This window comes from Castanea sativa, chromosome 1 (assembly GCF_040712315.1).
Source record: "Castanea sativa cultivar Marrone di Chiusa Pesio chromosome 1, ASM4071231v1".
Lineage (NCBI taxonomy): Eukaryota > Viridiplantae > Streptophyta > Magnoliopsida > Fagales > Fagaceae > Castanea > Castanea sativa.
Window position 1 is genome coordinate 77510363 of NC_134013.1, and position 72089 is coordinate 77582451.

General features: G+C 37.0%; 4 protein-coding genes across 8 annotated transcripts in view; 2 read left to right on the forward strand and 2 right to left on the reverse strand.

Moving 5' to 3' along the window:
* Positions 1–4707: 4707 nt before the first annotated feature.
* On the reverse strand, positions 4708–6736 carry LOC142621918 (equilibrative nucleotide transporter 8). The gene is made up of 2 exons (XM_075795294.1): positions 6184–6736; positions 4708–5586 (listed from the first exon to the last, which is right to left on the reverse strand). The coding sequence occupies exons 1-2, from the start codon at positions 6734–6736 to the stop codon at positions 4892–4894; spliced, it is 1248 nt and encodes a 415-aa protein (XP_075651409.1). The 3' UTR covers positions 4708–4891.
* Positions 6737–25955: 19219 nt separating this feature from the next.
* Positions 25956–30454, forward strand: LOC142626507 (protein WVD2-like 6). 4 transcript variants are annotated; one of them, XM_075800473.1, is made up of 8 exons: positions 25956–26155; positions 27095–27350; positions 27436–27714; positions 27834–27895; positions 28249–28348; positions 28469–28540; positions 28631–28741; positions 29782–30454. In XM_075800473.1, the coding sequence occupies exons 2-8, from the start codon at positions 27099–27101 to the stop codon at positions 30130–30132; spliced, it is 1227 nt and encodes a 408-aa protein (XP_075656588.1). In that variant the 5' UTR covers positions 25956–26155; positions 27095–27098; the 3' UTR covers positions 30133–30454. The 4 variants fall into 4 exon arrangements, with proteins under 4 accessions (XP_075656588.1, XP_075656541.1, XP_075656474.1 ...); XM_075800426.1 differs by having other exon boundaries at positions 26009–26155; positions 27436–27720; XM_075800359.1 differs by lacking the exon at positions 25956–26155 and adding an exon at positions 26754–26853 and having other exon boundaries at positions 27436–27720.
* Positions 30455–34219: 3765 nt separating this feature from the next.
* LOC142621954 (nuclear pore complex protein NUP1) lies at positions 34220–49783 on the forward strand. Of its 2 annotated transcripts, none has more exons than XM_075795342.1 (7): positions 34220–34580; positions 35445–35491; positions 35627–35808; positions 36062–36215; positions 40148–40459; positions 40554–40640; positions 48614–49783. In XM_075795342.1, the coding sequence occupies exons 1-7, from the start codon at positions 34316–34318 to the stop codon at positions 49568–49570; spliced, it is 2004 nt and encodes a 667-aa protein (XP_075651457.1). In that variant the 5' UTR covers positions 34220–34315; the 3' UTR covers positions 49571–49783. The 2 variants fall into 2 exon arrangements, with proteins under 2 accessions (XP_075651457.1, XP_075651458.1); XM_075795343.1 differs by having other exon boundaries at positions 34221–34580; positions 35642–35808.
* A 19310-nt stretch (positions 49784–69093) lies between these two features.
* Positions 69094–72089, reverse strand: part of LOC142607786 (axial regulator YABBY 5) — a 4469-nt gene continuing 1473 nt past the window's right edge. The window contains exons 2-7 of the mRNA XM_075779418.1: positions 71789–71908; positions 70928–71057; positions 70748–70796; positions 70572–70647; positions 70405–70473; positions 69094–69318 (exon numbers count right to left, since the gene is read on the reverse strand). Coding sequence (XP_075635533.1) covers positions 69271–69318; positions 70405–70473; positions 70572–70647; positions 70748–70796; positions 70928–71057; positions 71789–71908 — 492 coding nt within the window. The 3' untranslated portion in view covers positions 69094–69270. The remainder of the gene's footprint in view (positions 69319–70404; positions 70474–70571; positions 70648–70747; positions 70797–70927; positions 71058–71788; positions 71909–72089) is intronic.

Below are 72089 nucleotides of genomic sequence, written 5' to 3' on the forward strand. Positions count from 1 at the left end.
TGACTAAAAGTAACTTAAATAATCCTTAAAATCTTCACATGGTGAATTAGAAGAATTTTCCTCCAAAATACTTTAGAGATAAACTATGTCCTATACAAATGGACACCAGTGGAGGTGCTTGTGAGAAATTTGTGAGAAAATTGAACAAGGATGGATGCATAAATTTGATATCATCGGCATAAGCTAATTTACAGGAAAGCAACAAAAAAGAAGATTAAAAATAATATTTACGTATACCATCCAACCAAAACTTTAACAAAATATATAAGAATAGACTTTATATTGACAAGAAAAAATTCCTCTAAATTAGAGAGTGATTCAATATAAACTGTCAATTATGGAGGAGTGGTTTTTTAATAATAAACATTGAAATAAATTTTCTATAATAAACAATCTTGTTTCAATGAAAACTTCTTGTGAAGATAATTTTTCCTGTATTCATATATTTGGTAGCATTAGAAAAAATAAGTTAAAGAAAAACTATCTTTGGTAAATAAAAAACTCTGAAAATATGACTTATTTTGTAAAGATTGTTTTTTTGGTAAAAATTTTCGGAAAACAACTTATTCTCACGCCATGCTAAATAAAAAAAGTTAAGAGGTAATGTAGAAACTTTTGAAAACAACTCTATCTTATTTTGAGGTCACTACCAAAGAAAATGAGATAATTTTTCAAAAAATATATTTGAAAAATGATTTATTTCTTAGAAAACATTAATATCGAAACAAATGGAGCTTACCATCAAAAAATAATATGTTCTACCAAAATGATAAAAGTGCAAGACAAATATTAAAGCTATTACCTTATTTTATTACAAAAAATTTACGATGTAATTAATGTGAATGGTGCTACATGAACATAATATATAAAATAATTTTTATTTTTATTTTTATTTTTTTCCTACTTAAAAATTGACGGATGAGTTTATATTTAAAATTTCACTCTAAGGGATTATAATAAATTATATATATATATAATTTATTATAATCCCTTGCCCTATAGTTTAACTTTAATCACACAATGTATGCTATTCATATTTTTCATAATAATATTAATTTTTTTCCAACTAAATCATATATGATTTTGTGTTTGAGAGATGCCTGTGATGAATGGGTATGAAGCAACAGAGCAATAAGGAAAATGGAGACGTCCTACCGTGTTCATATTCCAATCTTTGCATTAACTGCTCATACATTAGGTGGGGAAGCTAACATGGCAATTGAGGCTAGAATGGATATGTTCATCTTGGCAAACCACTGAAAGAGGAACATCTTTTGGAGGCCATTAAATATGTTGATACTAAATGAAATATGCATAAGCATACCTTATGACTTTATCAATGCAATAATGGTGACTCTTTATGGTAGTTTTGTTGTCCATATAATATATGTATGTGCAGTTGAAATCGTGTTAAAAATATATAGAAATGCTATAGCATTTTTTTTTTGGAATGCAGAAGTTGATAACATTGATTGAAAATATGAAGTCATTTATACATTCTATATGGTTTTTTGATTTTTGTTTATCAAGGAAGGATATAAAATCATGTTTTTTAGTGGTCTCCAAATGTTAGCATCTAAAATGAAAGGCCCCCAGTTCAATTAACAATAAAAAGTTTATAGCACAAAAGTATGACATGGTAGACAGCAAGATCATTTTTGTCAATTTCAGTTCACTTCAGTCTATTCGGTCCACTCTGGTCTATTTCATTACACTTACTTTAAAAAAAAAAGGGACAGGTTTGGGTTAAGAATACTTATTCTAAATCAGAATGTATTAAGAAATATAGGTGAAAAAATATATATTATTTTTAATTTTTTAATTTAATGATTTGTGGTTTTTTTAAAGTAAGTTACACAATTTTAATGCTTTGATATGATATAATTTGAATTTGGAAATCAAATTTTGAACACTTATTCTAAAACATAATGTATTAAAAAATATAGATGAAAAAAAATAATATGATTATTATTTATAATTTTTCAATTTAATGATTTGTGGTATTATGTTTCTTTTTAAGTAAATTACACAATTTTAGTGTTTTGATATGATATGATTTGAATTTGGAAACCAATTTTTAAGTCATATAGAAATTAATTAGGAGATTTCTATAATTATGGTTCTCTTAGGCTTCGTTTAGGAATTCATAAAGGAATGGAATGGAATGATCATAAGGAAATGGGAAGGAATGGAATAGAATGTATTTAAATAAAGGAAATGAATGGAAAAAAATGGAATGGATTAAAGATAACCTTGATTGGATGTATTTAAGTAAGGAAAAAGAATGAAAAAGAATGGAATGAAATAGATAAAAAGTAACCTTGATTGGATGTTTTAAAATAAAGGAATGTAAGTTATCTTGTTTGGGAATAATATGGAGGGAATAAAATAGAATCATTTTATGACAATATTACTATTATAACCATATTTTAAAATAAAAGATTGAATATATAGGGGTATTTTGGGAGTTTTAGTAAAAAAATCATTAAATCTAATTTTATTCCCTCCCATTCCTCAAAATTTTAAGGGAAATGAAAATTTGATGTTTTAAGGGAATAGAGAAGAATGAGTATTCCCTCCTATCCATTCCATTCCCTCCCACTTAAACTCCCAAATAAGGGAATTGACTTTCCATTCCCTCCATTAAAACTCCCAAATAAGGGAAGGAAAGAATATTTTAAAATTATTCTTTTTATTCTTTTCTATTCCATTCCGTTCCCTCCTCCCAAACAAGGCTTTAAGCTTTTTAATAATTCACTTGAGTACATGAAAGCTTTTTTCTATCGACATATAAAGCTCATCTTGTAATGTATACAGTTTTTTGTTGTTGATACATTTGTAATGTAGAAGTTATTCAACATACTATGATAGAAATTCTTTTATAAATAAATTTACTGTTCTCTCCATTCTCAAACAAGAATAATCATATATATTTTCATACAAGCATTCAAAATAATTAATATGACAAAACAAGGCTGCATGAAGTAAACTCTTTATGTTGATGACTTTGTTGTATTGGAAGAAGCACCAAAATTTTTAATGAAAAAATATTAAACAAATAATATAGAAACAAAAAATGTAATTGTTCCACGCATTGCACGGACCTAGTGTATATAAAAATAGAATAAAACTAAAACCATTTAACTTTTGGTAAACCTTATATTATTATACATACTTTTTGAGACCTCACAATTTTACGTGTCATTATTTTAATATTCTTTTAAAATTAAATTTAAATTATTTTGTGTGTTTAAACAATCCATTAGAATCTTGACAAATAATATTTTCTTTAAATGATATATATAGTTCTATATATAAACAAAATTATAATTGTGGGTTACTTTTTTGCACTCCCAGGGAAACTCATGCGTACTCCCTGGGAAACTTTTTGCAGTCCCACATCGAAGAAAACTCCCTCCACTTGCTGCCTTATAAGCATGAAGCCAAAGGAGTAGTGTACCATTAGTTATTCCTTTTATAGTGGGCTACTTTTTTGTACTCCCAGGGAAACTCATGTATACTCCCTGTGAAACTTTTTGCAGTCTCACATCAAAGAAAACTCCCCCCACTTGCTACTTTATAAGCGTGAAGCTGAAGGAGTAGTGTATCATCAGTTATTAATAAATTTTTGATAATAACTATTAAGGCAGTAAGTGGGGGGAGTTTTCTTTGATATGGGATTGCAAAAAGTTTCCCAGGGAGTACACGAGTTTCCCTGGGAGTACAAAAAAGTAGCTCACAATAATAAATACTTGATCTTAGAATATATAATTCCATATAGAAATCTTATCGTAATAAATTTTTGATAATAACTATTAACTACCAAAATTATCAAATTTTGATCTTTACACAAAAGAGGAAAAAAATCATATTAAATCTATTTTGGACCATTTCTTTTCTTGGGCCGAAACGGATAAGAATATGGGCTCTTGGGCAGAGTTAAAATAACAGGGGTTTCAGGAAAAAAAAAACTGGGCCAATGGTTCAAAAATGTTCCCTAACCCAATAAGGCTGCTCAAAGATATTAGATTCCCCTAAATTTCTAATCGGCGGCTACTCAAATTTAGAGAAGTAGAGCTCTGATTCCAATCTCTCCTTGACAAATAAGTCCATACACTGTCACACTACGACTTCCTTAAAAGAAAATTTCATTTTTAAAAATAGATTTTTACTCAAATTAAAAAAAAAAATTCTTTAACTATGGTTTACTCTAACCCAAATATTAATAATATTATTTTTAAGCGAGACCAGAATCAATCGTAGTTAAGAAAATAATAAATTGAGTGGGATTTTTTTCTTTTAAAAAAAAGGAATATTATGTGAGAAAAGTCATGGTGTGAAAAGATATGAACATATTTATCGCTTTTATATAAACTTCACGGAGAAATGTCATTCTCGAAACTATTTTTGATATAATAAATATATTTATTTATTTATTGTTGAATTTAAGTTACATCTAATATAACTCTAAGCAAATATTACACCATCCAATAACTTATTATTATATTCATATTTTGAAAATCCAACCGCTGAATTATATGTTTTATTTATCATTAACATGCATGCCAATTTTCATGCCAATCATATGTAATTTACTATTCAATCCATAAACTTATCTTTATATATGTTATTTTAAACTACAAAATCTTAAATATCAAATGATCTAATTTCAGGATTTTCTATAAGTACCAAATGGATGTGCTGTCATTTGAAAGAAGAGAATAAATCTAGATTAACTAAACTGCAGGTTCACTACTACTAAACTGAGATTACAGATGAGTTATTGTTTGGATTTGATCTTTTCTATTCATCTTACATGGACTTTCTTTGACAAGGTTCTAGCAAACTATGATACTAACCTCATGGTCAACTAAAGATCAACTAATAAAGCTCAAATAACCCAGAACCAACCGAGAACTGAACCAGCAACCAAACCAAGTCCCAGGAAAACAATCATTACAATTGCAGAAATCTCTGCTTCTGAAACTGGTACAGACTTGGGAGTGAGGATCATGAAGACACTTGTAAGATATCCATTGGTTAATCCAAGCATAAAAGTTAGAGTTACCACTGGTACCTCAGTTTTTAGCCACTTTGGTCCATGCAGACAAGCTGTGAAAAGTGGATAGAACATAAGCCTGGCAATGCAAGCCCATGAAGCAATTTTAATACTGTTTAGAAGGTAGATTGCAGTCAGAGACTTTCCCAACAAATCTGCAATATTATAAATTGTGATCAGCAGAATAGGATACCAATCTCGAAGAAGCTTGGATTCTAGATTTTCAGCTATAAATCCAGGAAAAATGGACAGAGTCACAACATAAATCATAAAAATCCCAAAAGCTGGCCATCGAATTTTTCCTGCCACAGACCAAAATTTGGGCCTTGAACACAAGTGATCAACTTGAAGAAGTTTATAATGCTGCTGCATGACCGGTAACTTGTATAACAAGTTGCAAGAAAGTATGCAGCATATGAGGATAATGGTGCCAACAATAAAATAGAAGTGAGCACTTGTTCGAAGACCCTTTGGAGTCTGTGGAAATGATGCCTTTGTCATAATCCTTAAAATCGAAACTAGAACACCTGCCAACAAGCAAATGACTTAATCAGGGGTTGTTTGCATGGGACTTGCCTATGGTTAAAAGTCTAAAGTTGTGGAAGAAACAGCATGCCCTGATTCCTGCTGGTTACATTATCACCTACAATCCATTTTACAGGTTTTCAAAGAGTTCTGTTTCAGTTCCAGCAAGACAACCAGAAAGTTGGTTATGATATGCAAAATTGCATTTTTTTGAATATCAAAATTGTCTTGCAAGAGGAATTCCTTTACCAATTGAAATTGGTGACCAACAGTGAGCACTGTAATATTTTCTGAGGAATTCATTGGAGGCATTAATATTTGAAATTAAAACACAAATCGCACACCAACCATGAAATGCCACACGACTAGAATGACTGCACATTAACATACAAGCAAAGTGTAACCATAGTGTCTATTATAAAGCCATCTTCCATGAATTTTTTCGCATAGTCCAAACCTTTTCTCTTGCAGATGCTCGTTCGTATTTTGTTACAAGTCTGAAAATGCAAGTTCATATCCACATAATTTTTGTACTCCCAAAGTATATTGTTTGTTGAATTAGAAAACTAAAAGTAGGAAAGTCTATATTTTTATGGTACCTGAAGAAGCGGTTCCTGCAAAAACAGCCTGCATATACTCTTTGGGGAGTTTTCCAGCTGATCCTATCAAGCTTCCTCCCACCAAGCCATCAGCTAACCCGCAGACTATGACTGATGCAACTGTCACAGCATAGGCTCCATTTGGTGGTTCATTTGAGTCAGAGCTGCACCAAGCCCAGTCTATAACTGGAGCCACCATTAGAGAGATCACAAACATTGAATATCCCAAATTCATTCTCAATCTAAAATTCAGCCTTCGACTCCATTCACCCCAACTCAACATAAAAATCAGAACCAGCACTGAAGAACTCATATAAGCTACAGCGAAAACCTTTTCAACGTGCTTGGTTGAATATAGATACGCAAAGTAATCAACAGCGGTGATTAAAGCATTCCAAGGAAGCAAATTGCCAGCACCAAGCAAGAAATGGATTATGTAAGCGATCTTGTATGTGTCTCTGGGTGCATTTTCATCTCCAGGACCCTTCACGCCTTCCATTTTCATGTTCTTGCTGGTTTCTAATTCCAACATTATTGGTTTCCATTTAAGCATTTTATAAGATGTGATTGATAATTGTGAAATGATATTTTGATTAGAGAGGCATATTCAAGCTGAGCTGACCAAAATTCTGCCTAGCTGGGAGTGGGGCTTGCAAAGAACTATGACTTATATTTGTTATATGCAACCTTTCTAGATTTGTATGACAAGTTTCCAATGAAAGACTGGCTTCATTAGCCATGAGAACAAGCCAAAGCCAGTTGGACTCATTTGTGACTCTACTTTGCTGATGGATTTGATTGATGGGTTGGGAGCCGGAATAATGGGCCTCGTGCATGTAGGAAATTTGTGCATTGTAGGGACAGCAATGGATGGGCAGCATTAGAAGTACTTTTTATTCTACTGCTAAACATGTGTAAGTTGGCTGGCATTGTCCATTTTTAGCCCATAATTGGGTAACTAAAAGTTGGGGGATTTCACCAGAATTTCTATTCACATGCAAAGATTTTTACACAAAAGAATATTTCCATTAGTCTCTCAGAAATCAAAGTGCCTATACTCGAAGATTAAGAGAACCATTATAGCCAGACTATAAAAATGATGAGAACTAAGAAAAGCCAAAATAACTCTTGTCAAGAGTGACTTGCCGAAAAGAAAGAAGGGTCCCTTCAGCGTGCTCAGGAGGTCACCACAGTCCATAGCCATCACCATCAGGAATTTGATTCTGTCCTTTCCTCTAATGTCAGGGAATTTTCATTGGAGAGCTTGATTATCCCCACTTCGACATGTGTCACTTCGAGCTATCACTCACCATTGTTTATGGCTTTCGGAGAGAGAGAGACAGGGGGGCGGCATGGCACAACTTTTCTTGCATTATGCTTAGAGCCTAAGATAATAATTCAGCAATCAACCACCCCACCATTGCTTCTGTGGCCTGGAGCCGGAGATAAAAATTTGAAAAGATAAAAGCTTTTGTGATAGATTTGTACCAAACAACATGCATGGTGATCAAATGAACAACGTACTCCATATTCCCATTGACTTTTTGGTTACTCCTATAATTAGATGAATGATTCATGTATTCATTACTTCAAGTTTTGATTCTGGTTGCAAGGAATCTAGACTTGATGGCTACAAAATTTATTCCTAAAAAAGCACAACACAAGCTGAAGATAGCTAGCCACACCATTACAGCAACAATGCCTGCATTCGAAGGCATGCACCCGCCAGTTTTAAACCCTATGGGACATGCACTTAGGCTTTTTCGCTTTGAATCAATTACCAGTTTTAAGGTCTACACCAAACTGCAATCATAATTAGGTGAAACAGTTTCAAAAAGCGACATAGCACTAGAAGCTATTATTGCGTTATGATACTTTTTAGTTTTTGTTTGTCTGTCATGAATGATCGGAAGAAGTCTGGTTTTTACTTTTGCATATATTAAGATTCTTTTTACAGTTAGACTCTATAACGCCAAAAGTAGTGATTATCACACGCACTCACTAATCTAAATAGTCCTCACGCACGGTTACTATTCACATTTTATAGTAGATATTTGTATTAAAATTGTGGATATCACACATAATTGTGGACATAATGTCTATGAAGTGTACACTATTGAGTGTGTAACGAGAATTTTTCCATTCTACCAAAAAAAAAAATTTAAAGATTTTTCCTAATGTTAAAGCTGTAATTGTCAAGAAAAAGATATATTACAATGATTGAGTACTGTGTGTGGCATATCTGAGTCTGACCTCACTCGGCCAAGAACACCACACCGGCACCTAAAACAAATTGGTAGTGGTACTTGGTACAGTGTATGGTTCTAAGGTGATATACTTAATACATATTCTTTTTTGAGATAACTTAATACATATTCTTTTGCTAGTGTATATATCCGAATTTCCGGTTGGGCATGAATTAATAACATCATAGTCGTTTTAGTCTTGTGTTGTGTTGGCAGCAAAATGTGTATGGGCACCCATAATATGCAGTTGCCAATAAAAAGGTAAGGCTACTTTAAGTGACAATTTGGATTCGGATTATAATTGCTGTGTTTTGAGTTTTTGTATTTTCTTTTTTTCTTTTTTTTTCAACGTGCATAAATAGTAACTGATACTGTTCATACACGTTATTTCACTGTACCGGTTACTATTCAGCACTGTGCGGAAAACAAAGTTATTGTTCACGCACTGTTCATGGGACCCACAAACACTTTATTCATAAAAAAATATTAAAAATGGGTCCCACGGTACTATTTACACATTTAAAAATTATTTTGTTACAATATTTTCAGTTTTCAATTTTTAGTAATAAATTTTATCCAAATAGACCCTAGCTCTTAGGTTGGAAAACATTTTCCCTTATTGCCGTACAGGTCCAAAATGGCTTATGGTTGTCAATTTATTTATTAATATTTTTTTTTGCGAGTTTATGAGAAAAAGGACTCAACAGTAATAAGTATTTTATAGTTTAATTATCATGTTCTCACATATGATGAAATGCATGCATACATGAAATAGAATAATTAAGAGAAACTCAGAAAGGGGAATAAAAAACAAAAAGAAAAGAAAGAAAGGGTCCAGAGTCTTTTTTAAAATGGGGGCCTAGGATGTGTTGGATAGGGATTCTTTTTGGAGTGTTAGCTTTTGCATCTTGTCTCATTTAGCTTTACAACTTCTCATATTTAAGGATTGAAAGAGACCATAGAAGTACAAATTTGGTTTATGAGGGCAAACTTTGAAAGCTATATAAATTTCAGTTGTATAGATACCTTGTATTGTTCCATTTTGTTGTTAGTAATACATATTTATGCTGGTATATGCACATAATAAAATAAGTCGTATATGTAGTTCATAAAAATTTAAAAAAAAAAAAAAAAGTCATTATATGTTATGTAGTCCAGGACATTGACTATACTTTAATAAGTCAAACATGTGTAGTACATGTATAGTTGCATGATATCATTTAATGCATATCCCTTTCATTAAAGGAGAAAAAAAGGATAGCCACTTTACAAGTATAAGTATTTGTGGGGCGTGAGAGGAAGAGCCGAGGTTCAAATATCTAGGAGTGAATTTCACACACATATACATTTAGATTAAGCTATAGTTGAATTTCTATCTTATATAAAAAAAAATGGAATTATTCAATTTGTACTTTGTGATACACATCATAACTTCTATATTTTTTTGTTGAAACATCATAACTTCTATCGCATCCTAGGTCTAATCAATGGTTAATTTATCTATATATTCCCCCAATATAATCATTGTAATATAATAATAGGTCCTGATAATTGGTGTCCTTAGGACATTTATTAATGGAAAATTTTAAGAAAGTTTTAAAATCACTTTTACGAGAAATTAAAAAAAAAAACATGGTTTTAAAAACCGAACCAATCAAAGAATTGAAAAAGATGCTGGTTTTTGGTTTAACTCAGTTCTTGACTGGTTTTTTCCCTGTTTTGACCAATTTTTGTTGGTTTTCTCGGTTTTGACCAGACCAATTTTTGGATCAACCGGTTGAATCAGCTGGTCTAGTCTAGTTTTTAAAACAGTTAAATATATTACTTACCTTTTTTCTCTCATAAAATTTTTTTTAAAATACTTTCTAAACTAATGCCCTTAGAGCTTTCGTTGACTTAACCCTATAATAATTAGGTTTTACTAACATTTGCTCTTAAGGCATACATTAGGAAACCATTTAAAAAAAAAATTTATAGGAAAATGAAAAAGTGATTAAATTTTTTGATAGCATTTTCAAATTTATATAAATAGTTTCCAAAGATGGATGCTTAATGTATGCCCTTAGAGTATACATTAACCGAACCCATAATAATTTCATGTTCAAAGTTCTCCTCCAAACCGGGTTGGAGGAGTCTTCTCTAAACCATTACTTGGTAGTTTATCATCCATATGTATTAAATCATATGAGTCACTAAATCATTTAAATAAGTCACATGACTATTAAGTAGGTCGTGTGACTAAAAGCATACATGGATGGTTTTATGAATTGTCACATAGTGGGTTTGAGAAAACTTCCTTATACTAGTTTAGAAACATTTTATCATAATTTCATTTAGGGTGAGTTTGATTTAGCTTTAGAAATTGTGCTTTTTCAACAAGTGGTGGGACAAAAAGTAAGATTTAATATTGCAGCTCAAGGGATCCATTACATAAATGCAAAAAAATCACATTTACTGGGCCAAAAACACGATTTGAAATTTTACTAATCATCGTCACTAATCATCATCCATATCCTGTGTTCTATTACACATTTGTATTCCAAACTCAAGATGTCTTTTAAGCTTTTGTGTTGAGTATAATTAAGGCTATTAGAGGATTAGTGTGGGGAGTAAAAGGGCCCAAGCGGGCATATGGGCCTTTGGGCTGTAACATGGAGGGCCGACCTGCTCCAGGATCAAACTCTATGAGTTGGCCCATACGCCGAGGGTCCGAGGATACAGCCGAGGACGAGCTTCTCCTCGGAAAAGCCCTAGAGAATTCAAAGTTTCATTATGAAGGTCAAAGCACAACTCTGGAAAGACCAGTGGTTAAAAGGGGACATCCTGAATCTTCTAGATGCACCAGTATTAAAGAAAATATCAAGAATAAAGGCTGTCACCTCCGCATTAAAGGCTCTGCACCTACCTCCCTGGCCGCATTAATGGGGAGGTGACCCCTGAATAGTGAGGTGGAAACTTCTAGTCACTGTTCAAAAAGTATCAGGAAAGGAAGTATAAAAGGGGGGTAAAGGCCAAAGAAAAGGGGGATCGGAAAACTAAGAAAGAAATTAAGAACTTGTAATTTTAAAGGAAGAAAGAGAAATAATAAAGAAGTAGTCCTCGGCTCGAGTCTGAGAAGATCCATTTGTCATTATCGTTCGTTATTTACTTGTGTTTGCTTATAAAAGCCTGTTATCAAGCTCCCAGCACTTCTAACCTAGGTTTCAAGCCCACACTCTACAAATCTTATTGTTTAAGGCTCATTGGGCCTGAGCCCGTGATTGTCTTTGGGTCCAGGTGCAATTGTACACTTACAATTGGCGCCGTCTGTGGGAAACCTGGTCTAGAAAAGGTTGGGATACCATGGCAGGCCTAGGTTCTCACCATGCAGAGTCACAGGGATCACAACCGGAGGATCGTTTCGAGCGCCTTGAGCGTCAAAGGGATCGTGAGGGAAGTGTCCATACAGAATACCCCGGCGCTAGCCATACTCATGATGGGGGTAGCACCACCCACGAGGAGGGTTCTAAATCCATGCAGAAGGAAATCAATCGTCTGAAGAGAAAGTTACGTCGTGCTAAACGTAGGTTTTCACCATCCTCATCTAATCCTTCCTTAGAGGAGGATAGGGGAGGTGGCTACAGCTCAAGGTCGTGCTCTCCCACCAGTGCAACATCCTCCGGTGAGGAGGACGACCAGCCAACTCGCAGACGTAAGAAGCTTCATTCTAGGGGCTTAGGCAACGATGCTATGAGTAGGGCATTGCACCAACTCTCCAAATCTCCATTTACACGGAGGATTGAGAAAGGAAGGCTTCCCAGAAGGTTTATCCAGCCCACTTTCACCATCTATAATGGCCGGACTGATCCGGTGGAGCATGTGAGTCACTTTAACCAGAGGATGGCGGTGCACTTTCACAACGAGACCCTGATGTGTAAAGTTTTTCCCTCTAGCCTGGGACCTGTTGCTATGAGGTGGTTCAACGGCCTTAAGTCGGGGTCTATAGGTTCGTTTGGGGAGCTTACTAGAGCATTCGCTTCGCGGTTCATTATGTGTAGCAGAGTCCCTCGGCCCTTGGACTCGCTGTTATCCATGACTATGAGGGAGGGGGAGACGTTGAAAGCATACTCCGACCGTTATTGGGAGATGTTTAATGAAATAGATGGCGACTTTGATGAGATGACGCTTAATACCTTTAAGGTAGGCCTCCCTACTGATCACGACCTGAGAAAGTCTTTGACTAAAAAACCCGTCCGCAACGTACGCCGCCTCATGGACCGTATTGACGAGTATAAGAGAGTGGAGGAAGACCAACAGCAAGGAAAGGGTAAGGAAAAGGTTATCCCACAGGAGAGAAGGGATTTCAGGTCGGACAGATACCACAATAACAGGCCGAGGAGAGATTATGTGGGATAGTCTGTCTCGGCAGCACCTCAGGCCGTGAACACTGTATTCTGAGAACCAGTACATCAGCTGCTAGAGAAAGTTCGTAAGGAACCCTTCTTCAAATGGCCTGATAAGATGGCAGGAGACCCTGCGAAGAGGAATCAGAACCTCTTTTGCCAGTACCACCAGGATGTGGGCCATACTACTGAGAACTGTCGGACCCTTTGGAACCACTTGGAACAGCTTGTCAGTGAAGGAAAACTGAAGCAGCACCTGTGCCAACCTAGCGGGCAAGGCAGTCAATCTGGTTCAAACAATCAGAGGAATAATTCATCTCGGCCGGCTTTAGGAACAATTAATGTTATTTTTGCTGCACCTGGCAGGATCGGTTCGGCTCCCACTAGGGTGATGGCAGTTTCTCATTCTCAGGCCGAGGATACGGGCTGCAAGCCGAAGAGGTTGAAGCTCAATTTGCCCGTCTTGGGATTTTCTGAGGAGGATAAAGTAGGGACTATCCAACCCCATGACGACGCTCTTGTAGTTACGCTCAGGATAGGGAACTATGATGTGAGGAGGGTGATGATTGATCAGGGCAGCGGTGCAGATATCATGTACCCTGATCTATTTAAGGGGTTAAGATTGAAGCTGGAAGATCTTACTCCTTACGATTCGCCGCTTATAAGCTTCGAAGGGAGGTCCGTTGTGCCGAAGGGACAGATTCGTTTGCCCGTTCAATCCGGCTCAGAAACGGTTGAAGTGGACTTCATCGTGGTTGATGCGTACTCTCCATACACGGCCATCCTCGCCAGGCCTTGGCTGCACGCTCTGGGAGCTGTCTCCTCTACTTTGCATGTTAAAGTTAAATTCCCCTCGGGGGAATATGTTGAGGAAGTTCTCGGCAGCCAATCGGTGGCCAGGCAATGCATATCGGCTGTAGTATTGCATCAGACAGAAGCCGAGCCTTCGGCTTTAATCACCAAAGACTTATAGCAGTTAACAGCTCCTGGTTCATCTGGGATGGTGACAGGAGAGGAGACACAGTGTGAGGAGTTAGAGAAGTTTCTAGTAGCCGATAACCCAGAGAGGTTCTTCCAAGTCGGCATACTTTTGCCACACCAAGAGAAGATCGAATTGTTAGAATTTCTGAAGGACAATGTTGATGTTTTTGCGTGGGATCCTTACGAAGCTCCAAGCGTCGATCCGAGCTTCATTTGTCATCATTTAAATGTCAACCCAACTATTGTTCCGAGAAGGCAGCCACCTCGGCGCTCTTCCAGAGAACACTCCGAGGCTGTGAAGGAAGAGGTGCTTAAACTCAAGAGGGCTGGGGCTATCAAAGAAGTTTTCTACCCCGAGTGGTTGGCCCATACAGTTGTTGTTAAAAAGAAGAATGGAACGTGGAGGGTATGTGTGGACTTTACTGATCTGAACAAGGCCTGTCCCAAAGATTCGTTCCCAATGCCGCGTATTGACCAACTGGTGGATGCCACTGTCGGACATCCTCGGATGAGTTTTTTGGACACTTTCCAAGGTTACCACCAGATTCCCTTGGCAATGGAGGACCAAGAAAAGACTGCCTTCATTACTCCGACGGGGAATTATCATTATAAGGTCATGCCATTTGGTTTGAAAAATGCTGGGGCTACTTACCAAAGAATGATGACCAGGATGTTCGAACAGCAGTTGGGGAAGACGATTGAGATGTATGTAGACGATATGGTGGTAAAGAGCAAAACGATACCTTCACACGTGAGAGACCTGGCTGACACCTTTCAAGTGTTAAGAAAGTACAAGCTGCGCCTTAATGCCTCAAAATGTTCTTTCGGCGTTGGGTCTGGAAAGTTTTTGGGGTACATGATCACTCATAGAGGCATAGAGGTAAACCCAGCACAGGTGAGGGCTATTCAGGACTTGCAGCCTCCTCGCAACCCAAAGGAAATCCAGAAATTGACTGGGATGATTGCCGCATTGAATAGGTTTATCTCTCGGTCAGCTGATCGATGTCGTCCCTTCTTCCAATTGTTGAATAAGTGGAAAGGGTTTCAATGGACCGAGGACTGCGTGTTAGCTTTCCAACAGCTTAAACAATATCTTCCTCGGCCACCCATTTTGTCTCGCCCCGAGACAGACGAGGTCTTGTTTGCTTATCTGGCAGTGGCCGTACACGCGGTCAGCCTGGTCCTTATCAGGAATGAAAGTGGGATGCAAAGACCGGTCTACTACGTTAGTAAGTCTTTGGGTGAAGCTGAGGTGCGTTACTTGCTCTTGGAGAAAGCGTTTTTGGCTATAGTTCATACCATGCAGAAACTTCCTCATTATTTCCAGTCTCATACTGTGGTTGTTCTAACCCAATTGCCTCTTAAGGCGGTGTTACGCAGTACTGATTACTCTGGCAATGTGGCAAAATGGGGAACCATTTTGGGAGCTTTTGATGTTAAGTATAAACCTCGCACCTCGGTGAAGGGCCAGGTCCTCGTTGACTTGGTGGCAGAGTTTACCGAACCATTGCTAGAAGAAACTCTAAAAGAATAACACATGGATGAAAAATCAGTTGGTGTGATTACAGCTGCCATGCCTCCGATTTGGAAAGTGCATATGGATGGGGCGGCTAATCAGAGAGGGTCTGGGGTTGGACTTGTTATTACGTTCCTTGAGGGAATTGTCTTCGAAAAATCTTTGAGATTGGCGTTCTCGGCTACTAACAATGAGATTGAATATGAAGCAGTCGTGGTAGGCATGCAGATGGTACGTAAGATGGGTGGAAAGGAAGTCCATGTGTTCTCAGACTCTCAGTTAGTGGTCGGCCAGGTCATGGGGACCATGGAGGCCAAGGACACAAGAATGCAAGAATATCTGGCCCAGGTCAAGCGTCAGCAAGCAGAATTCGACTCCTTTGTCTTAGCTCACATCTCTAGGAGTGGGAACACTCATGCCGATTCCTTGGCTACGTTAGCAACGTCCTCGGCTCAAGACTTGCCCAGGATTATCCTTGTGGAGGATCTGCTGGAGCCAACTCTTATCCCCGCCAGGGCGGCTCGCGTCCATCTAATAAGATTTGGACCTAGTTGGATGGACCCAATCGTATCTTTTCTTAAGAACGACATCCTCCCTGAGGACAAATCTGAAGCAAAGAAGGTGCATCGAAAGGCGCCACGTTTTTGGCTATCCGAGGATCAGAAGCTGTATAAACGATCCTTTTCAGGACCGTACTTGTTGTGTGTGCACCCTGAATCAACAGAAGCGTTACTAGAGGAACTGCATGAGGGAATTTGTGGGAGCCACACTAGGGGAAGGACCTTAGCCCATAGAGCTCTAACTCAGGTTAATTGGTGGCCCAACATGCAGAGAGAGGCTCAGGACTATGCCAGAAAATGTGATCAATGCCAGAGGTTTGCCCCTAATATTCATCATCCTGGTGGGGTTCTTAACCCTCTCTCCAGTTCTTAGCCTTTTGCGTAGTGGGGATTGGACATAGTGGGGCCATTTCTGAGAGCATCAGGAAATAAAAGATGGCTTCTTGTGGGAACAAACTATTTCACCAAATGGGTTGAAGCCGAGCCCTTAGCAAATATCAGAGATATTGATTCCAAGAAGTTTGTCTGGAAAAATATTGTCACTAGATTCGGTATACCACACACACTTATCTCCGACAATGGTGTTCAATTTGACAGCAAGGCCTTTAGGCAATATTGTGGTGACATGGGTATCACAAACAGATACTCCACCCTAGCTTATCCTCAGGGAAATGGGCAAGCCGAGGCCATTAACAAGGTCATAGTTAGTGGGCTTAAGAAAAGGTTGGACGATGCGAAAGGCAGATGGGTAGAAGAGCTCCCTCATGTTCTATGGACGTATCGAACCACACCGTGCAGGTCCACGGGAGAAACGCCATTCTCTATGACTTATGGAGCCGAGACGGTGATACCTCTGGAATCTGGATTTCCCACCATAAAGACAAGTTCTTTTAGCCCGGAGAATAACAATGGACTCCTGGAGAAAGGTCTTGATTTACTCGAGGAACGACGCGAGGCAGCCATGGTCTAAATGGCTTATTATCAACAGAAGCTAAAACGGGGGTATGATGCCCATGTGAAGCTAAGGCCACTTGCACCTGGTGATCTTGTACTAAGGAAAGTTGTAGGCACTTCTAAGAACCCAGCTTGGGGTAAGCTAGGACCCAACTGGGAAGGCCCCTATCGTATTGTTTCAGTAGCAGGCATAGGGTCATATCGGTTAGCTGACCTAGATGAAAGAATTGTACCACGCCCGTGGAATGTAAATAATCTTAGAAGGTATTATTATTAATAAAATGGGTTTTTTTCAGTTGATATTTCAAAGTTATGAGTACCTCTGACACCTGTAACTACTATTCTTAAGAATCAAACAGAAACTTGGTTAAGTGCAGTCCTCGGACCACAAACCTTGTGGAAATTGATGTCTTGTCATTTGTTAAACAGAACCTTAGTTATGCCGGGTCCTCGGACCTCCTACTTTGGGGAAATTAACATTTGAGGCTACCGTTCTTAAGAATCAAACAGAAACTTGGTTAAGTGCAGTCCTCGGACCACAAACCTTGTGGAAATTGATGTCTTGTCATTTGTTAAACAGAAGCTTAGTTATGCCGGGTCCTCGGACCTCCTACTTTGGGGAAATTAACATTTGAGGCTACCGTTCTTAAGAATCAAATAGAAACTTGGTTAAGTGCAGTCATCGGACCACAAACCTTGTGAAAATTGATGTCTTGTCATTTGTTAAACAGAACCTTAGTTATGCCGGGTCCTCGGACCTTCTACTTTGGGGAAATTAACATTTGAGGCTACCGTTCTTAAGAATCAAACAGAAACTTGGTTAAGTGCAGTCCTCGGACCACAAACCTTGTGGAAATTGATGTCTTGTCATTTGTTAAACAGAACCTTAGTTATGCCGGGTCCTCGAACCTCCTACTTTGGGGAAATTAACATTTGAGGCTACTGTTCTTAAGAATCAAACAGAAACTTGGTTAAGTGCAGTCCTCGGACCACAAACCCTGTGGAAATTGATGTCTTGTCATTTGTTAAATAGAACCTTAGTTTTGCCGAGTCTTCGAACTTCCTACTTTGGGGAAATTAACATTTGAAACTACTGTTCTTAAAAATCAAATAGGGACTTGGTTAAGTATAGTCCTCGGACCAAACCTTGTCACTATTCTTTATATTTTGTCACTGTTCTTATTTTTATCACCCCTTTTGATGGAAATCATTATCTCATCATTTATTAATTTGGATCTTAAGTTCTTCATTCTTAAGTGTTAAGCAAAATTTTTGCAAGGAATGGTCTTCGGACCTTACATCCTGCTGAAAGCAATATATCAGATTACAAAGGTTTAACTATCATATGAGTTGTCTGACTTTGATGTTATTTGATATCTAAATTAAGTTATGCGGCAGTTTTGAAGTCATAGTTAATTGCACGGTGGAGTTATACTTATTTATTCTGCTTACCTTTTACATGTTTGTCATTAAAAGCTCTCATGGCAAGCACAAAAAGAATAAAGTGAAACAAAGACAATGTGAACAAAAATTGAATAAAAATCTTCTTCATTAATTATGTACAAAGAGGGGGAGTACAAAAAATTCTTATACTAGGCCCTAAACTAGGGAAGGGGGGTCTTGGTGGGAGCTGCTGCCAGCCTCAGTACTCTTCAATTCCAGCTCAAAGGTGGACAAGACTTGTTTCCCTTTGTCTGTTGAAGGAATGAAGGGCTCCATGTTCTGGATCTGCTCCTTCTTGGCACCACTGCACTCGTCCTTCTCTTTATGGGAACCTTCAGGTTCTGTAGGAGCAGGAACGAGCTCTTCCACTGCAGGAGGAAGGGCATGAGAGACAGCCACAATAGGGTTTTCAATTTCCTGTATGTCTAGGGGAAGCCAGATGTTCTCGGGCTTCCTCAGCTCGGAAGCTTGAGGAACCTCTGCTGCATTCATGGCCTCTCCCCAGACCTGTTAACAGTACTCTCGGCACAAGACCGTGAAAGCTTCTATCAGCTCTTCTTGCGTTGTGGTCACCCCCTACTGATAGCTGGCCTTCCTCGCATCCTCCAGTGCGTGCAGATGGGCGCGAGCCTCCTCCTTAACCCGCGTAAGCTCCTTTTCTAAGTCAGAGCGTGCCTGTTGGACTTGGGCGAGCTCGTCATCCCTTTGACGAAGGAGCTTACACTGCCCCTCCACTTGGGTTGTCATTGTCTTTAAGCTAGCCTTATCACCATCTCTTTCTTTTTTCAAGTCGGCCAACTGTGACATGATTTTCCCATTCTCTGTTAGGGCTTGATTTAGAGATCTTTCTGCCTCTTGCCTTAGCTCCTGCTCCATCCCAGCGCGCTTCCGAGAGTCGTCCACGAACTTCTCGGCAGTGAAAACCTCTTGGATGGACTGCAAATATGCTAGGAGGTTAAAAAACAGTGAAGTTGCTTACAAATAAATATAAAACATAAATGTAAGGTGGAACTTACCAGAGCTAAGCCCCTTTTTAAAGAGAGGAACAGCTGCGGCTGGCCCATCTTCTCCAAGGACTCCATGTCCCTAGGCAGCAGAAGAGGGCGCTCCAGCACCTCGGCTAGATGGTGAGCATGGCCTTGCTGGACTGCCTTGATACTGGAATGGCAGGGAACGGGAGCGTCGTCTAGTATCAAGTCAGGAGACCAGGTAGCTGGTGCTCGGCGCACCTCGGCTTCGTCTCTGATCTCCCCGCTTTCAACTGAGCGGGCGCGTCCTTTACCCTTGTCCAACTTTTGCTGCTGGGTCGGCGCAGGCTGTTTCATCTTCTTTTGTTTTTCTCCTCCAGCCCCCTCAACCTCTGCTTTCCTTTTCTTTTTAGGGTCTTCGACTGGAGGCTTAGGGTCGGCTGGAGGAGGAGGAGGTGGTGGCAAGGCAGGGGGAGCTTGGGACTTTCTTGCTCCCTTCTTTGCCACACGGGCACCTCTATCAGTCATGAGATCCTTAAGCGTGTCCATTTCTTCTTCGATTGAACTGTCGTCTGGACGCGCTATCACTAGACCCGCGATTCCAGAGGCCTCGGCTTCTTCTTCTTCCTCGTCGGAAAGGATGACAAACGGGTTTCCGCGAGGTCGTGGGGAGTCCTCGAGCCGAAACTGGTCTATCTCCTTGTCCAAAGTGTTTGAAGAAGATACTTGCTCTTCTGGGACAACTGTTGCCTGGGAGTGTGTAGCTAAAGGGACGGCAACAATCAGTTATAAATACAGTATGGTGTTAGGGCTATCAAGGAGGTCGCGATCGTCCAGGAAGTGAGGTCTGGCTACGTTGATCTTCCTACGCCGCCGGTCACCTGCAATAATGGCGTTCTCTATTGCCTGGAAGTCCGAGTTTATGGGGTCATACCCTAAAATCAGGTGAGCAGCCCTGAGTTGTAGGTCCTCGCTGACAAACACCTCGAAGCGCAGTACCCGGTTTAGATCTGCAACATTGCAGTGGCTCGAGCGTGGGTGCACGTGTTGCTTATCTGCAAAGAAAGACATCAAAGCAAACAAACATGGTTAGATTCACACAACATATAATAAACTTAAATAAGCATCAATACATATGAATACGCATTTTTGTGAGTGTTAGAGGAAGTTGTGCGGTGGGGGGTTTAATCCTAGGGTGCCGCACCTGGATCTCCCCACTCAACTGGGTAGTGGAGGCCGTTGTGCCAGTTCCCAGAGACGATCAGGTAGTCGTCCTTCATGCCTTTGTTGGATCTGGGCAGACAGGAGATTAGCCTAACGACACTAGAGCGGGATTTAATGTAGTAACCTACATTGGTAAGTTTATGGCACTCGTACAGAAAGGCGACATCGTGCCAGGTGAGGTTTAGACCCATTTGCTCGTTTAGAGCATCGACGCTACCCAAGACTCTAAAGACGTTTGAGGTGCACTGATCGGGACACAACCGGTGGTTGCGGAGGTACTCCCTAGTTACAGGTTTCATTGGGAGGGTCATCCCACCCTCTACAAAGGCTACCATTGGGATGATAACATCTCCCTCCTTTCTAGAGCCGGCCACGGCTTCCGCCGGGTAATATTTTAAACCTACATCGCCGGGAATGTGATACTTGACTCTGAAGCCTTCCATTCCAGCGGCGGTATCAACTAGACACTTGAACTTTCCCATCAAATGTGAACGAAAGGTTAAATTCTAAAATGGGGAATGATTATAAGGATAGCCGAGGACAGGGTCCGAGGAGAAAGGGTTAAGAGAAAAAAGGAATAAGAACTTACAGACTTGAAGTTGTGCGAGTTTCCACGGAGTTGTGTTGACAAAAGGTGATTGCTGATGTTTTGATGGGATTAGTCTCTAGAGAAATAAATGAAGGCGCAGGTTCCTGAAACGTCACGACGTGCGAGAAGTGGCCTCGAAATCATATTTGTCCCGCCCAAATTTTCATGGAATGATAAGGACCGTTGGATGTTCGTCTCACCGTTGAACGTGGGGGACAAGGTATAACTTACGGTAATAAATGCGCGCGTTTTTGAAAAATAAAACCTCCAAGTGTCACCCTCCGGAACGCGAAACGGTTTTCACACGTGTGGTTATTTGCAGAAAGTGTGGAGGAGGTGTTCATTGGATCAAAACCCTATTTTTCTCCTCGGATGATGAAAAATAGAGTTTTGAGGGGCTATTGTGGGGAGTAAAAGGGCCCAAGCGGGCATATGGGCCTTTGGGCTGTAACATGGAGGGCCGACCTGCTCCAGGATCAAACTCTATGAGTCGGCCCATACGCCGAGGGTCCGAGGATACAGTCGAGGACGAGCTTTTCCTCGGAAAAGCCCTAGAGAATTCAAAGTTTCATTATGAAGGTCAAAGCACAACTTTGGAAAGATCAGTGGTTAAAAGGGGACATCCTGAATCTTCTAGATGCACCAGTATTAAAGAAAATATCAAGAATAAAGGCTGCCACCTCCGCATTAAAGGCTGCCACCTCCGCATTAAAGGCTCTGCACCTACCTCCCTGGCCGCATTAATGGGGAGGTGACCCCTGAATAGTGAGGTGGAAACTTCTAGTCACTGTTCAAAAAGTATCAGGAAAGGAAGTATAAAAGGGGGGTAAAGGCCAAAGAAAAGGGGGATCGGAAAACTAAGAAAGAAATTAAGAACTTGTAATTTTAAAGGAAGAAAGAGAAATAATAAAGAAGTAGTCCTCGGCTCGAGTCTGAGAAGATCCATTTGTCATTATCGTTCGTTATTTACTTGTGTTTGCTTATAAAAGCCTGTTATCAAGCTCCCAGCACTTCTAACTTAGGTTTCAAGCCCACACTCTAAAAATCTTATTGTTTAAGGCTCATTGGGCCTGAGCCCGTGATTGTCTTTGGGTCCAGGTGCAATTGTGCACTTACAAGCATCGGGTGTGCTAAACGCTAAAATTTTAGCATTTAGCACACCAAACACCAAAAAGAGACCTACATCAAGTATACCAAATGTCAAAAAACTTGGCATTGATGTACAATAACGTTCTATTATTGGCATGGTAAGGCAAAAATGCCAAAATTTGTTTCTCTTATTTTATTATATTTTTCTCTCACCTCCAACAAAAATCCATATCTCTCTCTCTCCCTGTCTGCTCTCTCTCACTCTCACCCTTTCACACTCTCTTCCTCTCTCACTTCACCCCTAACCACGTCGCCGCTGTTGCCGGCCTCACTACCCCTTCAACCATGCCTCGCCTCCAACCTCCCACTTAGCTTTTGAATCTCTTTCTCACCTTTGGATCTCTCTCCTCTCTCCCAAGGTCGGTCCTCTAGCAAAACAGCGCCATTCACCATTGCCGACTATGTTGTAGAAGCCTGAAGAAAGTACACACAATGCTCTCTTTAATGGACAAAAACTGAACTGTTAGATTCTAGGTAGTAAATCTCGAATCCATGAGGGGTTTCTTGAATTCACAATGTGATAAACTAGAATCTACTAGAAAAAGAATTCGACAAAAGTCTGTATTTTATTAATAATAATCTGAAAATTGAATTACCTTTGGAGGCTACAATGCATTTAAATAGTAAAAACAAAACCTATGGCAACTAGAAACCTTAAGGTGGCTACAAAAGAATATAAAACTCTAATTTGACTAAACAACATTAAAAGCACCTAAAAAGAATGAAATAAATGCTCTAAGCCTAAAATCACGAAAATTACATAAAAATACCTAATATAAAAAATTACAGAACTTAATTTAAATACTCTGTCCTACATCAGACCCATCCACTTGAAACAAACTCATCCTCGAGTTGATAGTTGAAATTTGAAATCTTCCGTGCCAAGAGAACAAATACTTTGAATACTTCATATTCCTTGTCCTTTTGCCAAACTTGAAAGTCATCAATTGAGCAACTTGAACTTCTTGTCCCTTGATCTTCATGTAACTAACAATATTCACCAAATAAGAGTCAATAATCAAATCAAATCTTTCCACTCCAATAAAATTAATAAACTTTGTTTCAATGTCTCCCACTAAAATAATAGGAGCTTGAACGTTGAAATCATCTAATTTGACTTCATTGAGAACATTGAAAACTTTCTCTATAATTTCTTCTTTAATGGTCTCTACTATCTCGACTTTAAGATCTTTATGTATACTAGGAGCTTCAATAATCTCCTCTACATTAATTTTGATTTCAAGATTTTCTTCTATAATAAGGTCTTCATTAATTTCCTTAGAAATCTCTATATTTTGTTCTTTGACTTCTACGTAATTTTCATCAAGAACCATATTTTCTCTAACATACAATTCTTCCTTTGATGGTGGAATATGTGGCTTTTCAAAATAATTCAAGTATGAACTTCTTAGCCAATTATAATAATAATCTTGTTTTGTATATGATAAAAGTTCATCACAATTTAAATGATAAAATTTGACAACAAACATATTTTTCATCATTGACCATAAACGAATTTTTTGTTGACCGTGTCGGGTTCTATCAGATTGTACTCATTCCCACCAACGTAAGGCAAACTATTCTCAAAATTAAATAAATCCTCTAGATCAAGTAACCAATCAAGAAAATCTTTTTTTTTAAATAATCATTAAAACTTGCAATTCTCTTATAAGGCCTATTTGAGATTTGCTTACCAATAGGTTGCCCGTGAGTTACATCTTTGCTGCAATTATCCCTATTGTTCCAATTCTTCAGCAACACCAGTTAGCAATCAAACTAAGGTAAGTCAAGGCTCTAATAACAACTAATGTCATGGAAGCCCGAAGAAAGCACACACAATGCTCTTTTTGATGGATAGAAACTAAATTGTTAGTTTCTGAATAGTAAATCACAAATCCACGAGGGGGTTCCTTGAATCTACAAGGTGATAAACTGGAATTTAACAAAGAAAGAATTCGACAAAAGTCTGTATTTTATTAATAATAATATGAAAATTGAATTGCCTTTGGAGGCTACAATGCGTTTAAATAGTAAAAACAAAATCTAGGACAACTAGAAACCTAAGGTAGCTACGAAAGTATATAAAACTCTAATTTGAATAAACAACATTAAAAGCACCTAAAAAGAAGGAAATAAATGACCTAAAACTAAAATAATGAAAATTACATAAAAATACCAAATATAAAATGTTACAGAAATTAATTTGAATATTCCATCCTACATCAACCACTTACCATCGCCACTTACAGTGGTGATTTCTCTCTGTTTCTCACTTTCTCACTATGGTTGTTTTAGCCACTCACAATGGTGGGACTTGGGTAATTTTTCAAATTGGGTTCACGGGTTTTGGGTTGTGATTGTTTTTGTATGGTGGTGGTTGTTGGAATTTTTGTAGTGGTGGTTGGTGCTTTTGTATGGCGGTGGTTGTCAGTCGGATGGTGGTTGTGGGTTTTGTAATGGGTTTATTGTGGGTATTTGGCTGGATTTGGTTGGTTTTGTTTTGTGAATTGTGTTTTGGGTTGTGGACAATGCAGTGGCGATGACTGTTGGTTGGTGGCTGCAACGGTTGCTGTTGGGTGGCCACTGTGTTTTGTCTTAGGATCAGTTTTAAGTAAATATTATTTTGATGTGTTGTATATATTAATTTAATGTATTGAATTAAAGAATAGAAGATGTGATGTAAAGTGTATTGTAAAATGATATGTTAAAATAATAACGTAGCTATTTAATGAGTTAAAATGACTTTTTTTTTTTTACAACATCTAATGTTAGTACTCTTACAAATATCAATATAGATTATTATACCTATACAACTTACATGGCCTCTTATGTCTTTCTTTTGGAGTTTATACAGGAAGAACAGTGTTATATATATCCCAATTGGCTAAGTAGTAATGATGTACTTTATTAAGACTGCATACAATTTTAATATAGCATAGGTTCTTTGGTAATAGAGCTTCGCACCCTCTTATAAAACATAATTTATATGGTTTTTCATTTTTTTAATTGATAAGTTTTGCATATATTTAGTGAGTTATAAATCACGACTTCACTAATTTATTATGAAATTAAAAAAAAAAGAGTCAATTAAGTTATAGCTTATTCACAGATTTATATGTTCTCTTTTATTATAAGTTTATTTAATTAAAAAGAACAATGGTTTATTGAGTTTGAAGGATCAAAACCTCAAAGTGAATATTCTGAAGTGAGATCCGTTTCAATAACACTTGTTACATGTAATATAATATCAAATAAAATATGATTAAATGGTATTGTTTATACAAGTTGATATTGGTCCATATGGATAGGCAAGGTGAATGCCAAATATTAGACCGTATCTAAATGTTAATACAGATCGATAGAGTGAAAAATGTGTACTTAAAGTCCGTTTGGATATCGTTTAACTGAAAATTGAAAATAATAAAAAAAATTATTAAAAAAGTTACTGTTCACACTTTAGTACTGTTTATAAACCTAAAATTACTGTCCATAGACAATAAATAATAGCAGACGCGCGTCCAAAAAAAAGAGAAAAACGCATAAACAAAAAACGCAAAACCCAAATGCTAACTTTTTTTTTAATGGGACCCAAACGCTCACTTATTATGCCTTCCGCAAATATATACAATTAGGTAGGGCCCAGCATATTTATAATTTATTTTTTTAATAATACTAGTTACTAATAAGTGTGAGAAAAAAAAAGTGTGGCTCATATTACTTGCTCAAATAAATAAATAATTAAAAAAAAAAACAGGTGGGGAATTAACTGCCCACTCTTGCTCGTATTAGAGACTAGTACCAGTACTAGTAACTGGAACCGAAGTCCCACGATGTTACTTAACCGTCAACTATAGTTCCAACTTCCAAGTCCAACCAGTGTTCTGTTCTGTTCTGTTCTGTACGGCAATGGCTTTCTAAATCTGAATTCGCCATTTCTTCCTTAGTTACAGCTCTACGTGTGTAAGTCATCTTTCTCTTTGTTGGGTTTTTTCTTTTTTTTGCTTAATTTTGTTGGGTTTTAAATACTCTTAGATTTTCTGGGGTTTTTTTTTTTTTTTTTTGGGTTATTGTAATCTAAACAAAAATTGGCTCATCTGTCCCTGTGGGAACCATCACTACACTTGCGTATGCCACACACATTCCGTACTCGATACACAATCTTTTTGTTTTGGGGCTTTGAGAGTTAGGAAATGTGGTTCTTTCTTTGTGGATGTGTAGGATTTGAATTTAATGTTTGGTAGATTTTGCGCTATTTATTATGCATTGATGCTTGACACCTTCCTAGTTCTTAAATTTTATTTGAATTCTTGGGCACTTCGTTACTAAAACTTTAGTGGTCCCTTTTGCCCATTTGGGTTACACTTTCTCTCTCTCTCAATTCTTGAAAGTGCAAGATGGACTGATTGGTCGGTTATTAAATGAAAAAGGTTCATGCTTGTAAATTTTGCCTGTACTGTGTTTGGTTAAGACTTAAGAATTAAAATTGTGTATCCATTTGTGTGGAAGTATAATTTAGTTTCTATTTGATTGCTAATGCTAACAAGGTTTGAGGAAATAAGATAAACCTTTTTATTTATATTGATATATTTTTAAACTCTAAGTTTTTACAAAATGTTGGGATCTAAGGAAGCATTTGAATATCATCTGGTTTACTTGAGGTGAGTTTTCCTTTTCCTTGGGGCTAAAGTAACTTAAAGAATGATGTTTATGGTTTAGAACTTTAATTTGTTTGCCTCATTTTAAATGGAACACATGTGTTCTAAGAAAAGTTTAGCTTTTGGTTGCAGTTCTAAGTGAAATGCTTTCTCATTATCTGCTTCTCTTTATTATGTTTTTTGGCTCTTTCCCTTTCAATATAATTTTCAAATTGTTCATGACATTGGTTGTCATTCTGTTTAGTGCAATGAATGCTAGTGACCCTATAGCTGGAATGGAGGCGAGCCACCAAAATGAGGTATCCAATTCTGGCACAGATGATGTTATCATGGAGGAAGGAAGCAGTGTTCTTAATAATGCTGTGGAATACGAAGGGCTAGATAAGAGTTCTGTAGCTGATTCCCTGCTGGGAGAGAGTGGAGCTTTCAAGCCCTTGGCTGAGAAAGATGTAGAAAGATCAAGTTTCCCTCAGGAATTCACTGGTTTGACCATAACAAAGGTGTAGTACTACTGAATGGCTGATTAGTGTACCTTTACTTTTAGTTGATTAGGGCACATCTCAGTCAGTTTGTTTAAATTAATAGGAAACAAAGGAGGGAGACAACACAAATAGTGTGGACAATTCCAAGAAAGTTCAAGGCAGGGGAACGACCATAAAGCATTCAAATCCCAACACTATAGTGACTTCAGTGAAGAAGAACAAAGATGGGAAATTTGGTTCGGTCACCTTAAAGAAGCCTTTTGCCCTTGCAACTAACCGGAGGTCACCTAATGACAGGCAGATTGCCGAAAGCATCACAAGCATTCCCTCAGTCAGGGCTAAGAAATTGGCATCTGCAGCTAGTCCAGCTTGCCATTTCCCGGTAAATGCCAGTAACATGATAATCTAAGAATATATTGGATTCAAGGTTAAGAATCTTTTTTTTTTCATATACTTTATGCTACTATTTCTTACGGTGTTACTCTGTTTTCTTTTGGGCAGCAATCAGGACAATCTTGCACAGCACTACCGGAGTTAAGCACATCAGAGCCAGAATATCTCAGGTATATTTTTCTTGCAATTATGGCATATTTCCTTGCTCCTACTGATTGATTAGTAGGTGTTGAGATGGAGAAAGATCATGGTTGATGTCTATCAATTCCAAAATATTTCACTTATTAAAATGTATATGACCAATTGACCATATGTATAGTAAGTGTGCAATTTGTAATTTAAATGTAACTGTTTGCCACAGGGAATACATCAAACATAAGCCAATGGCTAAAGTTGAGGAAAACTCTCATTTTTTTTTCTTTGTGTGTTGTCTAGCAGTGGTTGTTGTTGTGCTTTCCTGACATTAATGCCATTCCATTTTTCCATGTTCACTGAAGGCTTGTTTTTCTTTAATTCTTCATAGAAGCCCTGCAGTAGAGAGTACTAAACCTGAAAGAGTTGGTCGTCTTCCTTCCTATGGCTTCAGGTTCAAGTGTGATGAGAGAGCTCAGAAACGAAAAGAGGTTGGTCAGATTCTTATTTGCACAAAACGTCACTCATATTTTCTCAATGGTTTTGATTATACATTGCTGCTTCTTCAGTTGCTGATTTATTGCTTGTTTATATCCCTTTTGGTTGGGCAGTTCCTTTCAAAGATTGAGGAAAAGATTCATGCAAAAGAAGCGGAGAGAACTACTTTGCAGGAGAAATCCAAGGTAGTGCTATTCAATTCTGTCTCAGTTTTTTTTTTTTTTGTCACAGAAGTATGCCCTTAGTGCTGATAGTATGCTGAATTGTTTTTCTAGGAAAGTCAAAATGCCGAAATAAAGATGCTCCGTAAGAGCTTAACATTTAAAGCAAGCCCCATGCCAAGCTTCTATCATGAACCTGCCCCACCCAAGGTGGAGCTCAAGAGGGTAAGTTATATGCCGTATCTTGGTCATCTTCAATCCGACCCTGGATAAACTATACGTGTTTGAAACATCTCCTTGCCCTCCTGCTGGACTTAATCTATGTTTTAATTGTGTGATCAATGCTAAAGTATGTCATAAGCTTCATCATTTTGCTGTGACATGCCAACTGGAATTCCCCTTTCAGCTACAGATTGAGGTGCGTGTATTAAATGTTACACTCATATATCAAACACAAGATCTAATGGGAAACATTCTTCCATTGTTGAGAGATTATATTACCACACTACTTTATGGATCCTACCTATTCTATGTTTTATGCTCATCTGATACCTATTCTATGTTTTGTGGTCATGATAACTTTAGGTTGTTTGGGAGTTTGATATGGTAACAATGGCAAGAAATTTATGGTCTTCACAGTATAATAAATTTTTTATTCATAGAAATGTATCCAATGGAAATTCTTTTGTGGACAATGAAATTATATGTCAATGTGTGGGGTTTAGATGAGAATATTGAGAAGAGTACAAGATATGGGTATATAATTTTTCTGCTCTCGGCATGCACTGATGTGCTTGTATGGAGAAGCCTGGAGTCTATCTCTTCAAGGTCCAATATCCTAGAAATTGCACCAGAGTAGATTGTCCAAAATGAAAATGTTCAATGGATCATTAGAACTTCAACAGTTTGTTGATTTATACTTATTAAAAAAAAAAGGGAACAGTTTGTTAGATTTAATTGATCTTCTAGGTATATGTCCTGATTTAGACTTTTTATCCTTTCTTTTACTTTTGGCAGTCATCAAATCCATCTAATTAATTACTTGTGTTGTGCGAATAAGCATGCAATTCTGCCTAGATATCATGAATGATTTCTTTCAATCACTACATTGTACGTGAAAATGCAGTAACTAATGGAATGAACCTGTTTATCTTGCAAGCCTAAATTTAATCAAATTACTGTTCGCTCTTTTGTTTCTTATTACAGAGATTTTGTTATGTATATATCAATGTTTTCCCCATTTTCATTACAATTATACAATGCAGATACCACCAACAAGAGCCAGATCTCCCAAACTAGGCCGTGGCAAGGGATCAGCAGCAGCATCCTCTGAAGGAAGCGGCAGCCACAGCACTCAATCAGGCCGTCTAAGCCTAGATGAGAAAGTTACTCAAAATTATGCTTCCAAAGAATCATCTGGTAAGAAGCCACTTCGAAAGTCCCTACCAAAACTTCCTTCTGAGAAGAATAAACTGTCCAATTCAAGAGAAAATGTGACGTCTTCCACCCAACATCTAGAACAACATAAGATTGACCAGGAAGCAGGGAAAATATCTGAGCCAAGCCAATGTATAACTGAAATTGATGCAAATCCTGTACCCAAGGAACAAGACTAGCCCTCTCAAAGCAGACGAAAGAGGGGTTTGCCACTGCTTTTGGACATTCAACAGAGCAAACATTAGATTTGAATATGTGTGCTTCTGAAGAACATAGTTTCACTTGAGTTAAAAATATAAAACTAGAATTATCTATTGATTATGTGGAGCATATTGCAGTGTGGGGTTGCTAAAGTTTATTTGTTCATGGTTTTTGTAGCCAGAAGTGTTATTATTTCTCTGCTTGCTCATGTGATTTGTGATATGCAGGAGCAGATTTATTTGCTTGATTTCTTTATGTAAATTTGTATTGGCAATATTATACATCTCACTGTTGTTGGCATTTCTACCTTTGCAACCTCTGCCTGATGTTTAACCACTAAGTTGCATATTTCTTGTTTAGTTATCTAAATGCTAGCCTATTGATCAGGATTTTATCGCATGGCCCTCCAACAAATTACATCCCGATTTCGTTTTTCCCCAATAAATGATGTCAGTGATATGCATGTTCAATTCTTGTAGCATTAGTTGATAGAATTCACACCCTCATGCGGGCAATACTAATATTTATTGCTGTGATAGGGATTGAATAGTTTTTACTTGCAAAGTGTGAAGTTGTATCATGACCTTCTAAAAAAAAAGTTGTTTCATAAGATATTTATTGTTGGTGTTGGTGTAATGATTGAGAAAGTTTTTGTGGAGAACCGAGTTATATTATAGGATTTAACGTGGAACCTTGAGCTGGTCAAATATCAACTTTGTATTGTAAGAGTATTCACATTAGTCTCACTAATTAAATATTTTAGCAAAAATTTATCTAAACTTAACTGAAACAAGCGTACATTAGCCTTACTAAATTAACTAAAGTTTTTAAAGAGGATAGGCTCATCTCTACATATACTGAGCCTCTATCTTCTCTACATTAAATTTTAATATTAACAAAGTATTGAGGCCGATGTATGTGTATGAAAATAATAGATAGCTATTGTGAGAGGTAAAAATTTTCGAATAAACATTTGGGCTTTGGGCTTTATTGATGGGTACCAGTTTGTTTTTGATTAAGGCCTCCAGGCTCACAAATTAGTCTGCGCTGTAAAGGTCCAAGGAGTTGTCCGAGGAGGAATGTCTCCTCGGACAGGCCCGGCAATGACCTTGGGACTTGCCAAGAAGGTTAAAGGCAGAACTTTAGAAAAACTGATAGGTAAGAAGGTGATCCAAACACCCTCTAGACGTAAGGATGTGATAGAAATATCTAGAGAAAATGCTGCTACCTCCACATTAAAGACCCTGCATCTACCTCCCTGACCGCATTAATGGGAAAATGACCTCTGAACAATAGAGTTGAACATTTCTGCTATTATTTAAAGGACTTCAAGAAGGTGGTGGAGAAGGGAGTATCTAAAGGAAAAATTTGTACGACACGTGAATAAACAGTGAAGAGGAAGAAGTATATAAGGAGACGAGAGAGGAAAGAGAAAGGGATCGGCACTTTCTGCTAAGAATAAAATAGGAACTAAGGACTGTAAACTTTGGCCTAAAGAGAGAATATTTATACAAATCATCCTCGACTTACGTCCGAGGAGATCTATTTGTCATATTTGTTCATCATTTGCACAAATTGTAATACTCTAGCCTGTTAATCGAACTTTCAACATCCCGAGCCTAGGTTTCAAACCCATACTCTACTAATTTTATTGTATAAGGTTCATTGGGCCTAAGCCCAGCATTCGTTTTTTGGTCCAGGTGCAATCGTGCACTTACAGATATACTAGCAAAAATAGAACTTTTTGGATTAGTTTAGCTAAATATTTGAGGAAATTGATGTAAATGCTCTAGTATGGACAAAATTTTACTCCAAATTGCAATCGGATTGAAGGAATCTCCTCCAACGCATAGGTGACAATTCATAAGAACATTTATATGTATTAAATCATTTAATCAAGCCATATAACTATTAAATAAGTCATATGATACATGTTTGAGCTATCACCTAGTGGATTTGGGGAAATTTTCTATAAACTAATTTAGAAAAAAAAATTGTCCATAGAAGAATGAGACAAACGGATTATAAAATGAATAAAGAAAAATGCGTCAAGAAAATCATGTGTGGTAAGCTAGGGAAGAAAGTTTGGGAAGAATGGAATAAATAATTTGATTTTATAATTTATACTTGCTTGAATTGATAACATTTTTTTGGGGTTGAAATAAGGATTTATAGTTTCAAAAAAAGAAAAAAGATGGATTTATTACATGGTTTGGTTTAAATGAAGAATTTACTTATTTGCATCCTTAATTATTTGCTAAGAGTGAGAAAAAAAAATTTAGAAGTTAGCTTATTTAAAAAAAAGACCTTCTAGGCCTATGGGCTAAGTGAAAATGGGCCGATTTGACTTGGCCTGGCCCATTGCCTTAAGGCCTTTTGTGATTTTTTCTACCCTAAAAATGTTTATTAGGATGATTCCCGTACACCTCATAATACCATTCCATCAATGAATGTAATCTAAATAAAACTAGCTAATAAATTTAAATAGGGTAAATTTCACCAACTACTCCTAAGGTAATGCCAACCAGGTCCAAAACAATTCAAAACTAACCATTTCAGTCCTTAAGTCCAAACGGACTATAACGTTGTTAACTCATATCTCATCCCTTTCTCTAACTCTCTCTCTCCTTTTGTTTCTCTAACTTGGAATAAGAACTTTCTCAATAAACAAACAAGGAAAAAAAAAGCTTGAATGAAACCAACAATCAAAACTCATTTTCATTGAGTATTTTTTAAAATGAGTAAGCGATTGTTGGATTCATTCAAGCATTTTTTTTTCTTGTTTGTTTATTGAGAAAGTTCTTGTTCCAAGTCAAATTCCTCCCCACTCACATTTCACAACATGCTCCTAGAACATTTCTAGTTCTAGAAAGAGAGAGAGAAATACAGACAAACAAACACTTTAAGAGAGAGAGAGATGTCGTGGGCCATGTCAACATTTGGGTGGTTAGACACATAGTACTTGTCCCTTGGCTACTCATTGATCTTGAGGTGGTTAGGCTCGTTCTCCTTGTACCTCACTCCAAGAAGGTGGGACCCACGTGGCGGCATCGACATCAGAAACTTGCTATTGTGGAACATCGTGGACGACATAGTTTGGAGCCTTATCACGACCTTCAAGTCCGTTGCTTTGGTCTCCTTGCTCACCTTCTTCTTTCTCTTCTATGGATGCACTTTATAGCAAGCTTTTCAATGTTTCATTTAAGAACTCTCTCTAGTAAAAGATCTACTCGAAGATCTGACGTGGCAATGCGTGATTGGATTGCCAAAGTTGAGTTGACAATGTTGTCGATATTGATTGGAGCTAACTATGGCTTTGGCTATGGCTATGTTGTTGAGTTTTGAAGATGGGAAAGTGAGTTAGATAGGCACGTGGTCACCATGGAATGCTGTGGTGTGGGTAAGTTGTGATTCAAGCATTTTTGATTGTTGGTTTCATTCAAGTTTTTTTTTTTTCCTTGTTTGTTTACTGAGAAAGTTCTTGTTCCAAGTAAGAGAAACAGAAGAAGAGAGAGAGAGAGAGAGAGAGAGAGAGAGAGAGAGAGGGATGAGAGGTGAATTAATAGCGTTATAGTTTGTTTGGACTTAAAAAGACTAAAATGGTTAGTTTTGAATTGTTTTGGAACTGGTTGACATTAGCCCAAATCTTAGGAGTAGTTAGTGAAATTTACCCATTTAAATAACATAAAATCCCCCATTAATGTAAGAGTCCGGTTAATGTGTGCCCTAAGGGCACATATTAAGTCATTCATGTTTGGAAATATTTTTTCGAAAATTGAAAAAACTGTCAATACTTTTTTAATTCTCAAGAAAACATTTTTAAAAATAATTTATTATTGTGTATCCTTAGTGCACACATTAGCAAAATCATTTGACTTTTATTTTTTTCTCCTAAAATCTTTCCTAGTACCCAGTAAGTAGGTAACACTAATGTTTGTTTTTTGGATATCTGGTAACACTAATGTGAAACCAAAAAAGGGATGAGACAGCCACGTGGCCTTACCCCATTGAGAATCCTCTCGGTGACTGTGACTCTCACTCCTTGCAAAGTTGCAACTTATAGACTGAACTCGTGCGATCCTTCTTTTAAGTTTTAACGCTCCTTGTCGAACTGCCCTCAGACTGCGCCACTAGAAAACGACGTCGTTGGGGAAGAGAGAGATGGAAGCACTAGGGGAAGAGAGAGGCGCCGGAGGAAAGCTCAGGAAGCCACCGTCGCGCAAGCCGCCGTCCACACCTTACTCTCGGCCGCCACCACCGCCGCCGAGCCAAGCCGGAGCAGAAGCAGGTGGTCGGCGATGGATTTCGAAGCTGGTCGATCCGGCTTACCGGCTAATTTCCAGTGGCGCCACTCGAATTTTTCCTTCGTTGTTTTCCAAACCAGATTCCATTGATGCCCTTCCTGCACCTACTCCTCAAAGTCACCGTAAGTTTCTCTCTCTCTCTCTCTCTTAATTTGTCTGTATCTTCATCTTATTGTGAGAGATTAGGGTTTTGGAATGGTCTTGGTTTTGGGACTATTCCAATTTCCTTTTATATTTGGTGATTTTTTTTTGGAGAGGATTATAATATATTTGTCATAAAAAAAAATGCTAATTATTTAAGCAAATTATGAAGCTTTTGATCGTATATTATAATTATAATTGTAGTTATTTTTTGAACCCTGTAAATCAGAGCGTAAGAGTACTTAGCAAATAATATTTTGAGGGTAAAAAGCTAGGAAGCACGGACACTTCATTTGAGGCGTCGTACTTGCTGGCATTATACTTATACCTTTGTAATGTCGTACTTGCCTTGTCATGTTATAATTTTTTAAAAATTTACTCGTTCCCGTACCATGTCCGCACTTCTTACTTAAAAGGTGTCAATTTTATTCTAAAGTGTTATACTTGTACATTATATATTGTAGAGTGTGATGCATATTTTAGAGCATAATATTTGTGGGCTTGCTTGTATGGCAATGCTGAGGATGATGGTGAGAATTTCTTTTTAATTATTATAGCAAACCATATTTCATTAGAATATTTCAGATAATTTTATTTATCTGTTTCCCAATTGTTCTATTTTTTTCTCTAAGTTGTGAAAATTGTTTTGGTTCTTTCCATGCTTTCAACATGTATATGTTACGCTAATATGTTTTAAGATCATTTCATTTCATTTAATTTAATTTTTTTTTGCTGATATCCTTCATTCCTTCTTCATTTTATGTCCCATGTAAGAAACGTATAGATTTGTGCTTAACTTTGGGTAATATAATTTCATCTCTCTAAATAATGATTTCTTATTGCAGAAGTGGAACAAGATGGTGGTTGTGACGATGGCAAATGCGCTATAAATGTAAGGGTTTTGAATATTTATATATAACTTGGTAGCCTCTCCTGTGTCCTTGACCCTCATATTTTTATTTACCATGTTGGAGGGGCTTTAGTGAGGTGAACCTTTCTGTTCCCATTAACATTATTCTTGATTTAGCCATATCTATTGCAGCTTGGATCATCCAGATCAACTGGAGTGGCAAGTCCTAGTGGGGCAGCTGATAGATTGAAGGGTGGTTCTAAATTTGATGGGTACAAACAAGAGAAGAATGCTGGCCTTTCTGATGATGATAGGCTTTCTGAAATTGAGAAGCTTTTGAAAGGGAAAAAATTTTCTAGGTAGATCTTATTTGTAGTCTTGTCTGATTATTTGGATCACTATATATATATATATTCCCCCCTGATCCCAGATTAATGTTTTGTTAGGTTTTTAATTTTTTTAATTAAATTTTTAAGTCTCATTTCTATGATAAGGAGAATTTCAGTTCATTGCCTGTGAATGCTGAAAGTTTAAGCATTTTTTGGACCAATGAGTTAGTAAAGTAATTACCATTAATGTAGCACTTTCTAAATTCTACTCATTACTCTGCAGGGATGAACTTAATCATTTGATGGAGATATTACATTCTAGGGCTGTTGATCATAAGCCAAACATGATTTCGGGAGGAGACCCTGCTGGGCTTGTAGTAGCACAGGAAACTCCAAGAATTTCAAGTGAAGAAAAAGATTCAAAGAAAGCTTTAAAGGTAAGTTCAACCCCTCCCCCCCAGTCAGCTGTATGCAGAGCAAGTTATCGCTGTCAACTTGGCTTTTGAATAACTGACATATGCCTGTAGAATAAACTTTCTTAGGCTTACTAACTTATGCAAAATTTTCCATTTTGCTCTAGTTGTGGATAGATTATATATTTCTTTCTTCCAAAAAAAAATTCACGGTGTACAGTTTTAAAATTTAGTTTCAAATATGGAAAAATTGAGGCCAAAATATAAAATTTTAAATGATAGAATACACAACAATTTATCAGTTACTTTTAGGAACCTGGTATTAATTTTTTTTTTTTAAAAGAGAAGAAATAAAATACTTCCAGCATGTTAAAAATAATTTTTTTGGCTTTGATGCATTCAATTCTACAAAATGTGTCATTTTTAGAATATCTTGGAATTACTTGAAGAAAAACTTTTCTAACGCTTCATCATAGCTATGAACAGTAATGCATGCATAGGTATACATTGATGGTATGGATAAGGGTTGTTTGCTATGCATCCCCTAAACCATCAATACATGAGAGGTGGACACACTATTTTAATAGTTGCATGTCATTGGAAAATGTATTTTTGCTATATATTTGTTCTTTTTTACATGATATATTTTATGTTTTTTACTTTGCATAAAAATATGGTTTTCAAGTCAAGTATGTCATTTCATACATCTGTATTTGGGAGGAACTGGTTGCACATGAATTTGGATAAGGTGAACAAAGACATAACAGAACTAATGGTGCTTGAAAAGGTGGTTATTCTTGGTTGTACTATACATTAATGGTAAATAAAATATTAGTAGATCAATTCATCTAATGTCTCTTAGAAGTAGATGGCAGATTCGGGCCTGTGAGGAGATATTAAAGGATCAAATGTGTTGAAGTAAAGTTGGAAATTAAATGAGGAAGAAAAGGCTTGTCAGAGGGAACAAAATTAAGAATCAGTTGTCTTATGGGAGTTGCCGGAGAGAAGTAAAAGGAATTGTCTAACAACAAGTACTCTCTCTCTCTCTCTCTCGTTCGTGCTCACACCTGCACAAAAAATAGTCTTATGTTGCAGTTTTTGAGTTTAGCAGTCTATATGCGGGAAAGTAGGGGTTGATTATTAGGACCCCACCTCATTTGATGTTTCAAGCTAGTTAGTTAGCTAAATTGTTAAGTTAGAAAAGGGAGAAATTTGAAGCCTTGTTCTCAGTCAGAAAAGACTGTAAGTCAGTCAGAAATAGGGCTGAAGGAGCCATTCCATGACTTAACATTGGTGGAACACTACCTCCGATTCCCCTGAAAATATGGAAAAATAGAAAACCAAAGCCTTCTTGCATCTCAGAAATATCATCTGGGTTGGTGTAAAAATAGTGGGTTTACCGAGATATATTTCACTGGAAAGGGAATTTGAGTCTAGAAAAACTTTAATTTTGGGACCCTCATAAAGTGGTTGGGGGTGAAGGCAAAACCAGTTTATCTTTAGCGGCTGGAACTTGCTGTATATCTCCTTGAGTAACAACTGAAATTGACCTGGTGTCTGTATGCACTTGGGCTCAATAGTTGATACATTGACGGGCTTGCATCGTGCTTATTCTGAATTAGAGCTCCTTGCAGAATTATTGGACTCAGATTTTTCTTTTTTGGTTGTGGTAATGCTCATTCCGATCAGCACCTTGGCTAGATAGTCAGGTTGGTTTATCAGTCTGAGCCATAAAGTAAATCCAAGTGAAGCAATAGGGTGGATCTAAATGGGTTTTAAATTTAATGTCTAACATGACCATGTTGATTCCTTGGAAATTATTTGGAGATTGAAGGTAGTCCCATTTCTACTATTTTTCAAATGTTATGCTATAAAAAAATGATTGAGGTTGAGTCTGTAACAACTATAAGATGGTGTAATATATAAATTTTAGATGAACACTTGATTAGATTGATATTCCTTCTAGTATAATGCTTGCTCAGGTTGGTAATTGAGATGGATTGTGGCTTAGAGAGGGTTATGACTTTCCATATTTATCTCATCTCCATTGGGCCTCTAGCTATGGCACCTCATCCCCTTGTAAGTGTAATGTGGAGGTTGAGTCTGTGGGTTCAGGAACCACTAGGTGCATGTGTCACGGGGTCAATTTTTCTTTTAAATTTTATGCCTGTGATGGCACTAAGCTCCTCATTTAGTCTCAGCCAATACACCATACACACACTCTGCAGGAACACTTAGAACAGAATTATCAAGGGAATTCACACACACACAACACACAGTATTTACAGGGCACTAACCCCAACCTTTATTACTCAATATCAAGTACAAAGGAAGCCTGAAGAATACACACGAAATTCTCTAAGTCAGAATACACACTCTTGCTGTTGACAGCCCCAACAGCCTAGGATAAATGCACAGAATTAACTGTCACGGCAGTTACTGCCAAGTAACTGCCCCTTTGTCCAGGACTTGCTGCTACATGTGGTCTAACTTAGGACACCTTCAACTGATTTTGTCTTGGTCTGCTCTCCACGTTTCTAGCCCCTACACAGTAGGTCTGAACATTCAGCAAGTTAGGAACTGCTTGGTAACTGCTGCTGCACACTTTGCACATGCCAGCCCATGTCTCAGCACATCATCATGGGGCTTCTGCCCATGCTCCAGCAGCCCACACACAGTTGTTCCTTCACGTTTTAGAAGGCTTGGCCCCTGCCCAAGCCCTTCTCATCAGCATCACTGCCCACAGAGCATGCCCATATGTAGCACATCAAGTAACTGTCATCAGCCCACTCACACAAGTCCATGCATTCTGCTAGCACCAACTAGCTCAATGCCTTGCACAACATATGATCATCACAGCAGCCCAACACTGCCTTGCACTCAAGCCACCAAGCCCACACACAAAGCAACCATCTAACAAGCCACCAATGCCATGCACCATCACATAGGGTCAGCACCACTTGCTGCTGCCCATCATCATCAAACCCATCTGTGCCCACCATGACCCTCCTTTGCCATGGCCTTGGGGCATCATGTGGAGCACCTTGCTCCACATGATGCCCCTCATCATGCTCATCATTCTGAATCCAGCAGGGAGACCGGGCTTGTCCCCCTCAAAGAGCAGTTAGGAGCTTCACTAGGTAGGCATGAGGAGCCATTGGTGTCTTGAGAAAACATTGAGCCAAGTGACTGGCCTGATGTTGTTTAAGCACTTCAATTCCTCATGCCGTCATTAGCAACTCATAAAGCTCCTAACAATGTATTACCTACCAATAAAAAAAGGTATGTTGAGAGTGGATTACAAGTCAATGTGAAGTAGATGCAGGAGGAGTTTTATTTCCAGAGAAATTTAAAGTGCTCATCTTTTCCCCTTAAGTGAGGTTTTTTTCCTTGGGAGAAATTTGTCTCTATGTTCCCCTTTTCTTCTTTCTCTTGCTCTTAAAAGAATCCTTGTCTTATGTCCATCATCACTTATGATAAGAACAACAAGAACATCACAAAAAATTTGAGGTCTTGCTGTAATGTAAATTTGAAGTCCTTAAAATTTTTTCTTTAAAATAACTTATCCCAAAAAAAAAAAAAAAATTTATTTAAATATGAACTCTTTGTGTTGTTTGAATTTGCTATCTTCATGAGTTCTTGGACTGCTTTAGATGCTGAAGATGGAAACAGTGGGCTTTATAAAAAATTTCCATGTTAGAAATATAGAATGAATCTATAAAATTTGAAACCTTTAGAATATAATGGAAGTCTCTAAATGCTATTAATTTTCCTTAGTGCCTTTAAGATAACATTAGGTTTCTATCTGAAGGGAAGTTTAGAATTTTCTTTTTAACTTTGTGCACATATTCTATTTACCATATTATGTTTTAGTGCCTTGGAATTTAATATATGTCGTTCATTATCATATTCTCAGAAGTTGAGAGGTGATATAACAAATGTATGAAATTTTCCAGTTGCGAGATCAAGTTGGTGCTTCGCCAGTTGAAATTGCAAGAGCATACATGGGGAGCAGAGCATCAGAAATAGGCGTTGGTTCTAAAAATATAACATCAGAAGATGAAAGAGCATTACTACATGGTAATGAATCTGCTGCAAAACCATTTATACAATCACCTTCACCTAAGCCGTCTGCATGTTGGCCTGGTTCCATGGCACAGGATCAACATGGTTACTTGACCCCACAAAGTCAAAGAAGCAAATTTGGACTTCATAACTTTCCCCGAACTCCTTATTCTAGAACTATTTTTTCGAAGTCCAAGACCAGGGTATGTATAATTGAATTACTTAATTATGCATTGATTCATTAGATGCTCTTTCCTGCATTTGGTATGACCGTTTATGCTACTGGTATGTCATCAGATCACTCCATTACAAGGTGATAGCAATTGGGGCATGAACATTTCATCAACTCCCTTTCAGCAATCTCAAACTCATTTAATTGGACAGGTAAATTTTCATATTAGACAATTTTCATTTATTTGATGTTGTAATCCTCCTGTGAGAATAGTTCTCTATTATTTATTTATTTATTTATTTATTTATTTTTATAGATTTACTGTTTTTGTTATTATTATTATTTTGGATACCCATTGGGTCTTGAACTTATTACCTCACCATTCACTTCCTTTTATGGGAGGAGGAAGTGCAATTTGAGCTAGGTTTTATAGCTGCATGGTTCTTCAAAGATTTTTATAAATTTAATTTGGATTTTGTAGATATTTTCTTGTTGATTTTCTCTGTTAGAGTGATGAATCTGTTGATTCATTTTTGTGTATGAAATAGTGACCCTATGAAATCCTAATTTTTTTTTTGACAAGTGAAATCCTAAAATTAATTGGGCACTTAAACTTCTTGTAATTGTCTTCTAAACAACCTGGTTTGTTTACTGGTCATGTGCTCCATCAGTATACTTTGTTCTAAACATAGATGTGCTTTAGAACAGATTGTGCATATGTTTTTCTTGGGGTTCCTTTGCTGGGTAGGCATCAATACTTTGTATTATTGTCATACTTATTGTTGCTAAATAGTGGTGCATGTGATGGGTGAGTTGGCAACCAGATCAACTCTACCTCCACATTCTCTCTAGTCCCTATTGATGTTAATTCAATTGAGTAATAACAAATACTAAGAGTGAGGAGGCCCGGCTACCTCGGATTAGCCAGATACTCTGTTCTCTTCATCTTCTCCAATCAGATATGGGGGGTTTTCGCAGTTTTTTCATTGAATCCAAGTTTTTTCAATTAGTTGTAGAGGAAGGGGGACATTATTTCTTGCTACGGATCTTTGAGCGGGGCAAATATTTTATGAGATCAGTTTTTATGGGCAAGAATGCAGCACAATGGTTGATGGATAATATTGAACACATTGTTGTTGGGGCAAGCTCCAAACAGTTTTTTACACTCAGGGACGGTAATATTGCTTATACTCTCCAACAGAGCACCAATTCTTTTGGTCAGTTCTTACTATTGACTGAACTCAAAGTTGGAGGGTTTAGGAGGTCGATTATTATCCCTGAAGGTAGAGAGAAAAATGGTTGGAGGACTTTTGGACTTGAACTAAGAAAGATGTTGTGTCCCTCCCAATATGCGGTAGGTGGCCTTGGTCATCCAAAATTTATTCCTCACGTGCATAGGCATAACTCGAAGGTTCAAAACTCTAGAACTTTTGCTGAAGCTGTGCAAGGCCATCATGTAAAGGTAGAGGATAGAATGCAGCTAAAGCAATTATGTGTCACAGACAAGGGGAAGATGGCACAGTTAGGAGAGGAGAAGATGGTGGTGCCGGATTTAGAACATGCAAAGATGGTGCTGAGTAGTAAACCGGAGGCCAGTTCTTGCCTGTTGGCTGCTGGTGGAGGAGCTGTGAAACCCCGGAGCATTAATGTGGGTATTAACTTGGGAGAGAATATCTCGGTAGGTAATAAATTGAGGCTTCTGTTAAGGTTTAATTCAAATTCAAAAGATTCTGATTATGGAATGTTGAGTGATTTAAGGAATACTTGCTGGACAGGGAAAGGTTTGATTGTAGAGGTGGGTGAGAAAGGAAAACGAAGGGTTTCGTGGGATTATAACAAAGGTGGACCAAAATATTTTAAGTGGGTTCCAAGGGAATTAAGCAAACCCACTGTGGGCCAAAGCCTAAGTCCCACGTTGGCCCAAGCTGATTTGGGCTCTATTCAGTCAGAGGTAATGTGCTTCTCGGGCCCAAGTACTAATGAAATGGGTGAGCCTTCTTCTACGCCTAGCCCGACACCCCTGGCCCACTTGGTGACACCAACGATAATTCATTCAGACCAGCACGAATCTTTGATGCCCACTATCGCGGTGTTAGAGCAACAAGTAGAGCCTCCGATACTTGTTAGTTGTAGCTGTTCTGATGGGTTCAGTTCCGACAGTTTAACGGTGACTAGGATGGAGGATGGGATCAATTCCGATGGTCTTGCGGCGAAGCCGATGGAGGTAGCTGTCTTGACGGGAAAAGCCTCGATAATCCCATGGTGGATGGGTTGGAGGTTGGGACCAGTTCCGTTGGTCTTGCGGTGGCTTCGAGGGAGTTTTAAGTGCAATTTCTCTGCTGGGATTAATTCCGACGATCCCGCGGTGGCTCAGATGGATTTAAATGGTAGCTCCTCCAATGGGTTCAGCTCCGATGCCTTCGTGGTGGTTCCGGGCAAGTCAGACATGGCAAATTCGCAACTCTCGATGGGTATGTTCTTGGTAGATATCTTTAAGAGACTATTAGGTGTGGGATTTGTGGATTTTGGGGTCAACAGTGTGGATAAAGTTGGAAGTGTGAGTAGTGAGCTTTTGATTCAAGGGGTGGATAATAAGGGAACCAGGCAGATAGATGTTGGTAAGATGGGTCAGCCCAATTTAGCATTGATGGAACCGAAGTCTGATTGTGGCCTACTGGGTTTGGGTGTCTTGACGGTGGAGGAAGTGGTTTGCTCAGAAGTGGTTTTGGGTGAGGAGGATAGTTTGGCAGATTGTAACCCCTTGTCTACTATTATCCCTCCGGGGCTGGCCTTGACGATGGAAGTGCACAATGATTCTGAGTTGTTGAACATTGGAAATACGCTGGATGTCTCTAGTTGGGTGAAGAATAGAATCCCTGGCTTTAGTAAAGTGATTGGGCTTTCTGTGAATCGTCATGAAAAGTTGTGTATTGCTTATCTTCAAAGGCTAGAAAGGGAGATGGCGGTTATTAACCAGCAGCGGAAAAAAGCAGCTGCTTATCAGAAAGTAGCATCCTCAACGGGTAAAGGGAAAAGAGAGTTGAGGAATCTAATTTCAACGGTAAACTATGATGGGAGATAGTGTGTCGGTAGGGAGGTAGAAATAGTTGTGGGGCCTTAAAAGTCTTTATGAAGCTAAAAATGATTTCATGGAATGTTAGAGGTTTGAATGACCCCCAGAAACGTCTGGTAGTGAGAAATTTGCTAGGTGAATGGAAGTGTGATATTGTATGCCTTCAAGAAACAAAGCTTGCTGGCATAGATAGACAGCTGGTTTGCAGTATATGGGGCTGTCTGTATGTGGATTGGGTGGCTCTAGATGCTGATCAGACGGCTGGTGGGGTCTCGATTATGTGGGATACGAGGGTTTTAGAAAAGTTGGAGGTTCTGGTGGGCTCATTTTCAGTGTCAGTTCAGTGGAAAGGTGTGGAGGATGGTTTTCTTTGGGCATGTTCAGGGGTGTATGGCCCAAATGACATTTTGAGGGGTGATTTGTGGGATGAGTTGGTTGGTATTCAGCAGTATTGGAATGTTCCTTGGTGTTGTTTTGGGGATTTTAATGTTCGTTTTCCTAGTGAACGGAAGGGTGGGTCTCGACTTACTCCGGCTATGAAAAAGTTTTCTGAATTTATTGAAGATTTAAACTTGATAGACTTGCCGCTGGAGGGAGGGAGTTATACATGGTCTAGTGGTACTGCCCAACCATCCATGTCTAGGATTGACAGGGCTCTAGTGTCACATGATTGGGAGCAACACTTTCCGGATGTGATCCAACGGATTCTACCACGAACTGTTTCAGATCATTTCCCAATTCTTTTGGAGGCAGGGGGTATGGCGAGAGGGAAAAGTCCTTTCAGGTTTGAGAATATGTGGTTGAAGACGGATGAGTTTGTTGATAGAGTTGATTCATGGTGGAATCGTCATTCCTTTTCGGGTACACCTAGTTATGTGTTCGCTAAAAAATTGAAAGCTTTGAAAGAAGACATTATTCAGTGGAATCACCAAGAGTTTGGCAATGTTGGGCGTAGGAAGAAAGAATTATTGGGGGCTTTAGAGTTATTAGATGCTAAGGAAGGGATTCTTGGACTCACTGAGGCAGAGAGAGATGAGAGAAATGAAGTGAGATCGTAAGTAGAGCATCTTCTTTCTTTAGAGGAGATATCGTGGAGACAAAAATCGAGGATGTTGTGTATTAAGGAGGGAGATAATAATACTAAGTTCTTCCACAAGATGGCTAATTCTCATAGAAGGTATAACCACCTAAGTTTCTTAGAAGTGGATGGAGTGATTTATGAGAATGGAGCAGAAGTTGCTCATCAGGTAGTTCAATTTTATAAAACTCTATATCAAGAGTCTGAGGAGTGGAGACCTTTTGTGGAAGGACTGGAGTTTGACCAAATAGGGGAGTTGGAGAGGGGCTGGTTGGAGAGGAGGTTTGAGAAGGATGAGATTCTATCAGTGGTTAGAAATATGGAAGGGGATAAAGCTCCAGGTCCAGATGGCTTTTCTATGGCCTTTTTCCATCATTGCTGGAGAGTTGTAGAAAGATGTTTTGGCAGTCTTTGAAGAGTTCCATCAGCATTGTAAGTTTGAGAAATCTCTTAATGCTACCTTTATAGCTTTGATTCCTAAGAAGAATGATGCCTCTAACATTCGTGATTTCAGACCTATTAGTCTGGTGGGGAGTATATATAAAATCTTAGCCAAGGTTTTGGCAAATAGATTGAAAATGGTGTTAGATCAACTGATATCTGAATCTCAGAATAGTTTTGTGGGAGGTAGACAGATCCTTGATTCAGTTCTCATTGCCAATGAGTATGTTGATAGCAGAATGATGAGTAAGATTCCAGGGGTGATTTGTAAGTTAGATATTGAGAAAGCTTATGACAATGTGAACTGGGAGGCATTTCTGAAGTTGTTGAAGAAAATGGGCTTTAGGGAGAAATGGTGTAGCTGGATTTGAACTTGTATCTCTAGAGTGCAGTTCTCTGTGTTGGTCAATGGGTCTCTAGTTGACTTCTTTGGTAGTTCTAAAGGCTTGAGACAAGGGGATCCGTTGTCTCCCTTGTTATTTTTAGTTATGATGGAGGTGTTTAGTAGGATGGTGAAGAGAATGGAGGGGGCAGGTTTACTTAGTGGCTTTAGGACGGATGGTAGGAGGGGTAGAGGGGAATGTGTTTCACATTTGCTGTTTGCGGATGATACAATATTGTTTTGTGATGTAGAGGTGGAGCAAGTCCTTCATGTTCGATTGCTGCTACTTTGTTTTCAGGCTGTGACTGGTTTGAAGGTTAACGTAGCTAAAAGTGAGATGGTTCCTATAGGGGAGGTTAATAATGTGCATGCTTTGGCAGAGATCTTGGGTTGTAGGGTTGGGGCCTTGCCAATGACTTATCTTGGTATGCTGTTGGGGGCGTCCCATAAATCCCCTTCTATTTGGAACCCTATTTTGGAGAAAATTGAACGGAAGTTAGCAGGGTGGAAGAAGTTGTATTTGTCAAAAGGTGGTAGGCTTACACTGCTTAAAAGTACGTTATCTAGCCTTCCCACCTATTTTCTATCTCTGTTCACCATTCCTACACATGTGGGAAACAAAATTGAGAAGCTGCAAAGGGACTTCTTGTGGGGTGACCCAAAGACACATTTATTGGGTTGGGATAAGGTGTGAATGCCTATTGCTAATGGTGGTTTGGGTATTAGGAAATTGACCACTTTCAATAAAGCCTTACTAGGAAAGTGGCTTTGGCGTTTTGGAATCAAGGAGAATAGGCTTTGGAGGAGGGTGGTAGCTTTGAAATTTGGGGAAGAATGATGGGGGTGGACCTCTAAGTTGGGAAGGGGCGCTCATGGGTGTGGTTTGTGGAGAAGTATCCGGATGGGTTGGGAAGTTTTTAACAAAAATGTCCAGTATAAGGTTGGGGTGGGGGATCGAGTGGAATTTTGGACAGACAGATGGTGCAGAGACCTTCCTCTCCATTTGGCTTTTCCAGTCTTGTACAATTTTGCTGCAAACAGAGAGGCATTCGTAGAATCATCTTTGATATGTCAAGGAATAGGGAATAGGAGAACTTGGGATGTTCGTTTCATTTGGGGTCTTAATGATTGGGAGGCAGATGTGGTGGATGATTTCTTTCGATTCTTAGCATCCATTTTACCTTCAGTGAATGATGGTGATCAGTTGAGATGGAAGTTGACAAAAACCGGGGATTTTACTATCCGTTCATATTATCATAAGTTACATGGCTTTTCTTCCGTTGTCTTTCCATGCAAAGGTATTTGGAAGGTTAAGACACCCCGGCGTGTCTCTTTCTTTGTGTGGACAGCTGCATGGGATAGGATCCTCACGGGAGACAACTTGAGGCTTAGGGGCTTTGACTTTTTTTGACTGGTGCATTATGTGTTGGTGCTGTGGTGAAACAGTGGATCATTTGTTGTTACATTGTGGAAAGGCTTATCAACTGTGGTGTTTTGTCTTTAGGAGTTTTGGGATTTCATGGGTTCCCTCATGTACGGTGTTAGATTTTCTATTTAGTTGGTGGAACTGGTTAGGGAAGCATTCATCTTACATTTGGAACCTAGTTTCGTTGTGTTTGATGTGGTGTATTTGGAGGGAACGCAATCGGCGGACGTTTGAGGATTTGGATAGATCTGAGGACCAACTGCTTGCTCTCTTTTCTGGTTCTCTTTTTGATTAGGGTAGGGTTTGGGGACTCACATCTAGTGACTCTCTTCCTCTATTCCTTAGCTCTCTTCTTCTTTGTAATTAATGTTTTTCTATGTTTTCGCTTTTTCATCTTTCTTTGTACTTTTGTTATGCTGGTGCTAATTTGCATCTAGCAGTTTTTTGAATATACTTTTTCTTACCTATCAAAAAAAAAAAAAAAAAAAAAAACCAGATCAACTCAATGAAGTAAGCTAGAATGTCCTGTCAAATATGTTCCTGATTATGTCTGGACTCGGGAATTTGTGGGACGTAAACAGGTCCAATTTGCCAGAAATATCTCGGTAATGATCTGAATCAGGTCCATATGTAGTCCTGCAAGTTGAGCACTCTTCTTGAGCTGACTTATCCTTTTTAGAAGGCCTATCCATCTTGCTGCCTACCAAGGCCCTTCTACTCCAGAGTTTCTTAGTTGTTTCAGGCCCATTTTGGGACTTAATTAACTTAATCCAGCTGTTGAAATTCAGGGACAACATCCCCCATGCACGGCCTTTTTTAGATGCAATATCATGCTTAGTTCTTTGACTATGCTAGTAGGAGATTAGCAAAAGATAAGGCAGGTCACATCTTTTCTCTCATCTTTAAAAGTTTCAAATCAGGGTACATTTTCTCCGGTCACATCTTTTCATTTGAGCCCACTACCTGAGATGGAAACTTTTTTAGCCTTGGATAAGGCTGAACCATTCTATTATTATACTGTTTACTCGTCTTAAGATTTTCATTCTTTGTTACAAAAATAAAAGGATATTATTCCCTCTGAAGGAATTATGGATTGTCTGTTCTTAGCACTGTACTTAACTGCAAGAGATACACGCAGGTTAGCTGAATTTTGGCTGTTTTACCGTTGGCATATGGGACTTTTCTCTGTTCTTGACCTTATTTTTTCAGCTCCTGAATTCATAACTGCTTGAAAAAATTTATGCTGTGTTTCTTTAAGTGTCTTATAAATGTCTATGTTGCACTAATAAATATGCGGATTTGAATGATTGAAAATTAATCATCTCTACCCCATTGTAATTGTCGAATTATAAAAAAATTACCCGTCAGGGTGCAGACTAGTGGTTGGAGGCTTGGGATGAGCTGTAGACCTAGACATTCTGGGTTCAATCCCCATTAGGAGTTCCCTACCTTATACATGGTTTTGGCTGGTGGGGTTGTGCATCTGTGATGTACTCTTTAGGGGTGGGTCTAAGGGCCCTGCCTTGGTGAGGTTCCACGTCATAAAAAAAAAAAAAGAATGATTGAAAATTTGTGTGCTGCAATTGAAGGTTTTATCAACTTGTGAAACATTATGAATGTATATGTCAAGTTTACGATACATTTCCATTTTATTTAGATTAAGCCTTTGTATCCTTTACTTTATATACATCTGAGAACTAGAATATGCTAACTTGGCAAAATTGAATTTTTGTCAACATATATGTATGTTGAACTGATCGTTTTATGTACTCCTTGAATGCATAGGTGAAAAGGAGTGATGCTCTGGATAATGATTATGGATCGGTGGGACCCATTCGTAGGACAAGGCATAAACCTCTTGCAAAATATTCTTCAGGAGGGTCTGCATATTTACGTGCTTCTCTAGATGGTCCTTCACAGGTGAAAAATTCTGATGCTTCTGAAGGCATCTTGTCTGCTGTCAAGAAAAATATGGAAATTGGAGGAACAAGTAGCACTTCAAAATCTCAGTCATTATACAGTAAGCCACACAGCTCTGAGAAGGCTGTTGCTGCAGTACATCCACATACTACTGAGATGGCTAGGAAGATTTTGGAGCATATTGATAGAAATCCACCCACTCCTAAGGATAAGACTTCAGAGTTAAAGCTAGTCGCTACATGGAAGAAACCTGAATCTTCTGTTGTCAGCAATGCTTTGTCAAATGAGCGTAATACCTTACCAAATTTAGGATATTTTGGTTCTTATAAAAATAAAGATAAAATTGACCAGAATAATTATGCTCAAAGGAGTGAAGATAAAAGGAACTCTCATTTTAAGGTTCCACCTCAGGACAGTACTTCTGAAGCTGCCAAGGCTGTAAATAAAGGTGGTTCAGCTTTTTCAGTGACTAGACCAGTTTTGCCTTCTATATCTATTAGCAAGCCTGTGTCAAGATGGCCATTTACTTCCGATGCTGGTTCAGGGTTTACATTCCCGGTTTCTTCCTCTGGAGTAGAGCCACCAACACCAACCATTGTGCCATCATTCTCAGGCAGTGGTCTGCAGCAGAAAGAGGGACCTGCTGTTCCTTCATATAGTTTTGGCTCACAAAGGTCTAATCCTGCCCTTGTATTTTCCTTCCCTTCTACAAGCAGTGCTACCATTCATGAAGATGCTCTGGATATTAAGTTCAGCTTTGGATCTGATGAGAAGACGCAGTTATCTTTCAGTTCACTCGAAAAAGATGCTGTCTGCTATTAACTAAATTGATCATGTTATAGGATTTTTATTTTCCCCTTATATCCATTTCCCCCCTTTTTTTTTTGGTTTCCCAGTAGCTTGTACTCTAGCCATTGTTTCCTTCAGTGAGAAAGGAGAGTTTGAAGTGGAAAATGGCACATTTAATTTTTTAATACCCTGGCCCTTGGTTCCCATTAGACCACAATTATAGGTAGAATTTAACAGGTTTGGGCAGCCCTTTTGCATTATATTGAGGTTGTAGAGGATTTGTTTCATGTGTCATTACCTGGAGTAGGGGAATGATCCGTACTGGTTAACTAATCGGAATGGAAGATTTTGGTACGAAATTGAATACAGTGGTCATTAGTTCCACATGGAGGTGCAATCATTGACATTGACCTTGGATTTTTACTGGGACGCTCTAGATTGTTCCTGAAGTCTATGATAGTCGATAGGTCTTAGGTAGCTTTTATGCTTTGTTTAGATTGCATCGAAAGCGAATGAAAGCAGAAGCAAAATTGAATAGACTCTCCTACTCTTTGTTTCTCTCTCTCTCGTGGAGCCCATTTAGGCCCAAAGCATCAGACAATCTGAACAAAGCCATCTGATAAAATCCATCCCGAAGTAACAAGTTTTGCCAGACCAATAATTATAAAGTATGTTTTTCATAATTGAAACCCTTTGCATAATGCCATATGGGGCCAAAACAGAGATGGAAGGGGATCCAGAGAAAAGAAGAGAATATTGGGCCCACCCATATATTCTTCCAAAATTTTGAATTATGTCCCTAAATACGAGCTATTCTAATACACTTTACCAATATATGGCCAACCCAAACGACAGTATTTTATTTTTGATGATTCACGATTTCATCAAACAAACAGACCACAAACATCCTTCCTTAACTCCCTCAAAATCAAAGGAGGAAAGCTTATTACAACAGACACAAGACCTATTAATAGAAGCAAGTGCATAAGCAACTCTATTTGCATCTCTCCTAACCCAACTAAATGCATAGAATTCAAAACCACGGTTAAGCTCTACAACATTGTCCAACAAAGTGGAAATACACCATTCAACATTGGGAAAATTTTTAATTCAAAGCATTGAAAAAACTTTTGGAATCGCCCTCTACAATAATCATATGCAAATCCTCAGCTTGTGCAAATTGAAAGCCCCAGAGAATAGTAATTACTTCTGTTTGCATTGGATCACAAAGTACATGCACCTTAGCCCATGTATCTAGGACTTAGCATTACAACCAATGTTGAGAACTTATCGTTGACATTAGCATCAACATCTGTCTTCATTACTTTTGTTGGAGGTTTCATTGCATTTCTTGTCAAGAAACCTAGTCTTGAATCTCTTGATTATGTGCAAGGTCTAGAGTTGGCATAACTTCTCTTACTCTTTTATTGATTTTGTTGATAATGATCGGAATATTCACATTTTCCTTCTGTGAGCAACAAATTTCCTGAGGATCCAAATGGCCTCAAGAGTTATAGCCATAAGCAAGGTGCACTGTTCATAATCCTTCTTTGTCAATTGACCTGAATTGGAGGATCCAAAGAAAATCTTGCTAATGGTTGAATATTGTTAATCTATCAGGTCTTATTGCTAAACTTCTTCCAAACTAGATTACTCTTTGTTGTAGGGCAATATCAGAACAAATGAGCACAAGTTTCAGTAGTAGCATCACATAAGTAGCACCCTTTATCAAAAACTCTGATCCTTTGTTTTAGGCTATCCATTCTTGGCAATAGGTTGGAACCTTCCTTTGTTTTAAGGTAGTGATTGTGTAACTCTATTAAACTCTTGACTCACTCTATAGGCAAATTAATTGAGAAATTTTCTTTCAAATCATTTAACCATATGAGATAAGTAACAACTCTTATCAATTTCTTCGGTCCGCATGATAAGGTCTATGAAAGAAATTTTAGAAGGATATATTTATATATATATATATATATATGGACAGTAAATAAATCTTAAGTGTGTATAAGTACTTAGATGAGTTCTAATTTTGAAAAAAAAACACATTATGTTTTCGAGTTTTCCTCTCATATAAAGGTAAACTTCACAAGTATAAGATTTACACTCATGTGAGGAGGAAGACACGTGTTATGGAAATATAATATACTTCTTTATGTATTTGTGGTCCAATTCACATTAGGCCTGGCTTTGAGCCTCCATTGGACAAGGAGGCAACACGCAACACTATTTATTATCACGAAATGGAAAAAAAGGAAATAGAAATAAAGCCATTTTGGAAGAGAACAAGATGCCACAGGAATCACATGTAAGCTTCCATTCTCGTAAGGAAGAACTAATCCCTTTCACCAAGCAAAAGCCACCCATGATCCAACCCAAGTGACGGTCCCCATCCCAAAGTTCATAAAGTCATCATCATATTGCTTATCATGGACCCACTTAGGCTTAGCTTGTATTGGAGTAATGGGAAGACTAGTTTCACCTTGGACATTCTTACCACTTCATAGAGAGAGAGAGAGAGTCCAAAGTCCAAACTCCAAGGTGAGCGAGTGCGGAAGGGAAGGGGGGAGGTCCGATTCTGAATGTGGTGGGTCGGGCTGTGTGGGGAAGTCAGAGGTGAAATGACAGAAATGTAATGAATGCTTTCACAGACATGAATTTGACGTTTCAGATTCTAATTGTCAGAATGTGGTTCCTATTTCTAAAATCTATTGCACCTCACCCTATCTATAAGCCTATAAGCCTATCCCTACCAGCTGCCTCACCACTACAAGCCGTATTCGCCTCCCGCTACTGCCTTCCCACGTACTCTATTGTCATAAAGTTGTGAATTTTGTTGATATATTAGCATTTTTTGTTGGTTCTCAAAAAAAAAAAAAAAACAAAAAGAAAGTATTTTTGTTTATTTATAAAGGGAAATGCTAACGAATGCCCTCAGGGTATTAGTTAACAATTCATTTAAAGAAAGTTTTTATGGGAAAATCAAATAAAGCAATTAATATTTTGACAGCTTTTTTCATTTCTCATAAAAGTAGTGTTAAAACTTTCATAAAATAGATTGTTAACCAATGCTCTAAGGACATTTGTTAGCATGACCCATTTATAAATAATACTTAGAAGATTAAATTATATATATATATATATATAAACCCATTTGCCAGTTTGTAATCTACTAGTACTAGTAGTGCCCACTTTAGATCTCCAAGGACATTGAATGATTAATTTTAGGACTTTATTCTAACTTCCTAAGTAAATATTATTTAATGTATTTTCATTTAAATAAAACATATAAAATTTTAAATTTATTATCTTTAATTTAAATTATAGTGAAATAGATGTATTGGCTTTTTAAAAAAAGTACGAAGTAAGTTGGAAAATTTGTTTGTTAATTTATTAAAGTGGACAACTAAAAAAGGAATAAAAAAAACTAACAAATGAGGACGAATGTGTGTGTGAGAGATAAATGTGAATGGGCTACCTTTCCCAAGATGAGAGTACCAAAGAAAGGGCTTTTTTGAGAGATTTTTAACGATTTTAGTATGATAAATATGAATGGTCTACCTTTTCCAAGATGAGAGTACCAATGAGAGGGCTTTTGTGAGACAATGAACCTGAGTGTACTTGGAGGTAGATAGCTGAAGTGGAGTGGAAGATTTGAGAGGGGGAAATGTAGGCAATTTTTACTTTTTTTATTTTATTTTAAAAGATTTGAGAAAGGTAGGGTAAGATAAGTAGGAGTAAAGTACACTAAAAACTTGTGGTTTTTCATTTAAAATGGATTTATTTCATGATTTGAATTAAATACTGTAAATCTAAAAATGTATTTAGTGTCACATTATTTAACTTTTTTAATGACATAACACTCTATGTATCGTTGCATTTATAAAATAATATTTGAATTCTGAAACAACTCTCTCCATCATAAATGAAATAGGATCTTATCCTAAGAGCATCCACAATGGTTTTTTCAATCCTAACCTATTTTACCATCCCAAAAAGCTATTTTACCAATTATACCATACCATTTTTCAATACTTCCAACATCCCAACTTTTATTTTACAATACTACACACTAAAATAATATAAATTATACAATAAAATAATATTTAAAGGTTATCTATCACTCCTCTCTCTTCATCCCTATCCTTGCCTCTCTGAGTCTCTGTTCCTCTCTCAATAGCCAAACAACCCAATCATCACCACACCACCACCACCATGCTTACCACGCCACCATGCCCACTGCCCACCAAAATCCCACCGGAACCAAAAACCCAAATTAAGAAAAAAAAAAAAAAAACCACTAGATCACTGCCACATCCAACCCATTTGAACCTAAAAGATAAAAATCAATCCATGCCTCACTGTAAAACACACACAAAACCCACCCAAAACCCAGATCGGCGAAACCACAAAACCCAGATCAACGAAACCATTTGACCCACAGCACCACCAAATCAATGCCGCCACCAACATTGCCAACATCACACCACATCCAGCCCATCATCAGCGATCTTGAGCGACCCATCATCGGCGACATTGGCAACCCACCAATCTCCACCAAGAAACCCACCAATCTCCATCGATCCACGCTGATCTCCATGCTGTGACCACGAACCAAACCTAGCTCCAATACAAGCCTTGAACGAGAAAGAGAGACGTGAGATGAGAGAAAGAGTGAGGACTGTGTGTGGGATGAGCTCTGAGAGAGAGAGAGAGTCAATGAGAAACACTGAGAGTGAGAGAAGAAAAGTAAAAAAGAATAAAATAATATATATTTGTTTTACAATTGAGCTGTAGTGCGATTCTAAATTTAGAATTGCACTGTAGCACAATTGTATTTTAAAATTTTTTTTTTACAATAGTTACATTTTACAACATCTAATGGAGTGGGCATTTTGGGCTGAATGGTAAAATAAGCTTAAATTTGGCATTTACCCATTCCGTTGTTGATGCTATAATTGGCGTGGATAGATATATAGAGTAGTTCAAGACTTTCAAACATTTATCAGTAGGAGTACGTTTGGTACACTGAATGGAGATTATGATAGGAATTGTAATCTTTATTACTAGTAATAAAGTGTGCTGTAATATAATAACTAAACCTATTCATTAGTTTGGTTGTGAGTTATAACATTTGAATGAAATTTAATATTTATTTTAGAAAATATTTTACTCATACAATTATATCTCCTTAAAAGTTGTTATTTTTAAATTTAAGAGAGATATGTGTTATTTTTTATGATTTTTTATTTTTATAATTATTAGATGTATATGGAAAATTTGTTTATTTTGAAATATATTAAATTTTGAAATTATTGTATTTACTAAGGAATAACTAATACAACATTTTAAAGATGAATAATTATTCCTCATTTTGAAGAATAACTATTCATAAAGAATGACTATTTCTTGTAATAAAAACACAGACAAACTAAATAATAACTAAACCATAGGAACAACTATTACATTACAACGCCTATTATAGTATACCAAACATGCCCTAGAAGATTATAAAAGCCAACAACACCAAGTTTTTTCTTTTTGTTAGTCAAAATAATGCCACGTTGGGTTGGCCATTGTTAACCTCAACATGTTATTTGCTCAGGTATTGTTAATTTGGTATCTAGTATTTAATTTTTATTTTTACTTCTAAATAATTATTTTAAAAATGTAGGATTTTTTAAATCTATTAGAGATGTAGAGTTTAAAAGTTTATGTCAAATTTATCAATTTTTCTTTAATTATTTTAATGATTTTGTAACACATATCATAATTTTTTTAATCAAAGAAGGAAAAGTCGAATCATATAATCCTCGATCTGATTTTACGATTAGATTAGATAGTATTCCAATTTTAACAACCTTGTGTATATTTATAAATAAGCATACATATTTAAGACAAAATACCATAACTTAACGCTTTTATGGAATGTTTGGTAAACCACAAAAAATGATTACCTTTGAATAATATATCGTGTTTAAAATTTTTTTTGTCTGCAAATGTAGCATACAAATCTAGTTCTTGATTTTTCAAGTTTGTGTTTAAAACTAGTATATAAAATGTTTCCTTAAAAATTACTATAATTTAATTATAAATGGTTTAGACAAGAAAAATATATATTTTTTAAATTGGCTTATTTGATTTTTTTTTTTTTGAGAAAGATTGAATTAGTTATGGTGTTTGGTAAAGGATCTTGTTTACCTCCAAATGAGTTTTGAGGAAAATCCCTCTAACCTAAACCCAAGATGTGATAATTTAGATTGACTTTCACATGTATTTTTAGTTACGTGTCTTATTTAATGAGTAATTTGACTTGTTTAAATAATTTAATGAGTTAATTAATTTAACAAATGTTGATGGTTATGTAATAAATTAGAAGAACCACCATACACCCTTGGTGCGATGGTCACTCTACAAGTATAAGTGCTTGTGGGGTATGGGGAGTAAGGGCCGGGGTTCAAGGTCTCCAGGAGAGAGCTTCACACACATATACACTTAGATTAGGCTAGAGTAGAAATTCTATCTTGTATAAAAAAAAAAAAAAAAAATTAGAAGAAATTTTTTCAAACCAGTTTGAAGGAAAACTTTTTCTTTTTCTAAATATCCCTTGATTGGCTTTATCTTGAAACTTATCCATTTAACCGTTTTCTCTTAGTTATTTTAAGAAATCTGCCTATATTATTATATAAGTGCAGATCCCAACAGCTTGGATGTCTTTTAAGGTGAAGCACGCTGAGTATAAAATGCATCCAAGATGAACTTAAAATTCTTAAGTTATTTCTTTACGCTATAGTTAATAATTAATCCATAATACCAATTTTTAACCAAGTTAATTAATTAGTCCAAATTATGTTAAAGGCTGGTTGGTATGTAAAAATATGCACAATATATATATATATATATATATGAGTGAATGTATGTATGTATATATAGGTAAAGTTAAGAGAAAATTCAATTAGATTTCAAATTGAAATTCAATTAGAGTCTAATTTTGCGCCACGTGTTTCATTTAATCTAAGTTTTTAAATTTTTGTGTTGTATGAGTTAATTCAGTGTAAAAATTGGATTTCAATTTTACACCACGTGTCTCATCTAATCTAAGTTTTTTTTTTTTTGGTGCCAAATGAGTTAATTTAGTATAAAAAATGAGGAGTCCAACATAAATAAAACATAAAAAATCTAATCACATATCCAACTCTATATAGTCCAATATAAGTAAACCATAAAAAACTTATTCATATATCTAACTCTATATATAAAATTAGAGGAAGAGAGAGTTTGAATGATTTTATATTTATGGGTCTTCTTTTTGGTAAAACTAAAAACAATTCAAATTTATAAGTCATTTATGTAATATATCATGACTATGTACCGTCCATTACTAACTAGGTAATATATATATATATATATATATATATAATTGTTTATATTTTTGCTGGTATTTTTTCTTTGAACTAATGAGCATATTTTTTTTATACTATTTCTATTCAGATATTTTGTATATGAAGATATTGAATTTAACAAACTGTAATTGAGTTAAACGATCCCATGCATCTTTCCCCATTCAATTTAGGAGATACTATTTGACCAGTTTATTATTTTATTTTGTGTTGTATTTAATAGAAGTTTACAGACAATAATTGTGAATTAATATTATATATGTAGTATCCAATAGTGATTTTCAAAATTATGTACATTATAGCAATGTAATGAAAAACTTGGCGTAACTGATATTATGAAAATTGCAAAGAAAAACTATTTTTATACCTTCAAATGTCTTGGTTGAATTATGTCCTATTCGAACTATGTCCTATATGTTTAATAATTCAAACTAACATCAATAGTATCATTACAATTCATCATTCACGTGCATAAACATGAATTACATACTAGTGTTATATAAGTAAAAAGACAAGGGAACATGCAATATGGTTACGTACGGAAAACCAATAGTACAACAACTGTTTAACAGTAAAAATCATATGTTAGTCATCTAATTTTGTATTGTATCTATGCTATTGAATTGTAGCATGAGTTGTAGGTGTACCATTGTACTGTGGGGTGTATTGTAGGGTATTATTGCTGGCAGTTAGTGGTGGTTAGTCTAGCTAATGACCCGGGTAGTTAGTTAGGATGTGGAGGTGTACATAAGAGGGAATGATTGTATCTGTTGGACAATAAGAAAGATTTTGAGTATTGTACTCTTTTTACAAACCTCTCTCTCTTCTCTTATCTCTCTGTTTCTTTTACTTTCCTCATCACTTTCTTAGCTATGGAGGCCCAGGTCCCCTTGAAGTGACCTATCCTAAACCCTAATTCCAACAAATCTCTATCAGTGGTATCAAAGCAGTTTTGATCCAGTCCACCACCATGATTGAAACACGTTCGAATACACAAAATTCTAAAAAGAGAGCTACACTGTCCAAGATTGCAAATAACCATGAACAGACCTTGCAAGAAATTCAGAAGCAATTGCAGACTCTGATTGGGTTCATGTAGAATTTAGTTGAAGCTGAAGATAAAAGACAATCTCCAATTCATGGGTCACGAGTTTTTTGCTTCAAGGTAGCAATCATGGTGTTCATGAATCTCCCATCATGAATCCAATCAAAAACCTGAAATTGGAATTCCCGAGATTCCAGGGAGAAGACCTAACTTGTTGGATTTACAGAACAAACTGATTCTTTTCATACCCCAAACCATCAAAACGTCATTATGGCTTCTTACCATTTGGATGGTGAGGCCCTGATTTGGTTCCAGGATGCTGAGCAGATTGGAGGTTTTGCAAGTTGGGAGGTGTTTGTGAAGGCCCTACAGACTCGTTTTGGGGTCACAGCCTATGATGATCCAATGAAGGCACTCATAAGGCTCAAGTAGACCTCTACTGTGGTTGCTTATAAAGGTAATTTTGAAATTCTGTCTAATAGGATTGTTGGTGTATCTGAGTCTCATAAATTGAGCTATTTTCTGAGTGGCCTAAGGGATGAAATATGATTACCAGTTAGGATGCCAGTGCCAAAATCCCTTAATGAAGCCTTGGTTTAGCCAAAATTTAGGAAGAATATTTACTAAGTAGCAAGAAAAGTTTCAAGAATGTTGTGGATAATGGGAAGCCTTCAATTCTGGGATTACCTAAGCTGAGACCAAGACTGACTCAAGGTTTAAACTTCCTGTGCAAAGGTTATCTAATGCACAGATGGAGGAAAGGAGGAAACAAGGTTTGTGTTATAATTGTGATGAAAAGTGGCAGTTGGGCCATAAGTGTAAGGGGGCAAAGGTATTTCTATTGGAAGGGTTATGTGAGGAGGTTGAGCATAAGTCTAGACTACAATTGATGGAGTTGGATGATGATGGGGGGATATTGGGAACCCAAGATCAGGTTCAAGGGAGTGAACATACAGCTACTCCTGTTGAAATCACTTTATATGCATTGATAGGCAACCCCTCAACTAACACCATGAGAGTTAGAGGTAGGATTGAAAACCATTAAGTAGTTGCTCTAATTGATTCAGGCAGTACACATAATTTTTTGGATGTGACTGAATTGAATATGCTAAATTTACACTTGGATACATCTCAAATTTTGGAGGTAAAAGTGGCTGATGGTAGTGTTATTAGGACTTTGGGAGTATGTCATGAAGTCACTCTTGCAATCCAAGGGTCCAAGTTTGTTGTGGATTGAATGTATTGCATTTAGGGGGCTGTGTAGTGGTTTTGGGTACTCATTGGTTAAATACTCTTGGGGAAATCAGCTGGGACTTCAAGTTATTGACCATGAAGTTTCTTTGCCTGGGTAATATGGTGTTGTTAAAGGGGTTACACCCTAAAGGGTCTATCTTTTCAGAGGTTGATAGGTTCTTTAATGATTCTGCTATAAGGAAAGGGCTGGTTTTCCAGATTTCAGAAGTCAACCCTACCTCAGCTAATGAACCACTGCTGCCTACTACTATTTCTGACCTTTTGGACTAGTTTTCCAAGGTGTTTGACATGCCCTCAGGCCTACCACCATTTTGTGGACATGAGCATCAAATTATACTCCAAGATGATACTCCACCAGTTTGTGAGAGACCTTATAGGTACCCTCACTTTCAGAAGGCAGAAATTGAAAAGATTGTACATGAGTTGCTTGAACTTGGTTCCATTCAACCTAGCCAAAGCCCATTTTCCTCACCTATGTAGCTGGTTAGAAAGGTTGATGGGAGTTGGAGGATGTACATTGATTATAGGGCTCTCAATAAGGCAACCATAAAGCATAAGTTCCCTATTCCTGTTGTGGATGAGCTGTTGGATGAATTTGCAAGGGCTTCTATCTTTTTCAAGTTGGATTTGAGGTCAAGATACCATCAAATCTATATGAAGCCAGAAGATGTTCCTAAAACAGCCTTTAGAACTCATGAGGGACATTATGAGTTCCTTGTCATGCCTTTTGGTTTGACCAATGCCCCATCTACTTTTCAAGCTCTCATGAATGACATTTTCAAGCCTTATTTGAGAAGGTTTGTTTTGGTTTTCTTTGATGACATCCTAGTTTATAGTCAGAGTTTGGTAGATCATTTGAAAGCTATTTTGAATGTCTTGTTGACTCATCAATTGTATGCAAAGAGTTCTAAGTGTGTTTTTGGGAGTTCTGAGGTGGAGTATTTGGGTCATATTATCTTTGGTGAGGGGGTTAGGGCAGACCCTAGGAAGACTGCTGCAATGCAGCAGTAGCCAATTCCAACCAATGTCAAGGCCTTAAGGGGTTTTTTAGGTCTTACAAGCTATTATAGGAAGTTCATCAAAGGGTATGGCACTATTGCTAAACCCTTAACTGATCTTCTAAAAAAGGATGGTTTCCTATGGACTGATACAGCTTTGGAGGCTTTCAATGCTCTTAAAGCTGCTGTGAGCCAACCACCTGTCTTGGCTCTTCCCAACTTCTCCAAGCCTTTCACCATTGAGTGTGATGCTTCAAGTATTGGTCTTGGGGCTGTCTTGATGCAAGATAATAGACCCATAGCCTTCACAACCAAGCTTTGAAGGGCAAGTACCAGCATTTGTCTACCTATGAGACTAAACTCCTGGCTTTAGCAATTGTTGTCAAAAGATGGAGACCATATTTAGTGGGCAGACCTTTCATTGTGAAAACTGACCATCAGAGCTTGCAATTTCTATTGGAGTAGAGGATTGATTGCCACACCAGCTTAGCAAAAATGGTTGGCTAAGCTCTTGGGATATGCCTTTGTGGTTGAATACAAGAAGGGGGTTGAGAATAGGGTGGCAAATGCACTTTCTAGGAAAATCTGACATTGCTCTTGTGGATTCACAGTTGCCCTTACAGCAGAAAACTAGTTATTTGTTCCTTCTCTTAGTCCCTGATCCTACTTGGTTGGCTGTTCTTAAGGATAGCTACTCTCAAGACCCTTCTGTTTAGCAGCTTATTTCTTCAATTCAATCTGGTGCTCCTCCCAAAGGCTTTACCTTTCAGAATGATCTGATTTTCTACAAGGGCAGATTCTTTTTGGGACCCTTGTGCCCTTTAAAATCACAAGTCTTGCAGTTGATTCATAGCTGTCCTGTTGCTAGCCATTTAGGTTTTTTAAAGTGCTTCCAATGAGCTAAGAGGGAGTTCTATTGGCATGGCATGAAGGTTGACTTGAAGAAATTCATTAAAGAGTGTGATGTCTATCAGAGAATTAAGTCTGAGACATTTGCCTCAGTTGGGTTGCTGCAACCATTGGCCACTCCTACTACTTCTTGGGCTGATGTGAGCTTAGATTTTGTTGAGGGTCTTCCTAAATCTCAAGGGTTTGAAGTGATCTTAGTTGTGGTGGATAGGTTGACCAAGTATGCCCATTTTGTGCTCTAGTCTCATCCTTACATAGATGCTAAGGTGGTTGCTTTGTACCTCCAATACATCTTCAAACTACATGGCATGCCTACCTCTATTGTGAGTGACAAAGATGCAACTTTCACTTCATTATTTTGGTCTGAACTGTTCAGAATGCGGGGTACAGTGTTGGCCATGTCTATAGCTTATCATCCTCAGTCAGATGGCCAAACTGAGGTGGTCAACAAAAGCTTGGAGCAGTACCTTAGAGCCTTTACTAGTGACAGACCAACTAAATGGGCTGAATGGCTACCACTTGTAGAGTTTTGGTTCAATTCCAACTACCATACTAGCCTCAAGTTATCACCATTTGAAGCTTTGTATGGTTTCCCTCCTCCAAAGTTGCAGAGTTATATTCCTGGTACAACTAGGGTAGATGCCTTGGATTCTATTTTGAGTCAAAGGGAAGAGGTTTTGTCTATTCTCAAGGGTCACCTCCAAGTTGCACAAGAAAGGATGAAGTCTTAAGCTGATAAACATAGGCAAGATAGATCATTTGTGGTGAAGGATTGGGTTTACTTAAGACTGCAGCCCTATAGACAGAAAACCTTGGCTTATAAAGGGAAGTGGAAGTTGTCTCCAAGGTATTTTGGGCCTTTTAAGGTGCTGTAGAAGGCTGGGTCAGTGTCTTATAGGCTGGATTTACCTCCTAAGTCTAAAATCCATCCTGTTTTCCACGTTTCTTGCTTGAAGTTGAAGCTAGGCCAACATGTCACACCCTTGCCAACTCTGCTACCTGTTGATGATGAAGGGCAGGTTGCCACTGAACCCATTGCTGTGTTGAAGACTAGGACAAAGACTTTGAGGACTCGGGTTATCACTGAAGTCTTGGTGTAGTGGCTAGGATACCCACTTGAAGAGGCCACTTGGGAGTCTTTGTACTGTCTGCATTCCAAGTTTCCTCACCTTGTGGGCAAGGTGTTTTAGATTGGGAAGGGTATGTTAGGCATCTAATTTTGTATTGTATTTGTGCTATTGACTTGTAGCATAAGTTGTAGGTGTACCATTGTACTGTGGGGTGTATTGTAGGGTAGTATTGTTGGTAGTTAGTGGTGGTTAGTCCAGCTAATGACTTGGGTAGTTAGTTAGGATGTGGAGGTGTACATGAGAGGGGATGATTGTATCTGTTGGACAATAAGAAAGATTCTGAGTATTGTACTCTTTTTACAAACCTCTCTCTCTTCTCTTCTCTCTTTGTTTCTTTTACTTTCCTCATCACTTTCTTAGCTAGCTATGGAGGCCCAGGTCCCCTTGAAGTGACCTATCCTAAACCCTAATTCCAACAAATCTCTATCATAATTCCAAAAGAAAAACATATTCAGTATGTCGAATGGTAGTTTTTACAAATATAATAATATATTCTAATTTGCTACCTCCTTGTAGTACTTACTAATGCGATCTCATGTAATTTCAAATCCACAGACTCTTTTATAAGCAAACTCTGTTGCATGTGAACACTTGCTCACGATTTTAAGTACAAACTTGAAAATTCACTCCAAAAACTTTTTCTTAATTAGATGCAGCAACTTCACCTTGATCACCAAATCTTCAAAAATATGAACTTTGATCACTTGTTGATATTTCAAGAGAGCTTGAAAATCTCCTATTCTTGTGTACAACCCACATGTCTCCAAAAGTCTTGAAAAACGTGTCCTAAGGTTTACTTTATACCTTGGCATGAATCTTGAGAGGTTGAGATTCTATCTTGATGGGTTGAGACAAGTGACTCTCGATTAATTGAGAATGAAAAAGATTTCAGAAACTTTGTTCTTGTCTTGAATCTTGGATGTCTCTTGAACTTGAATTAGACTTCAAACACACTTAAAAGTCACTGAAACTTTAACAAATTGATTACATTTACAGTTTGCCAACCTTGTCATATGGGCTCAACAACAATCACTTGATTTCAATTTTTTTTTAAAGGTTAGTTTTCATTTATTGTACTTCATGTTATTCATGAATGGCTCTTTTATCTTCATCATAGAAAACTGGTGGAGATCACTTCCTACTTCACTTTTCGACATAATTATAAAGAGTGGAATCTAAAATTTGGCCTCTTTTTTACCATTTTTTTATAAGGATAATTTTGCATCTGAAGTGCATGGAAAATAGACAGTAATAGGAAACTTGGACCATCTACATCTTAGTCAAGAGTTGATAAAATCAAAGTTTGAAGCAATATCTGCAAAAGTGATTTCTCTACCTTTAGTGCTTTTGTGGCGGATTCTCTGAATGTTGGGATGGGATGCCGGAAGGCCAAATTGGTGGTCCATAAACTCCTTTTCACAGAGGGCATGTTAATTATGAGTTAGTCTATACTTGGACAGAAAATGTCTTTTCTTAGATATTTACTTTTGTAAGAAAAAGGAACATTAAGATTTTTTTTTTCCTCTTTCCTTCCCAATCCACATCATTCAATCATCTAAGTAAAAATGCAAGTTTCTCATATTAAATCTTGATTAGGAACAAGTTGTAGATGATATCATGATATGAAGATGCCCATATAGCCTCGGTGGTAAATTCTGAATGGCGTGATACTGATACTACAGGTCTATTTTATAAAAAAAAAAAAAAAAAAAAAAAACCAAATAGAAAATTGCATGTAATTTTTTACCTATATCTTACGCATCAAACATTTGGTACTTTCTTTACGCGTATTTTCACTTATTTATTATAATATTATCGTTTCAACTACACTTGTTTGATAAATATATTTGTTTTTAACAACTCAACATTTAGTATTATAGAACATAGCTGGTTTTATAAAATTTTTCTTTTAACTTAATAGGTATTCTATAATTACACAATAAACCTAATGTGTTTTTTATTTATTTTTTATTTCATCTACCTTACTCTTATTCTATAATTCACATCCTATTAAATAATGCATGCAAAAACTCTAGACATTTAGTATATTTTTACCGTCAATTAAGGGAGAACTCTTTTTATTTTTATTTTATTGGGGTCAGATTGACATTATTCCTTTATACAATTTAATAGGGTTATAAATGAGTCAAGCTTTGTCGAGTAGTGCATGTTCAAGTTTGGCTTGTCAGGAAAAATCAAAAGCTCGAGCTAGGCTTGAGCTTGTGACAAGCCTAAAAATAGTGTTTGAACTTGAGCTCGTGAGAAAGCCAAAAAACATTGAGCTTGGCTTTGCATGGCTTGATTAATTAGTCAAGCCAAACTCAAGCTTAATATCAAGCTCAAACTCGAGTTCAGGTCAAGTTTTTGAGCTTGAGATCTACAAAAATTGCATTATTAAATGCTTAAATCTCTAAAATTAAGAAAAAAGAGAAAGAAAATAGTATACTCATTTTATCATGCATCTAGTCTTACTTTTTATTAGCTATTATTAAAATTAATAATTTACATAGTTAAATTCATTCATTCATCATTCCTTATCTATAGCTTTAGTAGTTGTTCAAAATACAATTTTTACATTCACGTTAGATGGTGAATTACTAGAAAAATACATGTTTGTAACTATTATGAATAAGAAAATACTAACATATTTCATAATTTTACTTTAGATGATTAATAGAGAAGGATCATATGTGGCTTACTTAATTATTTATTTAATTTTAAATGTAACTATAGTCTAAAGTGGTTCTTGATCAGTTTAAAGGGAAGAAAAAAATTAAGGCAATATAGGTAGTGGTCTCATGTTGGCCATGTCATTATTAAGATATGTGTAATGAGTATCTTTAACTAACATATATAGCCTTATAAATGATTCTATACTTGAATTGTTGTGTATCAAGCCTAATAGCTCACGAGCTTGTTCGTGAACAAATTTTTTTGCTTAGGCTCGGCTTGTTTATTAAACGAGCCTAAAACTAAGGCTTAAACTTGGCTTATTTATAAACAAACAAACATGAACAAGCTTTTTATCGAGCTGAACCCGAGTTGTTCATGATCAGCTTGGTTCATTTACAGCCCTACAATTTAAGGAGTTTGGTGGAAAAGAGGAGAAAGAAAATCGATTGAAGGGTCCGACTATTAGTGAGACAAAAGGACAAGCATATTATTCGTTATGCAATAATTTTGAAATTCCACTCATGTTACTCTAGTGCCTCAAAGCCTCTTGTTGTTAAAGAAACATCCACCATGCGAAAGTTGGAAAGCTTTAAATATGTTGAACTTGCAACTTGTAGCACAACTTTCAGAATATGAGAAAGATTAAAGGCAATATAGCACTTGCAGGACAGGACTACTGTATATCTATATGGTAATAATATGGTGGTCATACAATTGAGGTCATAAATACTATCCCTTTTCACATGTTGATCAGTAGGATATTTCCAAGAAAAATAGAGCTTTCCTTCGGGTAAATTAATAGGCCAAAAACGTATTGACCCCTTGTAATGAATTAATTGATTAATTAGCCAAATTTAATTAGTTAATCAATTTAACATGTAAAATACGTGACAACATAAACAAATCACCAAATAACTAAATATGTAGCGGAAATTAAATGACACAGTGATTTGTTTACGAATGGAAAAAACCTATACGGCAAAAACCCCACTGGGTAATTTTAAGGTCACCACTCTCGAGAATTCACTATTATCACAACAAGCGGTTACAAGTAAAGGAATCCCAGTACGTTATATTAACCTACAGTTGAACTCTCACCCCAATACCTAATTTGACTTGTTCTGTAGTGACAATCTCTCCTTTGTATTGCATGGCTTCCAGTACGTGACTAACCAATAGATGCGCGGATCCCAGTATAAGACTTGATCACCAACTTGAGAAGGACGTTGGCAACAAAGTTTTTTTGTTCATTACATGATGAAGATCATAAAGTTGCTTGATCACAAAACCCTATGGTGTACAAACACAGTAGCTTCTTCAATAGAAAGAAGAACTAGGGCAAACTAGGTTTCCAGTCACACTTTTCTTCACACATATGGAATTGTGCTCTTGTGCAACTGTGCAACCTGTGGCGGCCCTTAAAATAATCTTTATATATGTTTAGGGTTGTGAGAAAAGAAAGTCCAAACATACATTCACGGATTGGATGAAAATCAGATTTGAAAAACTGAATTTCATAAATCTTGACAGACACCCTATCTATCAAGCAGCTATCGAGCCTTGAGCTGAAACAACTCTCTTAAACCTCGATAGATACTAGCTGTCGAGTTTTAATGAATAGCATTTCTTCACTTGATTCTTGGACAGACTTGCATGGCTTTAACACTTGAACTTGAAACCTTGTTCCTTGAAGTATTAAACACATCCTAGATCTACCCAAATACAAGTAAAGTACGTTTTGTCAAAAGATTAGCAAATACATAAATTGTTGACATATGTTCCTAACATGAATCACATATGTCCTAACATAAACTACTACTATTAAATAAGAAACATTTACATGATGCACCCCTAACTTCAAAATTCTTCAATTTACACTGTAATACGAGATTTGAGAAGTTACGTTTAGACCTCGTTGTTTGAATTTAACCAATTTAAATTGAATTAGTTAATTAATCAATAATGATTATCCAATGGATTTTCGGTTAATTACCATAGATTTAATAAGTCGCCAAATAAATTACTAAAATGTAAAATAAAAAATACAGGAATGTGGTAATAAAGTGAAAAACTCAAGAAAAACTATCCAAGAGAAAATCTCTACCAAGATTAACCACCAATCCCAAGGAAAATTCATTATTCAGAATCAAAGTTTGCAACAGAAATTAACCCTTCTAAAGTTACCTCGAGTAGAGCTATGACCCCATGTTGCTCTAAGCCCCTTGAACTCTTCTATCATGAAATTTCTTCCTTGAACTTTGTTCCTAACTCCAAGAACCTCCTCGAAGATTTCTTCACAGTAACTATTTGTGGATGCTATGTGGCTTTAGCCTTGATTACCAATCTTCAATAATACCATCTTCATGTTAACTTTGTAGATTTCCAATATGAGGGTGATAAAATAGAACTTAGGTTTTAGTTTTTAGGAACATGCATGGCACAAGCTTTCTCTCTCTTCTCATTCAGTCGACTACAAGTTCCCCTTATATACTTTTCCATCTAGGGCATCAGTTCCTCTACTTGATTGCTGACTTAAGGGTCTGTAAGAGAATCAGCCTTCTCAATTCTTGATCGATTGATAATCTGTCAAGAGTCAATCGAAAGCCTAATCTCGATTGATCGAAAGTCAATTGAGTGGTGTCAAGCTTAGAAGAAGTTATTTTTGGGTTTTCATCTTGGCCTAAAACAGACTCATTACAACTCAATAAAATTTACAAGTTGTCATAATTTGTCAACACAAACCTATTTTACCTAACAAGATTAACTTGCAATGCACCCTCATGATCCAAATTAGTGTTTAATAAATTAATGGGAAAGTGTTGTCTGCCTTTCGCCCCCATTGTATTGGTCTAAATATGGTCTTACAGGCAACGAAAATTCTCATTTAGTTTCTGCACATTTCTGTTTGGTACTTGACATACAATCTAGGATACATTTTTGTTTTATTTTTTTAACCTTCGTGAAAATTCAAAGTATGAAAAGACCTGTTGATTTAAGCTTTCAAATACCTGAAGCTGAAAGGCATTCATTGCTTTAACATAGAGCAATATAAGAATGCTACTTCCGGAAGCCACTGAAAGACATATCAATTGGTCAATTTAGTTTGGATCACAATTGTAAAATATTTATAGGGTAAACGTAAAGTACAATTTTGATTCATGAAATATGGGTCCAGGTTCAATTCCATTAGATTAAAGGATTAAATTCACATTTTTGATAATTTAAGATATTTAGTAATTTATCATGAAATTAGTCTCAAGGATTAATTTGGTGGATATGGAAATCACAAGAAATTATGAGGAAGAATTGAAACCTACGGATTTTTTTGCATTTTGACCATTTAAAAAAAAAAAAACTTTTAATGAGATTTTACCCTAAAAGAAAGGGGAATGAGAGATTCGAACTAACAGTTTCTGTTTTATGAGTTATGATTTCTAATGGATTGTGGTACTCTTTGGAGTTGATGGTTGGAGTACATTTTGCTATTGTGTTAGTCTTAAAATTATTAAATATCATGACCAAATTTAAATAGTCTTTAGTCGGATTTGTCTTCTTCCGTATTCGGCATATATTCAAACATTTCCTGGGTTGAATGATGTGTGCAAAGTCCTTGTTGTACGAAGAATTTAATTAGTACCCTAGGATGTTTTAACAATTACGAAGAAGATATTACATGAACTACGAAGCTAAGAGTATTCACATCAGTTTGTGTAAAATTTTTTATTTATTTTAGTATAAAAATCTACTTTTTTATTTTATATACCCACTTTTCAAAAAATCACAAATCAAATTATCTATTTTACATTATACTACATTACATTAATATATCATATTTTCTTAATTTTTTAATCGTTTCTCTTTCTTCACACGTAATAACCATCATTTACTCTTTCCTTTCAGTTTTGAAATATGTAAAGAAAGAATAAAAAACTATATTCAAAGTGAATATGTCAGTGTAAATTTATACAATTACTATAGCAAATTTACAAATTTTAGTTTGACTGATGTGGATGATTTTGGAGATTAAATATATAAAATTCATACATTTTTTTTTAAATTTTATATTGATTAATGCAAATGCTCTAACAAATTACTTAAATTTATTTCAGCCATTATCTTCAAAGGAAGTGAAAGTTGATAAAGATGAAGAATAAAGTAGCGTACTTAAAGCCTTGTAAATCACATCCCTAAACAACTGGTCACTAGTACAATGAAAAGGATAGAGTTAAAATGTCCTTAAAACAGAATAAAGTCAAGGCTATATCTTTTACTTGAAGAACTTAGATATCCCTGAAGTGGTCTTGAGGAATCAAGACAACCTTCAATTGTTCAGTAGTGCAGCCCTTGACGTTAGATGCTTCTCAGAGGCCTGTGAAAATCAGGGGAAAAAAAAAGGGAATCAGCAAAGCGAGTTTATAATTAGAAGTTATAGCATGCATCAATGTTCTTGACCCATTATTAGTAGTAACTATGTATGAGTATATGGAAGAATTAACTAGCCCATTATAAGTAAGAAAAAGAAATCCTACGAAAGAAAATAGGATTGGACTATATGAGAAAAGACGCATAATCCTATTTCTAGAAGGAGGTAGTTGGGGGAAGAGGAGATAGGAAGGGCGGATGAAATATACTAATTATATTCTGACCACCTTCCTCTCTACTCTTCTCTCCTCACTCTCCATCTCCTCTTGTTCCAAACATACCCTAAAGATGGATTTAGGACTAATCAAATAGAGAAATCATCCCCCTTCCCCTATATATGTGTGTGTTTCTCAAAAAAAAAAAAAGAGAAATTTAGATAGGAGAAAAAAATCACATCGTGCGGAAAGGCCACTGCAAGAAGTTGGAGTGATTAATTTGTAAGAATTCGGCAATGTTTTCAAAATATGAGCTTGATATAAAAGGGTTCAAGAAGCAAGCCCTAATTAGGACTTTAATGAAGTGTTGAGTGCTTTATAATACTAATAAGCTGCCAGGATATAAGATGAAGTCGATTCAAAAACATGAAATTTCTTTTTTTTTAAGTATTATAATATGTTACATAAGTTTCAGCTAGTTCAATTAATAAAATAAAAACTTAAGATTGAATCCAAATTATATAAAAGAAAAACTTATTAATATCTTAGTTTAATGGCAAAGAACAATTATTATGGAGCAAAACTAATAGGTTTTAAATAATGTATATATATATATAAGTCTTCACAATGCTCAAAAACATTGGTTTATAAAACATTTTTAAAAACTTTTTATAAAAAAATAAAAAAGTAATTCTTTTTTAATAATTTTTCTTTTAAATATTTTCATACATATAAATGGTTTATTAATAAATGTCACATTTTAACCGAACCCTTAAAACAAGTATCCAAGTTGTATATTTCAATTGTGTTCCCTTTTCTATAGTGAAGCAAAAATGGAAGAGAAGTGAGAGTTTTTTTATCCCCTTTTCAAAACTTACTTTGTCCAGCTTAGCCTGATTGTTGGTCTCCAACATCAGCCCGAAATGAATATGAGGGAAGTGTGCCCACTACCAAAGAGAAAGTTAAAACTGAAAGTCAATCTCAAAAAGGAAATCAAAGGAGTTAATATAATTATTAGAAGCAATTGAAATGAATGTTCACTTACATTTTTTGCTGCAGTACTAAATGCTTCCCTGTGGCTAATATCCGGATTATTGGCCTTGATCCTCTGGATCTCCTCTCTACAGAAAACATTCTTGTCTTATATGAGAAATAGAAGTGTTTGTATGATTGTATACAAAGCATTTTATTATACTGATATAAAATAAATTTCTTTTTTACTTTATAAACTGATTGTATGCGGATGGTACTCGCTGCCTCTTCTCGGGAGCTGAAATGGAAAATAACAGCTCATGAAAAATCAAATTAAAAATAGTAGCAAAGACAAAAACAAAAAAAGAAAAATGTAAATAATTTGAATCACATAAAATATAGGATAAGTCATCAAAATGGGTGCCTCACGTCGATTCACAACCCTTTCCTCAGTGGCATTGTTGGTTATTGGTGCTCGCATTGCAATCTTGCTGTTGCATTTGGAAGAGGAAGAGCTTGAGTAGTCATTCCTGTGATCAGGTGTGATGGGGTGTGGTGCCTGAAAATTAAAAGCAAAAGAACTAAGCTATATTATTAGCCCATTTTCATGAGTGAGAGAGAGAGAGAGAGAGAGAGAGAGAGAGAAATGAAATGCTGTTTTGTGAGTGAGAAAGCCATGATTGAAAGACTGAATGAGTTTGGAATATTTACGGCTCAGGAAAAAAGCAAGTAAAACCCAGATTGACAGTTGTAAAATAAAAGATTTTCAGGGATCTTAAAAAAGGTCTTTCTTTCCACAGTAGAAGACAACAAAAGCTCATGAAAAGAAATCATTAAACCTAAGAACCCTGCTTGTCAATCAAATCGATGTAGAATATTTTTCAAAAAAACGGCTCAAGAAAATTTTTCACTTTCAATTTAGAAAAAATTGCTTTGGCCTTGATGGGTCGGCAGGCACAGCCGCACAGGTACTGACTCCTCTACACAAAAAACAGAAGAAAAACAATAGGTTTTGATTAAGGCGGCTGGGTGCTAGGGTTACAGTACTTCACAAAGCAAAAAAAAAAAAGCTTTGAAAAACTCGATCTAGGGTCTATATGTCTATATAAAACAGAGAGACAGAGATCCAGTGAAGGCTAGGTAGCTTCGATTTTCTCAAAAAGAAGCCACAGAGTACAGACATCATATATATAGGTTTCGGAGGGCCATCCTATCTATCAAGTATCAACACCCAAAAAATAAGCTGAAACTTTGTATGTTTTTGTGGAAATTAGCAACAATAGCTATCACCTGAGCATCTTGCCATGACAGTGACTGAAAAGCGGCGGCCATGTTCACGGACCATAGATTGGCGCAGTGCCCACATCGGACGGTCACTATGTCCAACAAGCTGCTGCATGGAACACTGACCTGCTCAACCCAAAAATAAAAAAGTCAGAAGCTGAAAGTTTAGATCGAAACTAACTGAATTTCAAGAAATAAAAAGAAATCACTATAATGAAATAGGTTGAGTACAGCTCATGAAAGCCTAGGCTAGGCTAGGAGGACCCTGAATTTATTTGGTACATACAATAAAGGAAAGTTGTGAAAT

Excerpts from the sequence above, each read along its gene's own strand:
- LOC142621954 (XM_075795342.1), top strand. The coding sequence starts at position 34,316 with ATGGAAGCACTAGGGGAAGAGAGAGGCGCCGGAGGAAAGCTCAGGAAG. Across the intron at positions 35,809-36,061 it reads AAAGGGAAAAAATTTTCTAG|GGATGAACTTAATCATTTGA; the intron begins GTAGATCTTATT and ends ATTACTCTGCAG. Across the intron at positions 40,641-48,613 it reads AAACTCATTTAATTGGACAG|GTGAAAAGGAGTGATGCTCT; the intron begins GTAAATTTTCAT and ends TTGAATGCATAG.
- LOC142621918 (XM_075795294.1), bottom strand. The coding sequence starts at position 6,736 with ATGCTTAAATGGAAACCAATAATGTTGGAATTAGAAACCAGCAAGAAC. Across the intron at positions 5,587-6,183 it reads TGCAGGAACCGCTTCTTCAG|GTGTTCTAGTTTCGATTTTA; the intron begins GTACCATAAAAA and ends GCTTGTTGGCAG.
- LOC142626507 (XM_075800359.1), top strand. The coding sequence starts at position 26,807 with ATGTTGGGATCTAAGGAAGCATTTGAATATCATCTGGTTTACTTGAG. Across the intron at positions 26,854-27,094 it reads TATCATCTGGTTTACTTGAG|TGCAATGAATGCTAGTGACC; the intron begins GTGAGTTTTCCT and ends CATTCTGTTTAG. Across the intron at positions 28,349-28,468 it reads GAGCTCAGAAACGAAAAGAG|TTCCTTTCAAAGATTGAGGA; the intron begins GTTGGTCAGATT and ends TTGGTTGGGCAG.